Genomic DNA, 72,089 nt, shown 5'->3' with positions numbered 1-72,089 from the left:
TTCCTTTTTTGTTTTTCTTTTTCTTTTTTTGACACTTTTTCCTTTTCTTTTCTTTTTCTTTTTTCTTTTCTTGACTCAATGAAAATTAAAAATTGACACGGATTTCATAAGACAACTATGATCAGGTAAAGAGAGGCTTGGGTAAGACATGTATAATTACCTTTTTGCCTTCATGAATATGACTTCACGGAATCATGCAACCACGTAATAATCGTATATCCACTAGTACCGGCAGAAATTTATGTTTATATCACATGACACTTCTTTGTTTGTCAAGCCTATCTACACATCTATGAATGATTTTGTAGACTTCTGATCTACTTTTTTCATGCACTAGAATCAATGCATACCAATATAGTATCATTTTCCACATGGTCGGATCAATCCTTAATTGAAAATTTTGAATATCCGACTCCCTCTAAGCAGAAGCTCCCTCTAGACGGGATAAATCATTTTGAATTTTCTGAAAATTTTCTTAATTAGGAGTAAAGATGAAATTAATATTATATATAAAATTAAAATCTTTTTGTTAAGTCAAGTGACTCGATTTTGGTTTTTCTTTAAGTAAATTGAAAATATTTTTGGCGAGTTATCATTAACTCATTTTCTCCCTCTAAAATTGTGGCATATTTGAAAAATATTTACAATTTTAAAATAAAAGATAAAATTTACTCAAAAGAAATCATGCCCAAGGATTCAACTAGATATAAAAAAATGGGCACGACTAAAAGCTTTTGTAAAGAGATCAGCAAAGTTAAAATCAGAATGGACCTTTTTTATGTTGACAAGCTTACGATCAAAACAATCGCGAATGAAATGCATTCCGATGTCAATGTGTTTTGTCTTTAAGTGCTGGACCGGGTTTTTGACAATCGCAACGGCAGTCTCATGATCACATTTGATCGTTATATCATAGAAATTCAAACCGTAATCCTGATGTTGGATCCAAATGACTTGTGAGCAGCAACTGGATGCGGCAATGTACTCGGCTTCAGTGGTCGAAGTAGACACAGTGACTTGCTTCTTGCACTGCCATGAGATTAACCGGTCTCCCAGGAATTGGCATCCTCCCGATGTTGACTTTCTGTCTAAATTGCATCCCCCATAATCGCTGTCAGTTTAAGCATAAAGTTCGAAGGGGGACTCCTTTGGATACCAGAGTCCCAAACGTGGTATTCCCTTCAAGTATCTGAAAATACGTTTGACAGCGGTCATGTGGGATTCTCTTGGATCCGACTGATATCTAGCACACTGACAAACTGGGAACATGATGTCCGGTCTGGTTGCAGTGAGATACATCAGTGAGCCAATCATTGATCTATACAGGTGCTGATCCACTGGCTTTCCTGATGGATCAGGAGCGAGGATAGGTCTTAATAGTGATTGGAGTCATGAGTGCCGTTGAGTCCTTGAATCCAAATTTTTGAACAATGTCAAGAATGTACTTTTCCTGGTGTATCAAAGTCCTGTCCTTTTGTTCAACTTGTAGGCCTAGGAAGAATATCATCTCCCCCAAGGAACTCATCTCAAATTGCTTCTGCATAACCGCAGAAAACTCCTTGCACAGATTCTCATTCGTTGACCCGAAAATAATATCGTCAACATACACTTGGACCAGAATCAGATCGCCCTTAACCTTCTTGACAAAGAGATTTTGATCGACAATTCCTCTTTTGTACCCATTCTTCAGCAAATGGTCAGCCAGTGTGGCATACCAGGCACGAGGTGCTGGTAAAGACCATATAGTGCCTTGTCTAGTCGATAAACATGATCAGGATGAAATGGATCTTCAAAACCTGGAGGTTGGCTGACGTAGATTTCTTCTTTCACTTTCCCATACAAGAAAGCGGTCTTCACGTCCATCTGATATACTTTGAAGTAAATATACGATGCGTAGGCCAAAAAGATGCGGATTGCCTCTTGTTTGGCCACAGGTGCATAAACTTAATCGTAATCAAGTCCTTCACGTTGCCAAAAGCCTTGCACAACAAGCCGGAGTTTATTTTTGATGATAACCCCCTTGTCGTCCCTTTTATTTCGGAACACCCACTTCGTTCCAATCGATTTCTTATGTACTGGCTTCTTCATTAGCCTCCAAACATTCAGCTTCTTGAACTGTAACAGCTCCTCTTGCATGGCCTCTACCCAGGAAGTCTCTCTTAAAGAGACTCGATAGTCCTTGGGTTCAACCTGTGAAATAAAACAAGGAAAAAGACATCTGTTAATATTACTGGAAGTACTGCGTGTGCGAACGCCAGTAGATGGATCTTCAATCATATTCTCAGTCGGATGTTGACGGTGGATCGGTAATTGAGGAATTTGCTCGACATGCTCGACTGGTGTTGCCTCGAGTTCCACTGATAAGCTCTCTATGGGATGAAAAACAGCAGTCACATTGACAAGAACATTTTGTTGAGGATCACTAGCATCTTCTTGTTAATTAACCAAATGTTCTTGAGCAATGGGACCATCCCATAGGTTGTCATAGAAAGGTACAACGATGGCTGGAACTGAAGTTGAGTCGGTGTGGCAAGAAGCTTCATTCTACGCGTGTTCAACCTGAGCAGCCTCTGTGTTAGTTTCCTCAGCTATACCTTGATTTTCTTCTTCTGAGGGAGGTGTGGGAACAGATTCCACCACACTTGGTTCAGCTGGAGGATTTTCAACTTGAGCGCTCTGGACATGCTCCACATGATCTGCTGACACGTATGAGTCTGTATCTAAATCTGTGGTGTCTTCAATAGTGGGCATTTCGGTAGTGTCTGCGGCTGGCTGTACTTCATTTGTCATTAGCCATGGGTGGAACATTGAGTACGGGAGCAGGAACATCTACTTGAATGTCTTCCAGACCTCTTAACACGGCTTGTATCAAAATTGACTGATCATCACCAGGTTGAGCAGAAACAGAAACAACAGGGGAAACCGGAGGTACAACTGGCGTCACGTACATCTCTCAAAACTGATTGAACAAACTTTCATAATCGAACATCCAGTCCGGACCATTGTGTGCATCCGTAGGGTTTAATTCTTGCCAATCAATGTTGAACGATTCCAAGATTACTCTGCTCTTCTTGTTGTAGAAACGATAAGCACTTTTGTCGGCTGAGTAGCCTACAAACTAGCACTCATCCACCTTCTCAGGAAACTTGGAAGTTGAAGTGGCATTTGTTTGGAGCACGGTGCAAGGACATCCAAACATTCTGATTGGCTTCGTTCCATAAAAGACTTCATACGGAGTCTTGTTCAATCTCTTATTCAGAAGCACACGGTTCTGGGTGAAGCAGGCAGTGTTGATGGCTTCACCCCAAAAAACCAATGGAAGTTTTGAATATGACAGCATTGTTCTTGCAGCTTCTACCAGTGTACGGTTTCTCCTTTCAGCCACCCCATTTTGTTCGGGAGTATAAGGTGCGCTTAATTGACGAAGGATTCCCTTGTTGTGACAGAACTCATTCACCACCTTGTTGCAGAATTCTGTTCCATTGTCACTTCTGATGCACTTGACTCTTTTCTCCGTTTGATTCTCAACCAACACAATGAACCTGAGCAGAAACTAAGATGTCTCATCCTTATGCCCTAGCTAGAAAAGTCCAACTGAAACGCGAGTAATCATCAGTAATAACCAGGCAATAGGCTTTTTGACCTATTGCCAATGGTTGGGTTGGACCGAAAAGATCCATATGTAACAGTTGAAGAGTGGAGTGTATTGAATTGACAGTCTTGGGTCTGTGACGAAGTTTGTGCTGTTTGCATTTAGAGCAAGATAAACATTTTTCATCACAACAAAAGGATTTTACAGGCAAACCCCTCACGTGGTCACCTTTAACCAACTTGTTCAAGTTCTTAAAGTTGACGTGACCCAAACATCGATGCCACAAGGATGAATCGTTCTCCGAGGCCTTGGACAGTAAGCAAGAAGCAGTCCGGATAGAATAATTGCTTCTCATGTCTAGTATGTATGCATCATTGTGCCTCGAAGTACACAACATAATCCATTATTCAGGGACTTTAAAACATGGTTTGAGAATAAGACACTCGTTTTCTGTAAAGAGAGTTGAGAAATGCTTATCACAGATTTGGGAGACAATGAGAAGATTGTGGTTGAGTTCTTCCACAAAATAGACTTCATCAAAAGTCAATGCACCATTTGAGACCTTTCCTTGTTTCGTGATTTCTCCTACGACATCACCAATAAAGGAGACATGTCTGCCATTGAATGGTTTCACTTCAAACAGCAGTGACTCATCTCCTGTCATATGTCGGGTGCAGCCATTGTCCAAGTACCAAATACTATTGATAGCCCTTCCAGGTTGATCCTACACACATGAACAGCTAGCTAGTAGAGGGGTCCCGAGAGACATTTCTCTCAGGAAAATTAAACAGAAAATCACCAAGTTTAATTTTATGATTCTTAAAAATATAATCTTTTGGAGAATCAGATCTGAAGAGCAATCCCTCAAGGAACTTAAATTATGATTTCCTGGGTTTTGGAAAGGTTTTTTGGATTGCCTTCATTTTGGTTTGGAATTAACAGCAAAGTCCTCAGTGTATTTCTTGTTGAAAACATTTGAAGAGCCATTTGGCTTTTCAGCTTCCGAACCCTTTGCTAACCTTTTTCTTTCTCTTTGGGTTAGCCGAAAAGGTTTCTTTGGTTTGTCATTTCTTTTGGGTTTTGAATCGGTCTCACTGGCAAAAGAGTGAGTTTGGTGAGTCATTTTCTTAGGTTTGGGATCAACCTTAGGAATGCCTTACCAAACGCACTGTTTGAATCTCTTTGTTTCTTGTGCCAATTCTTGCAATGTATTGCAAGATGAGATGGATTACCACATACAAAACAACACTTTCATTGATTGCATTTATAGACATCTTGCTCACTAAAGTATGTGTGATATGGTGGTGTAGTTGGGTTTACATGTTTGTAACCTCTATCTGATTGACCATTATGATCATTTGAATATTGATTAACAAAATAACTTGAATGCCTTGGTTTCTGTCAAGAGTAGTAATAGGCACTAGCAAACTGCTCATTGTGTTGAGAACTATTGTAGTAATTTGTATTTTGAGAAAATGAGGTTTTCTTAGGTGGCACGTATTTACAAGATGTGCTTGGTTTTTCATTTTCAAAATCAGATTTCTGTTTTCTCAAATTCTCAATATGATGATCAGTTGATGAGCAGCTAGGACCATTCTGTCCATCAACCTTGTTTTTGACAGTTTCATCATAAACTATTTCACAATCAGAATCAGATGAAGAACATTCATTTTCATTACAAATATTTTCACATCTTTCATCACTTGAGCTTTCACAAAATACATCATTTGATCTTGACAATAAACTTCCTAACATCGATTCACAAGCTTTATTACAAAATGGATTATTAATTGATTTAGTTAGAACCACACAAGACTCAAAACGTGATTCTAACTCTCCTTTTTGCTCACAACCCAAATTAGCCTTCCCACATTCACCGTTGTTTATATTACCTACTTCACAAGACACATTGATGTTAGATTTATCATATGATTGGACTGGAGCAGCAGTTTGTGGCACCGTAGGAACAAATTTCACTGGTTTTGGTATTCTACCAACTCCATATGACATTTCTTACTCGGGAGAAGTATTATAGCTAAAGTGGGGCAAAATGGTATAGTTGTCATTTAAAGGTGGAGGTATAGCAGTATAATCGTACCCCAGCCCCGCCTTTACTTTAGTACTTCTCTGGGCTCCAATAAGATCATCCAATTTCTCAGATGATGTTTCAAATCTTTCGACAATCTTTTCTTGTTTATGTTTATCAGAAGCATCAAGTTTCAAACGTTCAATTTCAGATTTTAATTCAGTAACTATGTTTTTATAATATATTACTTCTTGTTTGGCTTAAAAATTTTTGTTCCAAGATTTGCTACATCATCACGGTGAGTTTCAATCTTTTCAACATAAATCTTGTCAGCTTTTACATACTCAGCATTTAACTCTCGAAGTTTTGCATTTTTTTTCAAGACTTCATTTTGATGGTGTCTATAATATGTAACCTTATTAATGCAAGCTTGAAAACATAAATTGTGATTTACCTCATCTACAAGTGATGCATCAGAAACTGTGTTTGAAGATGAAGATGCTTCATTGTTGGAAGTGAAAGCCATGCCAGCCATGTTGAGAGGATTATTCAGCTCCTGAAATTGATCATCCCAATCCACAGTTGTTTGGACCTCTGTTTGAGAGACAAGGGCTCTAGAGTTTGAGCTTGAGTTGCCCTTGTGTGGATGACCTCCAATTCTTAGAGCTGAACTACTTGGCTTATGCACCTCATGCTTCTTTCCAGCTGACTTGCTAGATTCTACATCAGTCACTTTGGTCACACGAATATCATTTGCTGGCTTGGGTGGATTTGTGAATTCCCTTGAAAAATGACCCATCTAACCATAGTTATAACACCTCATCTTCTCTTTGTCAAACCCAATCCTTTTCCTGTCAGAGTCCTTGAAACTGTCTTTCCCATATGTCTTCATGAAGTTTGTAGCTCTGTGGACTGCTATAGCCATTTGGTATATGATGTCCATCTTCTCGAGATCCTTATGGTTGATGTCTTTTAGATCTCCTTGCTCAAACTGTGGTGGCAACAGATTTCCTTGCATGGACTTTTCATGGGTTGAAAGAAAAGCATGATCAAGTGATACATTTGAGTCATTCAACATTGGGAGTGTTTCACAGTAGCTGGAACTTTTGCATTGTTGAGTCTTTGACGAAGAGGAAATCCCATGAGCTTTTAATGCTTGCTCAATTGCACTATCAACTGCCTTTTGAAATGAACTGGAACTAGATGACGCGGACTCATTGCTGGTTGAGATAAATGCTGTCTCCTATGGTGGCACAACTGAAGAGTACTTTGGAGTGGTTACTGGATACATGTTTTGCTGGGTTTTTCTTATGAAAGCAGTAGGCATTGATGAAGCAGTACTCACTCCCAGCTTGATTCAGAGAACTCAGATGATTGTTAATTCTCATTTGCTCATCCATTTCAAATGACTTGATAGTGGATATCAAATCAGTGTTTGACATTGCATTCAAATTGGTAGGTTCTCTTGATTGTTACTGTATTGGTACTCCAGCTATACCGCAAAGAGTTCATCAACTTGTGGTTGATTTCAGAGTTCATAGTGTTGACACTAGCAGCTCTGATTCTTACCATCAACTTTCAAACCTATTTATCAAATCCCCCACACTTTCACCTTGACGATGATTGAACATGTTGAACTCTTTTTTCAAAAGGGCTTTCTTGTTTTCCCTAATCTCAGCATTTCCTTCAACTTTTTCAACAAGTGCATCCCACAAACCCTTGGAACTTCTGTGTTCACGTAGAGTCTCCGTAATTTCAATGGAAAGACAAACAGTTAAAGTGAGGTATGCCTTCTTGTCTTGCTCTATCAAGATCCTATCATTTTGATCATAATTTTCAATAGGTTTTGGTTGTTCTCCATTTGCAGTGACTATCACGGGAACATGAGGAACTATCTCAAAACATCTCATCAACTCAGAATCAGTTAAAGAAATAAAGTTCATGAACCTCCATTTAAATTCTACAAAGTTGTCATCTAATGTCATAATTGGAGGTTTTGTATTGGTTCCCACTTGGTTTTCTAGCAACAATTACCCCTTCAATAACTCAGAATCAGTTCTAGCCATGGTCACAACAGTTTCAAATACTAAACAGTAAACAGTTTAAATTCTAACAGAACAGAAATTTCGCACGAAACAGTAATGCGAAGCGAAACAAGAACTCAAGCGAAGCGAAACAGGTGAACAGTGATGCGAAGCGAAGTAGTGAACAGTGATGCGAAGCGAAAAGATTCTTGTGCGAAGCGAAATGATGACTGTGCGAAGCGAAATTTGAATGCGAAGCGAAACATTTTCTCAAGCGAAGCAAAACAGAGTCTCAAGCGAAGCGAAACTTGTGCGATGCGAAATACTTGCGAAGGAAATTTTCAAAAACTTTGAGAAGCAATCTTTCTTGGGATCAGTTTCACCTAACTTCTCAGATCTTGTCTAGAGTTAGTACAACAACCCCATTTCATGCGATGCGAAATTTTTAACTTTTCAGTTTTTAACAATTTTAAACCCCGAAACTTTTAGATCTAGCCTTTTATACCTGTTAATTTTTATGAACTGTAAACTCGAAACTTTTTATATTTTTGTGGTTTTTCTTGTAAGAACACTTTCTTTTCTTCTTCTCAAGATCAAAACCCAAGGTTGTGATTCAAAACCCTCAACTAGTGAGCCGAAGCTCTGATACCAATTGTAGGTCCCAACGCGGGTGGATCTAACAACTATTCTTGGATCAACCAAACCCGGTGCTAGCGGAATATCACACCGAATCACCTTTGGTCTCGGATCTTGAGTGTTATTTTCGGGTAAGGGATGTGAGAGTGAGAGAGAACAAGGGAAGTAAAAGTTAGAGAATTGGCAAAAGGATTGTTCTTCTCATAGCATGCTTCCTATTTATAGCAGAGCATGCATGAGAAGGTTTATATTCATCACGTGCCCAATGGGCTTGTTTACAATGGCCTTGGCCCAATTACATTCAAAAGTGGCTAACAAGCCCAAATACATACACACTAATACAAAAGACTTAATAATACAAAATGGGACCAAACAAGAAATATATCAAGTCACTTACACATATGCATTAGACTTCAATTAAATAGAGCGCCTTTGTTTTACGCTTTAGTATACATGATTGATTTTCCACATTGATTTAACTATATATGCTTAGCATTATAAAATAGTCTTTTAGTATACATTGATTCTCCACATAGTGATGTTGTTTGAAAATATTTTCGTAATATCTAATAATCAAGTTTTGTATAAAAAATCTTCAAAAATATTGTCATGTCGTTTTTTAACTTAAAGAAATTTCATCAATAATTTCAACACTTGATAACTTAAAGGAATAATTTAAAAATCACCTATCAAAGGTGTGATAGTTAATAATGAAGGTATTTGTTCCTGCTCAGTTGAGTATCATTTTCACACACTTAATACGTGTAATTCTTTGGTTCTCCAAATAAGAGAGAAGGGGTTTGTCAATTTATAAAAGAGTATGCGAATAAGGGAGAAGAGAAGCTAAGGCTAACACGTCCAAATTTTAAACAATAGATTGTATAATTTCTCTGGAAATTAAAGTGTTGAATATCACCATGATTTCATGGGTCTCTTTTGCATCAAAGAATACTTCCTGTCTGGTTGTCTCATGCATAAATTCCCTCATGACCAGGGAACCCTTTGGTTGCATAAAAGTCCCTCAAAAAGAAAAAGATCTACTTGAATAGATAATAATGATTAATGTCAAATTCAAACGACATTGGTTATTAGTTGGCCGACTGGCTTCTCCGTGCATACGCTCATTTTGATATTAGCAAATAATAGAACAGCAAGTTTCAAAAGGATAAAATTAAGGATAAAATGTAGATGATGTTGGCTCAATTATTGTTTGGCCCGAGTAAATGGTCCAGCCCAAGAATTAAAAGGGGCTATTGAATGGATTGCTTAATGACTGAGGTAGGGTCATTAGGTTTCTAATAAATAGGAGAAACCGAGTTAGGGATTGTCAAGAATGTGAGATGTAACCGAATTAGGATTCATCAAGCGTCAAACCGAGTTAGGGTTTGATAGAATTGTAATAAGCTTTGAATTATATTTTCTGATTAATTTAAGCGAGAGTTAGTCGTTTAGTTTGTATTTGTCTATCGATCAGGACTTACATTGGTATCAGAGCCCTGTGGCGGAGCCACGAACTTTTTTCTATGGGTTCGGAATTTTTTTATGCTTGATTTTTTTTCGGTGTCAAAGTTTTCAGGTTCGAATGGGTCGGGTCGGGTCGATCATTCGGTTAGATAAATAAAATGCAATATCACTTTCATAACAAAAATATATCATTAGCATTCAATAAAATACAAAGTCATTAAATAAAAAGATATTGCATGTTATAATTGTTCCTTACGTGTTTTCATTTTTTGAAATATATCTTTAATCGTGACTTTGAAAAGGAACTCATTCTCAATATAACAAATACAAGCTTAATTCATATAATCGTCGCCCAAATGATTATACAAATCCGACTTCACATGCTTCATTGAAGAAAAACATTTCTCAAATGATAGACCAACATGTATTAGTTATTGGTGATAGTTGAACTGTAGGTTCCCTGACGGATCACACGAGATATCTCGGTCTACTAAGGTGCGGAATCCCTGCGTAGATCGTTACGAGCGTAGAAAGCAAATCAAACAAACACACACGAATAAACCGAAACACGTTATATATTAATAACTGAACTCACGTGATATGAATCACTGATACAGACTCTCGTCATCACGTTACAATAAACTCGAACCAGCTTAGATCAACTCGATCAACTACTAACACTAAGCCGTAACCTAGTATAAATACACGACAACTTCGCCTGATATGTTCAGGCGAAGTTGTCCATAACTTCGCTTGTTCAACAAGTTCGCATAGGCGAACTTGTTAACAACTTCGCTTAAATAAAAACATAAATAACATTACAGACTCGATTACAGACACTAGACTATGAACTACTGACATTTATGCACCAACAGACTCCCCCTTGGCAGTAGCTTCATATCTTGATCTTTAAGCACTTGTCTTGTAATCTTCACGCATGCACTCCTTCTCTAACACATACCGTGACTACTAGCTGATACTTCCTCGCTTCGTCTTTCCAAGCAGGAATATAGAATTTTTTCTTTTCATTCAACACTTGCAGATCAGCTTTCGATAAGTTAACAAGATGCATCGGATCATACACCCTCAGCACTTCTTGTTTGTCTTCGTCTTCCATCACGGCTTCAGCAGTCTGGCAATCAACATACCACCATTTAAGATTCTTCAACACATCTTGAGGCATAATCTTCATTGGAACCTCCTTAATGCATCGAATCGGTTTGTACTTCATTACCATCCATGGCTTGCCATCTGCTCTCATTCCCCTTTCTTTATCTTCCACTAGCTTTCTCTTCTGTGGCTTTAATAACTCAAACTTCTTTTCTTTTATGCTTTCTTTCCACACGATCTTCCCAATAACCCTTGCCATGTTGTCGTCGCTTCTATTGATCAGCCCCAATCTAGCCAAATCCTTCACCTCACATTCAGGAAATGTATTGAGAGATCTCAACGTTCTTTTAAAATACTGAATCCCATCAAAACATTTCACCACAAACAACTTTATCTGTTCATCATATAGCCAACAAATAATTCCTTTCTTCGACTCAGCATAGCCTTTGATATTATAACTCTTCTTGAACATGGTTGGAACAGCAGGCTTCTTAGTTTTAATAAACCAATGAGCACAACCTTCCTTCTACCTAGGCTGCTCCTCCCACTCAGTCTCATCATTTTCCATCTCAGTACCCCTATCGGCTTTCTCAACATCTGGGATCTCGTGTTCAACATTTTCTTCAATTATTTCACCTTCTTCAATCTCATCTTCAATCACAATCTGTGCTCCAATCTTCTCAATCTCCTCAATAGGCAGCACATCATCATCAAACATCACATCATCCTCTAGCATATCATCATCCAATTCTTTCAACGCATCGATCACATCATCATCATCATCAACCATCACCACCTCATCACCACCAACTGCACCTGCTGACTCCCCCTGAGCTGTGGAAGTCCCAAGAGCTTGAGTAGTTCTTGGCAACTCACCACCTGCATATTTCTATGATAATCCCTTTCTCATCTCTCTTGCACTTAAACACCCATTTTGTGCCTATCGCATGCACATGCTTCGGTTTTTCAACCAAAGTCCAAACTTCCATTTTCTTGAATTGAGCCAACTCTTCTTGCATAGCTTCGACCCACGAGCTGTCCTTGAGAGCCATTTGATAATTCTTCGGTTCAATCTGGCTGATAAAGCAGGTGTACAAGCATCCGTTGATTATCCCTGTCTCCTTGATGCTTGTGTAAACACAGGTGTTCTCATTCAAGCTACGTCTTGTTTGTACACCGGAGGACACATCACCAATCACATTCTCCAAAGGATGATCTTTATGAATTCTCGTGGTCAGAACAGAACCGACATGCAAGTTGTCTTCCAAGTTAGAAGAGAGCTCGTCAATGGTTGTTTCATGCTGAGAGTGAAATGGATTGAAAAATTCTTCTTCAGTCGAGGTAGCAGGGGTATCGACAGCATTTGATGAGGAAGGTTGACATTTATCGATCGGCTGTCTTTGCAATAGGTTTTCTTCCTCATCAAGGATCATCTTCGTAGCTACTCTCTCTTCTTCTTCAGCAATATCCAAATACGGTATGTTAAAAGACTTAAAAAGTTTAACATAGTCGAAAAACTCAGCAGGTCCGTTGCTTGGTTTTGGCGGTTGGTAACTTGTGATATCGGTGTTACACACCACCTCAACCTTGCTGGTCGATGTATTGAAGACACGTCTGTTGGGAGTCCCAACAACATAACCGACTAAGATTCCTTCATCGGCTACTTCACCAAATTTAGAATTTGTCTTCAAAATCGAACAAGGGGACCCGAATGGTTCAAGACCACTCAAGTTGGGCTTTCTCCCATGCATAAGCTCATAACACGTTTTACCAAGTCTTTTAACAGTTAAGACTCTATTCAGGACATAACAGGCTGTAGCAACAGCTTCAGCCCAAAACACCACAGGAAGCTTCGAATCAGCCAGCATAGTTCTGGCTCCTTCAATTAATGTTCTATTCTTCCTTTTAGCCACTCCATTCTGTTGCGGTGTATACGGAGCGATGTATTGGTGTTCAATCCCTCTCTGAAGGCAGAAGATCTCCATTTCAAAATTCTTGAACTCCGTTCCATTGTCACTCCTGATGAACTTAACCCTTTTATCCATAACGTTCTCAACTTTGGTAATCAAATTCTTCACCATTTGAGCCGTTTCATCTTTTGATTTCAGGAAATACACCCACGAATATCGTGAGTAGTCATCAGTGATCACCAAGCAATAAGAAGTTCCTCCTAGACTTTTTGCATTCACGGGACCGAAGAGATCCATGTGAAGCAACTCCAGAGTACTGGCAATTGAATTGACTTTCTTGGTGAGATGGGATTTCTTGTGCTGCTTTCCCTTCTTGCACGCTATACATTTATCTTCAAAATTGAAATTCTTCAAGGGAACGCCCAGCACAAGTCCATTCCTGACAATGTGGTTCATCTTCCGAAGATGAATGTGCCCCATTCTCCTATGCCACAATTCGGACTCTGATTCACTCGCTTTTGTCATAAGGTATGATTCTGCCGTGGCCATTTCAGTTGATCTCATATCCATAATATATGTATTTCTTTCACGTGGAGCCTTCATCACAATCCACTCCTCTGGTATCTGAAAACCAGGTTTCAACACAATCGCCTCATTCTTTGTAAAATGAACGGTGTACTCCTTATCACAGATCTGCGACACACTCAGCAGATTGTGCTTCAATTCTTCTACAAAGTTAACCTTCTCCAAAGTCATCTTTCCGTTTGACACCGTTCCCATTCCAGTAATCTTGCCACCACTTTCACCGGCAAAGCTCACTCTCCCTCCTTGAACAGGTTTCAAATCGTGTAACAAGTATTTGTTACCCGTCATGTGCCAGGAACAGCCGCTATCTATAACCCAAAGATTGTTGGCAGCCCTGTTCAACTGTTCATGCACAATAAAGCAAAAGATTAGAATTTAGGGACCCAAGACCAATTGGTCTTGGATCTATACATCCCAAACTTTGGCTTTCCAAAGTTAGTATCTCGATAATTCCTGTAAGTCCTATTAGGAAACCTCCTTGAAGATTGATTGTGAGGCCTTCCAAACCTTTGTGAATTGAAAGAATTATAGCTTGTGGTTTGGTTATTAGCAGTGTAAAACTGAGATTTGTTTCTATGAAAACCTGAATTAGTCACATTTTTGAATTTTAAATGGTTTTCATTTTTAGGAGCATGATAATTACTATTAGGCTTATTCTCAGTTTTAGTAGGCCTCACACCTCTGAATCGCTGCTTCAGAGGGCAATTTGCAACAAGATGTCCTAATTGATTACATCTAAAACAACACCTATGCTCAACTTTTTTATCAACCGGTGTTTTAGATGTCGAGGCTATATTACCGCCCGTTCGTCTCACATATGGTGGGACGTACGGGTTTAGTGGAGTACTCCTTTTATTTGTTTTATCTTTTTCTCCACTCTTGGGTAACACAACCTCCTCTTTTGCCTTACCAGACTCGGATGACTTATCCGAATCTGACGAGACTGGACTTTGATCAGAAATTTCAACACTTGAAACAGGCGAACTTGTTTCCCCTCTACTAACATTTGGTTCTTTAACAGTTACTTTAATTGGCACTGTCTGAGCAACCTCAAAGTCAAAAGATTTCTGAACACTAGGGTTAAAAGTGTAATTGTGATTGTACGGTGGTGGAACCTCATGATAACCGATTCCTCCCCTCTTGACAGAGGAACCTTGATCACTAACAAGGTGATCAAGAATAGCAGAGGAATTTCTGAACTGCTCCAGTTTTCGATTCAGTTCCACCACTTTCACCTGGTGGTCAGCAATCTGTTTTTCTCTCTCAGCAATTAGTTTGGTCTTTTCTTCCAAAACTTCATAGCTTAAATCAATCACTTCAATTTTTTCAGCAAGTTTTGTTTTTAAACTTTTAACATCTTTTTCACAAGCTTTTATTTTGACTTTATAGCTATTTTCTCTCGATTTAATAAAGTGATGATCTTCTTTTAAAGTTTTAAACTCAGCATCCAAACTAACATACTGATCAGTTATGGTTGCTAGTTGCTCAGACAAGTTCTCACATTTTGAACAAGTTGGTTTAGAACATACCTCGGAGAGCTGATCTTTAACATCTGCCATGAAAGCTTTTTCTTCTCCGGTAACCTTCTCACTTTCCTCAGTTTCAACCTTCGCCAAATTTGCCTGCTCAAAAGTTTCTTTAGACAGCAGGTTCCAGTTGTATTCACCATCTTCTCTGGACATCATCGCACTATAATCTTTAGAACTTCCACTTTGCTGTGTAGACCTGCCCTGACTTCGTTCTACACGCTCATTCCTGCATTCCTTTGCAAAGTGACCGTTTTGTTGACAATTGTAGCATCTCACTTTTGCCTTGTCAAACCCCGGCTTTCCACCGACAAACTTCCTTCCCGTCTTTCTCATAAACCTTTTTACTCTTCTCACGATCATGGCCATTTGCCATTGTAAATCCATTTCTTTCATATCGTCAGCATCAATCTGATCGTAATCTTCATCCAACATAGCTGGATCAACAATCTTCCCTTGAATGTAGTTCTCATAGGAAGCAATGAAGGAAGCATAGAGACCAAACTGCTCTTCAGCAGACTTGACACTCATAGGCATCTTGGAGTAGTTGTTGCTGGGAGAACTTGGAGAGCAACTACTCTTGCTTACCTGGGGTTGAGAACCTCTCGATCCAGCTGCTACATAGCAAACATCCCCATTTGTGTTAACTGACACATGCCCCTCATGTGATGAGTTGGGGCCCGACTCTCCCTTTGTGTAGTAGGCAGCAGATTCAGTCTTCGATCCTGAGCTAGTGTTGACTTTAGCTCCATACATACCTGGATCTTGAACCTGATCCATAGGTGTCTCTTTTCTGACCATGTTAAGCTCAAAGGTTCTGAGCTTGTTGACTGCCGTTTCAAGATCATATGTGGGAAAGTCCTTGTCTTCCATCATCAGCACAGTGTACATCTCCCATTTTGGTGGGAGAGCATCTAGAAGCTTCTCAACTATTTCTTCTTCTCGGTAGGAAATTGAATAGTTGCTCAATTCAGTCATCAGATGGTAATATCGAGTGATAATATCATCTAAAGATTCATTCTTCAAATACTTGAAGACTGAGAATTGGGTTTTGAGCAATTTTATCTTTGAAGCACGGATTCCTACATTCCCTTCAAATATGTTCTCAAGAGCTTCCCAAAGCTCTCTTGCTGACGTATACTTTATGAACGTATGAAGGATCTCTTGAGGAAGAGCCATAGTAATAGCAGCATGAGCCTTGCTCTCGGCTTCATACATCTTTTTCTCTTCTTCTTCCATTTTACTATACTTTTTAATTTGATCACGACCTTCATAATCCATAACTGGTGGAATATAACCATCCTGGATGCATACCCACATCTTAGCATCCTGGTATTTGACGTATTGTATGAACCGATCCTTCCATGCAACGAAATCGGTTCCCTTCAGCAATCTTGGGGCCTTGGTAGCTGACCCTGCTTCAACTTCCATCTTCACTAACTCAGAGATGTTGATCGATGACATCTTTCCCGAAAAGTAAGAAACGTGAAAAATTGAATTTTTTTTTTATATTAAAGTACTGTAGGCGAAGTTACGGATAACTTCGCTTGAAGTAGGCGAAGTTGTAGAGAACTTCGATGAAGAACTTCGCTGATAACACTGCTGATTAACTTCGCTGATTCTTAACTTCACTTGAGGTAAGCGAACTTAAGAGGTAGGCGAAGTTGTAGAGAACTTGAGAATGTAGGCGAAGTTGTGGATAACTTCGCTTAACCTTATATCTTCGCCGAAACCCTACGCACAGTGACGGCAACTTCGCCTGATGAACACGGAAGATTTGCAGATCTGTAAATCGGATTTTAACGAGGTTTTTGAAGGTGTAAAGGCTTGAACACGATGGTAGGAGGTAAGAATGATCAAAAACACAGAAAACACGTCCCGCGAATAGTCGAAACGGGACGATTTCTACACCCGCGTGAATATCCCGAACCACACAATCGAGCAAATGCTCTGATACCAATTGTAGGTTCCCTGACGGATCACACGAGATATCTCGGTCTACTCAGGTGCGGAATCCCTGCGTAGATCGTTACGAGCGTAGAAAGCAAATCAAACAAACACACACGAATAAACCGAAACACGTTATATATTAATAACTGAACTCACGTGATACGAATCACTGATACAGACTCTCGTCCTCACGTTACAATGAACTCGAACCAGCTTAGATCAACTCGATCAACTACTAACACTAAGCCGTAACCTAGTATAAATACACGACAACTTCGCCTGATATGTTCAGGCGAAGTTGTCCATAACTTCGCTTGTTCAACAAGTTCGCCTAGGCGAACTTGTTAACAACTTCGCTTAAACAAAAACATAAATAACATTACAGACTCGATTACAGACACTAGACTATGAACTACTGACATTTATGCACCAACATGAACCTTGAGGCGAACAACAAAGGCAATGAGGCAATGGTCATCTAGTCGATAGAAAGAAACTGACCGGTTGTTGAGTCGATGGCCGATGTTTTTATTAGTTTATTTATTTATTTTTTATTTAGGTATTATGTTTAAGGATGTTAATTGAGTTGGGCTTATTGACCATTCTATGAGTATTTTTGGCTTTTTATTAATCTATATATGGTATTATTTGGATTTTTATTAATATGGTATTATTGGCCTATATATAATGTTTGTTAATAACTTTTATAGTTTTTTTTAAAAGCTTTTTATATTTTAGAAAAAGAATATTCGTTACTAAAAAATATAACTAAACTTTTTATAATCATTGGGTTCGAATACATTTTTAAAATGATACAGGGTTCGCTCGCCAAAAAAGAATGGGTTTGCTCACAGAAAAAGAATGGGTTCGCTCGTTAACTCAACACTATAGGTTATATATAAAATCGAAAAAAACCGGGCTTGGCCGAACCCGGTGGTGATAGTGTGGCTCTGCCACTGTCAAAGCCAACCTCAAAGTGGTGGCTTAGAGGAAGCCAGTTGTGGCCAACGTGGTCATGACCAACAAGGACTCGGAGTAATGGCCTTTAGCGAGCCAGTCGTGACCATCGATGATGTGGGCCATTAAGGAGGGTCAATTGTTATAGACTGTAACCATTGTAAGGTATGGGACTTGTTCCACATCCATTGTATGGCCAACTTATATGGGGTTTATAAGCCAAATGGGTTCTCTCACCCAACAAACTAGTCTTTTGGGTTGAGGTTTTTTGTTTAGCTTGTAAGACCGGGAAACCGAAGGTCAAGACCGATAGGTTGAAGATCAAGATGGTTGTGACAACTGAGATGGTTAACATCGTGGGTCAACTCAGGCTGATCAAAGAAGAACCAATGATTGTCAAAGGGGAAGAAATAATAAAAGAAGAACCAATTATTGTCAATTTCCACAAAACCAAGAATTTTGATCTAACTTAATTTATGATAAAAGGTGATCAAGAAGTGGTTTTTTTGAATAAAGACGTTGTGATTTCAAAGCGTTTCAAAATCGAGCCTTTGAGAAAAATGTTTGGCACTCGACAACGGAGCATCGAGTCTTGTGACTGGTAATAAAGTGTATTTTTATGAATTGAATGAATGAGTCACCAGAATGTGAAGTTCGGAGATAAATCTTATATTGATATTCAGGAAAAAGGGGTCAGTCTTAATTGAAGGAAAAACGGGGGAGTAAAGCTTGTTGACCGATGTCTATTGCATCCCAAGCCTACTGAACAATATCATAAGTCTTGGTCAAGCAACAGAAGGTGGATGCGAGATTCACATGAAACATGATTTGCTAGCCATTAATGATGATACATGTAATCTTTTGATGAAAGTGACAAGGACCAAGAACCGGTTACACAAGATTAGCATCGTGATAACAAGTCTCGGTAAACAAGCTATCATTGGAATGAAGAATTTTATAGGTCGGCATCTTCAAAGAATTGGAATGAAAGAAGACAAGTCGAGTATGAGTCAAATTCCAATAAAAGACCCATGTTTTAAAATTCAAAGTCCAAAGAAGAGTGTTCAAGAAACTAAAAACATGATCAAGAAAGGGATTCATGCCCAAGGGAAGACGTGTAAGATCAAACGAAGCAAGTTTTTCTTCAAGCCAAGTGGAGCCTAAATAGCATCGCAAGAGATCAAGAAAATGATGACAAGCGTAAAGTTGAAAACCCGGCTATTTCGAGTAGGAAATTAAGGGGTGAGTCGGTTATAAATATTGGGGGGAGGGGGTAGGTGATTGTTTGCTCGATTTTTGTTTGGCATGAGTATATGGCCCCACCTAGGAATTAAAAGGGGTTATTAAATGGGTTGCTTAATGACCGAGTTGAGGCTATTAAGTTTCTTGTTAGCTAAGTTATAGTTTGTAGAGCTCATTATGTATACTAAGTCTTTTGTATTTGTTAGTTAATTTAAACGTTGTATTTAGTATGTTTTTGTTTGTCTTGCTTGTATGTTTGGGTCCGAGGCCTTATAACAATAGCCCATTGGGCCGTAAATAATGAAGATGGCATGGCATGGCTTAACCTATAAAAGGTGAAGCATGCACATGCATCATTAACCTTTTGCAAATTCATCTGCCAACTCTCTCTCTCTTTCTCTCTTGCTCTCTCTCTCTCTCTCTCTCTTTATATATATATATATATATATATATATATATATATCTTATCCTCTCTTTACTTACTACTTATAATAATAAATAAAACCAAACAAGATCCAATATCTCGGTTCCTTATATGTGATTTCCGCTATCGTATAAGAGAGATTGACTCAAGAACATGTTGTTTGATCACGGATTTAGGAACTACACTTGGTATCAGAGCTTTCGGCTCTACTAGTTGAGGTTCTTGGGTCACAATCTTGGATTTTGGTCCTTTTTAGTGTTTGAAAGGTGTGTTTAAGTGTTCTTCGGGTTGTTCAAGTTGTTTGTTTGAACCTTCAAAATTTTGAAAAAGAGTGCTTATGAGAAGATCCGTATATAACAACGTCTAGTGCCTGATTTAATTTTTTTAGACTTTCAATCGCAATCGCATTGTGGTTGAATCGCAATCACATTTGAAAAGTCAATCGCAATCGCATTTAAATCACACTCGCAATTGCACTTGGGAAACAAATCGCAGTCGCATTAGGATCCAATCGCACTCGCATCAGAATCCCATTTGCATTCGCATTTCCCAGAACTCAATTGCATTTGTCCAAATCGCATTCCACCCAATCGCATTTGGCCCAATCGCATCGCATTACTGTTCACCATGTGATTGCGATCCCCTAACTTAGAATCTTTCACAGAATCTAATGTTTTTCAAGGACTGCTTTGATTTAAAGTTCTTTGATCAGTTTAGAAAGATATCTTACGATACAGAAATGTTGAAGAACTGCATGATGTTTAAAAATGAGGCTAGAACTACAACAAACCACCTAAAATGTTAACTTTGAAAGTAATTTTGATGAGTGAAAGCGGAGGTTCAAGAACTTTGTGAGAATAAATGATTTTGTACTATTAAGATTTATTAAGAATGTATACAAGCCTACAACAATGACTGCTTATAGACTAGTTGATGTTCCTCCTGAAAGTCTCACCGATAATGATAAGAAACTAATTTTGAACACTGAAAAGGCATATGGGGTAATAAGTGTGTGTTTTCCCACTAATATCTCTCAAACCTTAAGAGAATGCACTACTGCAAAAGGTCATTGAGATGCCTTAGTTGAAAAGTTTGAAGGTAATTTGGGCATGATGGAAAGCCAAAGGGAAATACTAAACAGAGAATTAAACATGTTCAATCAATAGATTTGAAGCACTAAACCCCAAGATGAGAAGTGCTGGTGGTATTTAATTTTGTTTGCAATTGGTTTGTTTTTAGTTTGACTGGCGTATCTCAGATTGTTTTTTTGGTTTGATGAATGCATGTTATTGGGTGTGTTTGTGGTCGGGATTGATGGGTTCGGTTGATTTTGGGGGTTGTTGATGTCGGTTTTTCGGGTTCGGTTTACTAGATTATTGAAAGTCTTAGCCGGATTTTGAAATAGGTTGTAAAGTTTTTGATGAATGACAGTGTTTTCAAAAAGTTTTTGGTCACCGGAATAATTTTTCGACTAGTTGTCGAGTTGAAGTTTTGAAAAAGTGTGAGAAAATTTGTGATTTTGAGTCGGTACTTTGAGATGTCGGTGATTTTGTGTGTTTTTATACGATGGGAAATTTTCCGGCAAAGGGAGTTTTGAAAAGTAACAAGTATATGTCGGTTTGTGAAAACAAGTGAGTGGAAGGCGTTCGTTGGTTTGCTGGGTTGATAAGTATTTAAGTGTCAGAAATGATTTTTCGTTGAAAGTAACATGTTTTGTTTTGCATAAGCGGTTTTGAGGAATTTATTTTGAGTCTTTTTCATTATTTGATGAGTTATAAAAAAATAAAAATAAAAAATAAAATTTGCTAAAAATTCAAACATAATTTTTATTATGGGCAACCGCGACCGAAAGTTCTCTACGGTTGTCACTCATCTTTGTTTTGACATGAACTTATTTGGTATATTTATTTGCAGATGTCGAGCATTTTTTATATAGATTGTCGCGGTCTACTCAAAAACGATTAATTAAATACTTAAATGCCTATAACTAGTACGGTAAGTAAGGTCGTCTCCACAGGGACTGAAAGAAAGTGCAAGTTTAATATGACTAAATTAATTAATTAACTAAGGCGGACAGACGATGTCAAACAGTTTTTAGAAAAAGATTAATTAAAACTAACAATTACTTAAAAATGATTTGTAAATATTAATGAAAAGTATTCATTCTAGGTTTAGTTAATGTGACATTCAACTTAATTCCAGATTCAATTATCTTGATTATGCAGTAAGTACCAAACCTAGTAGTTGGATTGTGATGTCAAACGATACCCTAACGGAATTGATGACACAATTAAACTCGGTTGACCTAATTACCAACTTATGTTTGTTAAAACCAATTAAGAGCCAATATTTGATGATAACTAGTCAATGACACAAGAGCTTAAATCCTAAATGTTGATGAACACAACCAAACAAATAATGTATTAATAAATAATCCCAAACACAAATTGTGTAAATAATCAATCAAGAATTAAAAAAGACTAAAGCAATAACTCAATCAAGCTCATAAACATTAAGCATATGAATCTGGTCAGAAGTTAAAATACACAAAAACCTAGCCTAGAACGAACACCGGAACCTAGCCAAGCATCGACATATCGATTAAATGACTTATCTTGATGAACATGCAAACCCGAGATGAACCGGAAGCCTTGGAATGGTGGAATATCGTCCTAAGCAGCCTCTTTTGCCTCTAGAAGTCTTAAAAATCCGAATGGGGAGGTTAAGGGGTTTATTTAAGGCAAACCCTAATTTTTCTGACTTTGAGCATTTTCGCGTATCGCAAAGATGTCATGGCTCGCTTCTTCGTGTATCGCGAAGGACAAAATAGTCGGGGTCAGATTCTTGCAACTTCGCGTATCGCGAAACTGTCCCCCTGCATCTTCGCGTATCGCGAAGATGCAACTTTTCAGCATTTTTTTTTCTTTTCTTAACTGCCTCGTGATGTGTGCACTTCCAATTTCTCACTTCTTGATCTTCATTCCAAGCCCGTATATATCCTCATTAAGCTCCATAGCTTCCAAGTTCCTGAAAACACATAAATATACTTGAAGTACCAATGCTCATTCGATTATTAAACTAAAATTAACTAATTAATATCTAAAACTAACTAACTGTTACCCAACCATCACATCCCCACACTTATCCTTTTTCGTCCCAAAAAAGATTTTGCAATGGAATCAGAATCAGAAATCATTCTCAAAATACTTCATAGATTATCTTAATTAAGCACAAAGAACACAAAAAAAAAACTTACCGGGAAAAATAAGGTGCGACAGTTGTATTAATTCATTTGATTAAAATGGAACCCACACCTCAAAGCCCTGAAGCCGTCTTACCATGCTTCATTATAGTTTTACCGAACCATAGCACCCCAACTTGACTTAAACCTTAAGATTAGACGATCAAAATTTTGCACATTTGTACAATTTTTCAAGCCCATATGTAATAGCTAAGACAATCTTAGACATTTTTATCGAACCAAAACCCAAACTTAAGTATTAAAGTCTACCAAAATGGCCATTAGATACGATTAAGGTGCAATTAGGTAACCAACTAGTAAATAGCCCCCCACTACATGACATACCCCCGTTATCAAGCAATACCCCGAAGTCCATCACCATACGTGAGTAGGCACGAATTCATCTGTAGGGCTTACATATGACGTGTCCCGTGTGGTCCGTTTCTTAATGGTAATGAGACGCAAGCACGGGGACCCCATATGACTAACAGCGTGGATGATCAAGTCAGTAGTGAATGTGTACTATTAAAGCACTTTTTGTGATCATGTTTATTAACTTATGAATTGGCAGATAAACTGTGGCTTTGCTCTTTTTAAGCGTATTTAATATACATAAATCCACTTATGATTTACGCATAGCCAGATGATAAACCGCATACCGACCCATGGTCTCCATTCCCCGGGGCATCCCATCAATACAGGATTTAAGGCCATAAAACCATACGCCTATGAAGTGTTAGCCACTTAACTAGCAGTTTTTTCATTTATGTTTATATCACAAGCCATTTAGCATACTCTAACGTTAAGCCTATCCAACCATTGTACAAAGACTATTCATATTAAAATATATTTTTAGTGATAAAATCTAATAGTATGGCTTGAGTATGGCCTAATCTTTCATTCCAGTCCTTACACAGGTTTAGCTAAACAAACAAAACCCTGAAGGCGTTTCCCACTAAAAATCATGCATTTAAGGTTCAATAAAGTCAACAACCAAATTATCCTTTCATTCTCAAGGCTGAGCCTACCAATACATCTCAAATTACGTGTGTTCCCGTTTTATTTATCTCTTTATTATATAATAATTTTGAAAAATAATCCCCGTTTTTTCTATCATTTTCTATTATTGTGAAAAAATATTAATCAAGGAACATTAAACTTTTTAATTTCAATTTCTCCCCCATCCTCACACTTAAGGCAAACATTGTCCTCAATGTTTAAAAATTTAAGACATAAAATAGGGACGGGGTTAAAATTCACTTTGACAATTTTAAAAACCGGGCCTAATGTGATGGTGGTTATTAAATATACAAAAATACAATTACACTCTTAACACAAAACTGATAAAACAAATAAGGTTATGAAAATGAAATCACTTGATAGAAAATAAAACTCTCATGTGCAACTCTCGTGCCCTCGGTGATCTCTCAGTGAACTGAAGTCCTCAACTCTCAAAATAAAATCTGCAAACTCTCAAGCAAGCTTCTTACAAATATTAAAAATATAGGTCTTTTAAACCGTTTGCAAAACCATTAATTTTAAATTACCAACCGAGCTTAATAAATTCATAACCAAATTTGTTAAACGAGTAAAAAATGTTAAAAGACCTAACTTACTTTCGTAGGAATCACGGTTGCATTTAGCGTATGCAACAAGCCCTTTAAACCCCCCGGTAGCCCGGATGGACGAGTATGGTCTCGTGAGGGTTTATAGTGAACTACACCAACAAAGTTCAACTACAACAAAAATATACGCAACCAACCACCCAAAAGAATGAATCCCATCAAGTGTCCCAACCAAACCACCCATAAGAAAAATAATAATAATATCAGTACAACCCATAAGATAATAAAAACATAATAAAATAAACCAGAAAATAAGACCCAAAACATTGATCGGGACAGCTACATCCATCAACAGTGACTACTCATCAGAATCCTCCTTGTCATCATCATCACCCGCTCTATCTGCTCTGGATCCTCCTACACCTGCATCGTAAAATCCACTCGTGCCATACTGACCATAACCACTATAACCAGCATCCCACCATAACTACCAGCCCCACCATATCCATAACCATCAGATCTTCCTCCATATACATGCCTAGTGCCACCCATATCAAAACCACTAGTAGCAGGCGGAGACGGCGGCTGTAAAGTACCCGGTGATGGAATGTTCCAGTGAATAAACATGGTCCTGAAGTAACCCCGCGACTCATCTCTGTACTCTCTGAACTCGTCTCGATACCCATGCAATTCATCCCGCATCTGTAATTGTTGCTCGAACATGTAGTCTAATGTCATGTGTTGCGGGTGCTGTGCCGGTGGTGGACTGGGCTGTCTCCTCTGACGTGGTCGGGCAGGTGGCCTCCCCACATGATGCCCCCTCGAACTACCCTCTGCTCGCACATCCGCCATCCGCGGTGGATCTCCATAAGTCATGATGGCCGCTTTCTGAGCATCATCAATCGTCACAACAGCGGTATCCGGTACCTTCTCAAAATAATCTACCGGATAACATCCAAACACATTTAACGACTGCGCAATCCGAGTAATCATAGATCCCAATGCCAACTGAGTCGTGGCCCACTTGCTCTACGACCTCCTCTTGCAAACGAACTTAAAACGTCGCCCAGTTCACATTCATACCCCCAACCGTGGCCATTAAACACATCAGATCAATATTATTACATTTATCCTTTCCCGACTTCCGGCCCACGAATGTGGAAGCAATTACCTTATGTAGATACTTGTGAAGTGGATCCCGAATTTGCGAGGCGATAACCGAACTCGTATGCTCGCCGTCTCCAATAGTCCTCCATAATCTAGCCAAATCGGTAGTCGAAATCCTGTGAGGCGAGAAGTAGTCGACCCCATAGTAATGCCCCGAATACTTTCCCGAAACTCGGAACCAGTTACCTCTTGTTCCCCATATAAACCGGCAATCACGCAAACCGGGGCACCATGAATAGAAACAACTCTCTCCCCAACGCAAAACTGATCGCGTATGGCTCATCAAAATCTTTCGGATTACGTCTGAACGTGGAGTAAAACTCGTAAATCAACTCCACATACTGCTTCTGCTCAACCTCATAATATCTCTCCAGCGTTTCGGTAACAAACTAGGAAGTCTCGGAACTTGCCCAATGGATTCCAACGCCTCCCAATCAAACGTACGATGTCGTAATATCTCCATGTCACAAATCTGCTTTTACATCTCATATTCTAGCGTATCAGGGTGGAATCGTAATATTTGGTGGTCCTACTCATCTCCCCCAGTGATATCCTCAACTACGGCCCCGAAAACCTCAATCTCGTTACCTGTATATCTGATCAGCAAGCGTGTATACTACTGAGAGGTAGAATCAAACGCCTACTGTTGTTTGGAACTTTTCCTCGACATCTTTCAATCGGGTTCGTCAAAGATGATGAAATTAAATAATGAAAGTGATGGTCACGACGGTGGCGGCCGGCGACGGTGGTGACAGGGTGATGGCGGCCGGAATTATGATGTGTGGATGGGGTTAAAGATAAGAAAGATATGGTGAAAGTGATGGGGAAATCAGATTTTTATAAAAATTTTCGTCAGATCCTTATACGTGAAGATGCAAGCCTGCGTCTTCGCGTATCGCGAAGATGCAAGTTTGACCGTTGACTTTTGACTTTGACTGACCGTTTGACTTTTAGCATCTTCGCGTATCGCGAAGATGCATCTTTTCAGCAATGAGTTTTTACGGTTTCCAGCTTTAAAATATTAATCTTTTAAGTGTTATTTGTGCTGATTTCCACCTCCACCCGCTTCAGCCGCCACATACCAATCACCTACTTACCTAGGGCTCCCTCTAGCGACGCACGTGCTTTCCAATTTCGTTCCAACGCTAATCATCGTGTCGCTTCCCCATACTCGATCCTTGCTCTACACTGCACGATTTGAGGTAAATACTTAGCTAACTAGACTCACTATACAAAAAATACAACTTACAACTGCCGGGTTGCATCCCGGTTAGCGCTAAATTGAATGTCTACAGCTCGACAATCCTTGGTTCCTTAATCAACCGAATAAGTTGGTTCGTCCGCCAAAAAGTAAACCTTCGACTCATGTATCTCTTTGTTCAAATCCGCATCCTCCAAATAGGGCTTCAACCGATGAGCATTCACCACTTGCCTCAGATGATCATCAAAATCTTCAATCTCAACTTCACCGAATTTTACAACTCTCTTGACTTGATAAGGTCCCGTCCACTTGCTCTTCAATTTTCCAGGGAAAAGTTTCAATCTCGAGTTGTATAACCACACTCGTTGCCACTCCTCGAACGTCCTTCTTCTTAGCTTAGCATCGTGAACTCTCTTCATCTTGTCTTTATATGCGGATTCACATTCATAAGCTTCATCTCTCAACTCTTCCAATTCCATAAACCAACCGATAAGGGGTGGTTCCAATAGGCGTTTTATAAGCGGTCCGGTAAGCCCATAAAACATCATTTAGTTTATTTGACCAATCCTTCTAATCGGGCCTTACCGTTTTTTGTAAAATCTTTTTGATTTGCCTATTAGAAACCTTCACTTGCCCACTCGTTTGAGGGTGATATGGAGTGGCAATACGGTGGTTTACGCCATACCATTAGTAGTTTGCCAAAATTAAAGTTTTTGAAATGTGAACCCCCATCACTAATGATAACGCGGGGAACACCAAAACATGAAAAAATATTAGACTGGAAAAACTTACAAACAACGGTATGGTCATTCGTTTTGGTGGCGATTGCTTCTACCCATTTAGACACATAATCGACCGCCACCAAGATATATAGATTACCGAAAGAATTAGGAAACGGGCCCATAAAATCAATCTCCCAAACATCAAAGATGTCGACAACAAGGTTGGTTGCATGGGCATCTCGTCTCTCTTTGAAATACCCTCCATCTGTTGACATCTAACACAATTCTTGACAAACGCTGCGGCATCCTTGAATATGGTCAACCAATAGAATCCGCATGCAAGCACTCGATGCCCTATCTTCTGGCTGCTGAAATGGCCTCCACAAGGTGATGAATGGGCATTATACAAAACACTCCACATCTCCTCCTCCGGTATGCATCGCCTCATTACTTGATCCGCTCCAACTCTGAACAAATCCGGATCTTCCCATGCATAGTGCTTCACCTGTGAAAGGAAGTGTTGCTTCTTCTTCCTTGGCCAAAACTCCGAAATTGTATCTGCAACAAGAAAATTAATAATGTCAGCATACCATGGCAAAGTTGAATCAGAAAACAATTGCTCATCCGGGAAAGACTCATTGATGGCCCTCTCGTCTTTCTCCTCTTCTTTTTGTCCCACAAGTCTCGACAAATGATCCGCCACCATGTTCTCGCTTCCTTTCTTTTCGTGGATCTCCACATCAAACTCTTGGAGCAGTAAAATCCACCTGATCAAGCGCGACTTTGCGTCCTTCTTCTGCATTAAATACTTGACTGCGCTGTGATCTGAAAAAACAATAACCTTGCTCCCCCAAATGTAAGATCAAAACTTATCAAGTGCATCTAATACCGCGAGAAACTCCTTTTCTATAGTGGTGTAATTAATTTGAGCATCGGAAAGGGTTTTGCTTGCGTAGTATATGGCAACGGGCTTCTTATCCACCCGTTGACCCAACACGGCCCTGACCACATAGTCACTTGCGTCACATATAATCTCAAATGGGAGTGACCAATCAGGTGAGAGCAAGATCGGGGCTTCAACCAATTTGTTTTTTAGTACATTAAATGCATTAAGACACTCTTCGTTAAAAACAAATGGTACATCTTTTAATAACAAATTGCACCACGGTTTAGATATGACACTAAAAGTCTTAATGAACTATCGGTAAAAACTGGCATGACCCAAAAATGCCCTTATCCATTTTATATTAGTAGGCGGTGGTAAATTAGATATGACTTGGATTTTCGCCAGGTCAACCTCAATCCCCCTACTTGAGATGACATGTCCCAAAATTGTCCCCTCTTGAACAATAAAGTGGCTCTTTTCCCAACTTAAGACCAAATTCGTTTCCACACATCTTTTTAAAACTTTAGTTAATTCATTTAAACATTTTTCAAGTGAAAAATCGTCCATAAAAATTTCAAGTGAATCCCCGACCATATCTGATAAGATACTCATCATGCACCTTTGAAGGTGGCTGGGGCATTACACAAACTACAAGGCATTCGCCTAAATGCGAAGGTGCCGTATGGACACATGAAAGTGGTCTTATGTTGGTCATCGGGGTGAATAGCAATCTGATTATACCCCGAATAGCCATCTAGAAAACAATAAAACTTCTGACCTGCAAGTTTCTCGATAATCTGATCAATGAACGGCAAAGGAAAATGATCTTTAGATGTTGCCGCATTCAGCTTCCTGTAATCAACATAAATCCGCCATCATTACGGGTTATCTGAATACCCGTCTTCTTTGGAACTGTTTGTGTCGAACTTACCCACGTGCTATCTGAGATCAGAAAAATGATGCCCGCGTCCAACCACTTCAAAACCTCCTTCTTCACTACATCCCGCATATTTGGGTTCAACATTCTTTGTGCATCATGGGCGGGTTTTGCCTCGGGATCGGTGATGATCTTATGCATGACAATGGATGGGCTGATCCCTCTCAAATCTGCTATCGTCCAACCAATCGCCGCCTTAAGCTCTTTTAAAACTTCCACCAATGCCTTCTGTTGCTCATCTTCCAAATTTGTAGCGATGACGGCCGGTAATGTCTCTCCTTCTCCCAAAAACACGTATTTCAGGTTTTTTGGGGAGCTCCTTTAATTCAACAACCGGTGGACTCTCCAATGACGGTTTCAACTTTGAATCGATCGTATCGGGCAACCACTCCACTTGCTGAGACCATGGCGGTTTTCCAATACTTGCCGCATACAACTCCACTTCTGTTTCTTTTTCTTGTAACTGTAGAACATGCTCAACTGCTTTCCTACAACAAATAGCACACTCCTTTGTGGCATCATCCCCACTTCCGTGAGGGTTCAACCCGTCAATGACTTCAGCCGCGAAGCATTCGTCACTCACCAAAGGGTTAGACACGTTTGAAAACACATTAAGCCTAAGATTCTTATTACCAAATGCCATGTCCACTACCCCGGTTCTACAATTAATCAAAGCATTCGCGGCGGCCAAAAAGGGCCGACTGAGAATCAAATTGGGTTGCCGTTTCGGGTCAACTATCACGTAGTCTAGAATAAGTAAGTCAGTCGGGTAATAGAAAACTTCTATCATCACAATCACATCGGTCACGATTCCCCTAGGAAGCTTGAGTGTCAAGTCGGCTAACACCACGGTGGTTGTAACATTTCGGTTTTCGTTTAATGTTTTTATAATCGAACCGGTTCGTGTTCGGGTGAGTTATTAATAAAAGATTACCTTTATTTAATTATTTGTTTTATATATTTATTTATCAAACTATCAAGAATGTGCAATAAACCCCCTTAAACTAACGATTTATCATTTTTGCACCTTGACCATAGATGAGGGACCAACATGCAAATTGTATTCAAAGATTTTAATAATAAAATAATCTTTTTCCCTCCTCTTTCTTATTTCGGCCGACAACCTCTCCAAAACCCTTTCTTGGACCTTAATTTTCGGTGTTATAGTCAAAATTGATCTCACCATATCGTTTATCATTCAAAAACGATCTCACCGACATGTTAATTATAGAAAACGAATCAAGGTTCACAGCTAATACAATCAATGAAATCCGCGGCTGTCCTAGGCTCTAAATCACTATATAAACGCAACGGAAATTCAATTAAACGTGCACACATGTAAGACCCTGAATCCCGGGAATCCTACAGCTGGTAATCATATCCAAAAATTTAAAGTCAAACAATTTCATCTTATTAAGAATCATTTCAGAGTAGTAAACAACGGAAAATCACAAGTACTAAAACCAAGTTCCCAAAACCATAATTTAAATGTTTAAAATAATAAATGAAAAGAAAACAGTTTGCGTATTAATCTCCGACTAGTTATGCCTTCCACCGTCCAAGTAGTCTCGAGCACGTCCAAGCGGTAAGCATCCTCCTCTAAACCTGAAACTCACACTAACATACACACAAAGTTAGCTTGAGCTGAGTGAGTACAAGTTTTAATAATAGACATTTAAATAAATCATTCCAAGGGTTTAAATATAAAAACGGGATTATAAAACATTCCAAGAGTCTAAAATGTAATACGGAATACGAACAGTTAGGCCATCATCAACACTAAGTATTCGTACTTATACATCTATGTACATCCATATATTTATAACAAAAGTCTTAATAATCATTCCAACAGTTTTAAAACTGTAAACGAAAATACATCAGTTAGGTCATCACATTGAATAAATAATCATCTTTACGTATGAACATCTCTATACGTGCATTCCTATATATATATATATATATATATATATATATATATATATATATAACATTCAATAATAACATTCAGGGCCGAGCACACGTAAAACCCAAACACGTAACATTCCGATGATGATCATGCCACACGAGCCTCCCCCCTCACGGGCTTTTCAGGGCCCGCCACAAGATTTAAGAACTTGAATCGTATAGTTTGGCCTGGCCAAGATCACCATCCATCCGTACAATAATAACAATCAGGGCCGAGAAAACGTACAACCCCAACACATAACATTCCATTCAACGCATGCAAACATGAAGTAGGCATACGTAACATTCCGTAGTCGATAACGACTACAACATTCGCCAAATATTGGCCATACAATAATTTATATATATATATATATATATATATATGTATGTATGTATATATACATACATACTATAACATTCCAAGGCCAACTATATACTACCAAGCCTATATAAAATAGTTTAAACGTTTCATCAGGAAAAATCGTTTAATACTAGGAATTAGTACTAGGCCTAATAGCAACCTCAATCCTAGACCACAAGTAATATGTCTAACCTTAAGGAATATAAGACCATAAACGAGTCTACAATATCCTAAGGCATAAAATATAGTTCACAAATAATTTCATAAATGCACAAATATGAATAAGGCTATATAATACCATCCAAATAGTTGTAACGAGTAAAATCGTGTAAAATTGTATTATGGTGTGCATGCTAGCCCAAAACTTGAAAAGAGTAAAAAGGGCATCATGAACTCACCTGAAATCAACTGAACACCTGCAATTAGCTAGGAAATCCCTAAGTGCACACTCACAAGTAAGGGCCTGTAAAATGTACACAACGCGTCACTGAACTAGACCGTAAGATCACACTTGCCTAATGGGCCGTTCAAGCCCAACACTTTGGCCCGAGGCCCAACAACTTGGCCCGAGGCCCAACCCATACCCAATTACTTTACCTCAGTCCCTAAAACCCTTCAATTAACCAAATTCACCCTACGATCATGGTCGGGGCTAACCATGATGCACAACTCACCCGTCGGTATGCAAATCGAGTCGAATTTGCGCGCACCAAATCTTAAAACCAATTTTCAAACAAATCAGCCCCAAATGGACCAGATTCCCATCTTAACCTTTTCATACATCATACTTATGTCCCCCGAGTTGATAGGGTCGACGGTTCCTTTTTACAACACTCACTTTAATATTTAAACGACAATTTGCGCACAACCGACTCGATTAACTAACCATCAACCTAATCAGGCCCGAGTACCAAAAAAATGATTTTCCCACAGCCCTTAAACCCCCCTAGGGCTGTACAAACTGATTCGGTTGGTCATTCAATCGATTAACTCGTCAAACTCAACAGTTGATGATTCTACACCTGATAAACCCTTGTTTTAGAACTAAAATCGATTGACCGACCTAAACACCTCCAATGGCCACGAAATTTTAATATGATGTAAGTGACATACCTAAGAAGATTGTGGTGAAAAAACCTTAGCCGAAACAGCCCTGAAACTGCCCAATTGGACAGCCACCCGGTAAGCCTAAAACAAGCGGTTTAACGATCAATACACGATGTATAAGGATGGTTTAAGGTGTAAAAGACTAGAGGGGACATGGGACTAACCTTGAATTAGATTTTTACACCTTAATGTTGGCTGGAAAAAAGAAAATCGCAGGCCTATTGCTGCTGCTGCTGTGCGATCGGCCAGGCAAGGGAAAAAAAAGCTAGGGTTTGTTTTATGATATAAAATAATAATTTACACTCTAGTCCCTCCATTATGAAGTGTGTAGCAACTTGGGTGGAAAGTTAAGTGAGAAACGTTTACGAGGGTGGCCAGGAGCTCTCGGAAGAATGCCGGGTCAAGCCTGAAGATGTACGCAACACTACAAGGCTAAATCTTTTATCGGAAATTTACGGACGTTACAACACAACATCCTTTCAACATCACGAACCAAAGCCCTAACCTAATTACATCAAACAAAGTCTTCAAGGACCTGTTCAACCTCAAGTTCAGCCGCGACCCACGGTTGGCCGTTAACCCCCATCCCGTAACCATAAACGGTAATTAAAGCATGTTTTTAGTTCGTTTTTGACCAAGAATCATTAACTCTAAATCAATTTCAATCGTCATCGACGCTTTTGTTGATCAATTAGAGTGAAATAGATCTAGGGTTATGTTCTTTGAAAACTGGATGCAGGTTATATCTGTTTATATGTTTCAGAACTGGTAAAACTCACAAACTTACAGGCCAGCATGGTGGCTGGTATGTTTAAGATAAGTCACGGAAACCGGTCCAGGCCCGGGTTCGAGCCCCCTGGACCCGGTTTTTCATATTTATTTTTATTTTGTTTAAATCTTGGTTTTACTTTTATTATAATCATAATGTAATATTAAATAAACTTTGTTTTAACAAAACCGAACCTCAAAAGCATTATTTTGGCCAAAGTTCATATATGAATGTGTATATATATATATATGGTTAGGTTATAATAGAAATTATACTTTTTGTAGAAAGGATAAGAAGTAATCTTGTCCATTGATTTTAAATATGGAGGGTTGAGATTAGTTTAGGGGGAAATCAAATGTAAACACAAGGTAAAGGGCATAAAAGGAATAACACATTTGTTGACTTTCTCTCTCCACATGCAAGACACATGCCAAATTCCCCCATCATTTTTAAACGCCCATAACTTTTTTTTACAACGTTTTTATTGAAAAACAAATTCACCATAATAACGAGTGTCTTTTATCTTTTATATGAGTACCATATTGTAATATAAAAATTAAAAAAAATTAGTGAGTTTTTTACAAATTATGTTTTACCGAATTGTGCTTTACAAAATTGTGTTATACAATAGTATTTTTCATTGTGTTTTTTTTCATTGTGTTTTTTCATTGTGTTATTTACATTGTGTCACACAATTGTGTTATTTATTGTGTTTTTATCATTGTGTTTTTTTTTCATAGTGTATTTTTCCATGGTGTTTTTTCGGACTTTTCCGGCAAGATGGTGGCGGTGGGCGACGGTTGTGGTGGCGGTGGGCGATGGAGTGGTGGTGGTTGTAAGAGATGAGTAAAGATGTAATTGGGTTTTATGTAAGTGAGTTTTTGAAATTAATTTAAGTGGTTTTTGAGATTAAAGTAAGTGGGTTTTGAGATTAAAGTGTTAGGCTAAAATACCATCCTTCCTAGCCTTCTTAGGAAAATCAAACTTCTTATTTGAACCTAAGCCTATATATATATGCATAAATAATTATCATATACTTACATATGCATAAATAATATGAAACAAAAATGTATTTTTAATTAAATCGATCTAGCTTAAAGATTTAAATAATTTTCCCGTAATATATACACCTATATATATATATATATTGTTATCTAAATATATATAATTAAACAATTGAAAATAATGTTTCATTTATATATACAATGTTTGTTAATACCTAATATTGGTTATTAATTATTTATAAAATCTAATTACTTGAAAATATAAGCATGGATAAAATATATCGTTTATCTTATTTACCAAATAACAATATTACTACTAATAGTTATAATAATAATAATAATAATAATAATAATAATAATAATAATAATAATAATAATAATAAATATACTAAAATTAGTTAATAAATAATTCACAAATAAAATAACCTACAAGACTCTAAATTTATGTTAACAAATAAACTAGTAATATGTTAAACGCAAACCACCATCAAATCTCATATCGTTATTAATTCCTTTCCTCATTTATTAATACTATTGTTAAACAAATAGGGCATCGTTGTTGACGTATCTCGAAGTTTTGAACGTGTTCATCCTCATTTTCTTCTATTATTATCTCATCCTCATTAATCCACTCACTAAAGGTAAGTAATTCACATCCCCCTTTTTACCGTTTTACATTTTGGGGGCGTTACGCGTTAAATCATTTTTCACTACAATTCCACTATCTGTGTTATATGATATTGCTCAATTAGTTATACGTGCAAATGTGATTATTTGTTTATTTTATGTTATGGTGGTTGGTATCTCATCCTCGTCCTCATCCTTATTAGTATGATCATAAGCCGTCGGAGTAGCTCGTTATCCATGGGATTCGAGTGAAAAGATAACTTTTATATTATTGTTATATTGTTGTTATGCTATTTGTAGTATTTCATATTATCGCAAGGAACTGTCATTTTTATATTATATGTATTAAAAAACTGTAATGCCCGTTAATTTTCGGTTCAAGGATTCGAAGCTTGTAAAGTATGTATATTTCTAAGGATTTAACCGACATTTCTCGGAAACCTGTTCGTCATCCCGGTACGTTAAAACATTTAACTGTTCAACCAAAATGTTAATTCTTTATAATTTGAGAGGCTAGATGTGAAAAATGTTTATAATATAAACAAACCCTAACTCCCCCTTCCCTATTCCGATCTGCAGCAAGAAGGACCCCCCCCCCCCCCCCGCGATTTTCCTTTTTCCAGCCAAGTCATGAGCGTAAGACATCAATTAAAGGTTAGTACTACGATTCCTCAAGTCTTTTACACCTTAATTGACCCTTATATTATGCGTATTAATCATTAAATTGCGTGTTGTAGGCTAACCGGGTGGCTGTCCAAACAAGCATTTCCGGGACTGTTTTAAGTGGGGTTTTTGCTCCAAAATCCTTCTAGGCATGTCTAGTATATCATAATTAAAAACCATGTTCATTGGTGTTCGTTAGATTGGTCAACTAGTTATCGTTTGAAAGATTGTGTTCGGTTGACTAGAATTGTAGTTTGATGCGTTTAACGCGAGGGTTGAAGTGATTAACGACTAATTCAACTCGGGGACACTTGTTTTGATGTACGGGCTGTTGAAAAATCATTTTTATAAGTTATGGGGCTGAATTGGTTATCGGTTACTCCAACGAGTCGGTACAAAGCGCAATTGCGTTTATTGAATAGTTGGTGCGTTGTACTTACGAGTTACCAACCCATATGACTCGTGTAGCGTCGTGGGGACTTGTTGGCTGTGATTTCATCATATTGGGTCCACACGGGGCTGAGTTGGATGTTAACGGCCTAAACGACTCTTAGACGCGCGTGTTAGTGTCTCCTAGTGCTTCCGGGGGCAAATTGGGAATTCTTTATTCCCTGGAGTATCTAAGGGTCGCTTTGGTGAATGTGAGGCCTCGAGGGCTGTTGTGATTTAGTTTGATGAGGTCAAGGCTTTAGGTAACCCGAACCCCGTTAGAACGTCTCGTAGGATAAACGAGTCATCTTGATGTCATTAGTATTGATTGAATGTAAACCGGCAGGTGTTTGAGTCTTGGGATGACTTAGGGATTCTCTAGCTCGTGGTGAATCCGTGTCTCGCATCAAGCGAGTTCATGATGCCCCCTTTTAACTCTTTTTAAGTTTTTGGGCTAGCATGCACACCTAAGCGATTTTGTTTGATGAAACATTTAAACTATTTTATATAGGCATGCTTGTATATGGTAGACCTTGGGATGTTATAGTATGTATGTATGTATTATTGTATGGCCAATATTTGGCGATGTTAGTTGTCGTTATCGACTACGGATGTTACGTATGCCTACTTTGTGTTTGAATACGTTGATGAGATGTTACGTGTTTGGGTTGTACGTTTGCTCGACCCTGATGTTATTACTTGGTTGTTATATATATATATATATTTTTTTTTATATACATAGGGATGTACTTATAAAGATGTTTATATATATGTATGTATATATATGTATAAGGATGATTATTTATTAAAGAAGATGGCCTAACTGATGTATCCCTTTTATAGTTTAAAACCTTTGGAATGACTATGATGATTATTATTATTGATGTTATTTATTAAAACTTGAACTCACTCAGCTCGAGCTGACTTTGTGTGCATATTAGTGTGAGTTTCAGGTTAGGAGGAGGATGCCTTATCGTTTGGACGTGCACGAAGCTACTCGGACGGTGAAGGGCATACGTGGATGGAAGATTTCATTATTGAACATTTTCTTTTAAAAACTTTATAAAAATATATTTAAATTGGTTTTGGGCATAATTCCCGGGTTTTTGGGAACTTATTTTATTATTTATGTTTTCCGTTGAAATATACTCTAAATTGGTTGTTTTAATGGGATGAACTGTTTTCAAGTTTAAGTATTTTTTCAAGTATTTTGTATGAATATCAACCGTAGGATTCCCGGGGTTCAGGGCCTTACAAGTTGGTATCAGAGCCATGGTTCGAGGGATCCGAGCATCCCCAAATGCTTGGACTCGAACTTTAAGAAAAGAGACCAGTATGCCCACCGCGAGTAGCTGCATGCCAAGAGGTAACTTTAAACTATTTAGTCATTCCTTTGAATTTAAAAGTTTACAGTATGTGATTAACTGTTTAAGTGTTAGATAGAAGGCTAATGTGGTTAGGGACATGGGGTGATTAGGACGGGCGGGTAAAGTAAACGACTAATTACACTTGATCAATGTCATTAGCAGTTTACCCTTACCTTACATGTTCTAAATGCCACTTGTACTTGACCGCATTAAAATGCTGTCTTTGTAGGGATTAGTCATGGTTAATACTCGAGCAGCTAAGAGAGGTGGTTCTAGTGTTCGCGGCCGTGGTCGTAAGCCACGTGCCGAAGCTAAGAGAGAGATTCCTACTCCCCAGCAGGAGGAGACCCCGATTCATGAGGAGGGGGATAACCCCACCTTAGATCCTGTTATGCGCGCGGCTATCTCGGACGAGGTTTACCAGGTGCTCCATAGCGCCATTCCCGAGATCGTTGCTAAGGCTGTTAGGGCCATGGAGGAATCTATGGTTGGTAAGACTTCAGGTAAAGAAAGGAAGGGTAAGGAGACGCAGGTTGATGAGGATGAAGAGGTGTATGTGCCGAGTGAGGATGAAGACGAAGTGCGGACTGTTAGTGTGTCTACTCGGGGTTGCTCATATGGTGACTTTAAGAAGTGTGACCCTCCTTCTTTCGATGGTACTAAGGATGCGTTGGCAGCACATTATACTCTGAATTGGTTATTTTAATGGAATGAACTGTTTTTTAGTTTAAGTATTTTTGTAACTATTTTGTATGAATGCCAACTGTAGAATTCCCGGTATTCGGGGTCTTACAAGTTGGTATCAAGCCATGGTTCGAGGGATCTGAGCATCCCCGAATGCTTGGACTCGAACTGTTAAGGAAAAGACTAGTATGCCCACCGCGAGTAGCTGCACGCCAAGAGGTAACTTTAATTGTAAATCATTCCTTTGAATTTTAAAGTTCCAGTATGTGATTAATTGTTTAAGTGTTAGATAGAATGCTAGTTTGGTTAGGGGCAGGGGGTGATTAGGACGGGCGGGTAAAGTAAATGACTAATTACACCTGATCAACGTCATTAGCAGTTTACCCTTACCTTACATGTTCTAAATGCCACTTGTACTTGACCATGTTAAAATTCTGTCTTTGTAAGGATTAGTCATGGTTAATACTCGTGCAGCTAAGAGAGGCCGTCCTATTGTTCGTGGTCGTGGTCGTAAGCCACGTGCCGAAGCCGAGAGTGAGATCCCTACTCCCCAGCAGGAAGAAACCCCGATTCATGAGGAGGGGGATAACCCCGCCTTAGATCCTGCTATGCGCGCGGAAATCGCATATGAGGTTTATCAGGTTCTCCATAGCGCCATTCCCGAGATCGTTGCTGAGGCCGTTAGAGCCATGGAGGAATCATTGGTTGGTAAGAGTTCGGATAGGGAAAGGAAGGGTAAGGAGACGCAGGTCGAGGAGGAGGAGGTGTATGTGCCGAGTGGGGATAAAGACGATGTGCGGACAATTAGTGTATCTACCCAGGGTTGTTCGTATCGAGACTTTAAAAAGGGTGACCCTCCTTTTTTCGATGGTACTAAGGATGCGTTGGCAGCACATCAGTGGGTGAGGGAGATGGAGGCCGTTCTGAGAGTTAGTAAGTGCAAGGGGGATAACATGGTGACGTATGCTACTGCCTCGTTTTGTTCCGAGGCATTTTGTTGGTGGGATAATCTGGCGCAGGCTATGGGTGATCGTTCTATTAGGAGTATGATATGGGATGAGTTAAAGAAGCTGGTTCTTGATCAATTTTTTCCTCCGCATGAATTGGATAAGATTGAACAGGAATTCTTGACCTTGAAGGCAGGCAGTATGACGCAACGGGAATATACCACAAAGTTTAATAAGATGGCTCGTTTATGTACCGATCTGGTTACTCCTGAGGCAAAGAATATAAAGAAGTATGTGAAGGGCCTTCCGATGGATATTCGTAGGGGTGTGGTGGCCACTGACATGAACTCTCTTCACTCAGTGGTTACCCTAGCAGGTATGATCAGAGGGAGAAGTTATCGCCGACCGAGACTAGTAAGACTTGGAACACTAATTCGTACGGTAAGCGGCCCGAGGGAAGCAATTTTAATTCGTCCGAGAAAAGGGTGAAGACTAAGACTTCTGAGTTTAAGAGGGATGCGGCGTTCGGTAATTGCAAGAAGTGCGGGAAACCGCACAAGGGGGAATGTAAGAGTCGGTCTGGCTCCTGTTTTCGTTGTGATAAGGTTGGACACCCCCATTTCGAGTGTCCGACGTTTACTTGTTTCCGCTGTAAGGGTTCCGGTGACTTGGCATCAAACTGTCCTACCAGTAAGGCGGGGGGGTCCGGTCAGGGGACTTCCTCGAGGGGGAAGAGGGAAGAGAAGCGGAAGGCCAGGGCGAGGGCCTTCAACATATCCAAAAGGGAGGCGAAGGATGATGCGGATGTTGTTTCAGGTACTTTTCCTTATTTAGCTTTTATTCCACTGTTATAATTTCTTATTCATTTGGAATCGTATATGATGATCATGTAGCAGAGCAGTAGTATACTATTATCCCAGGTACCTTCATACTTGATGAATTACAGGCGTCGGTCTTATTTGATTCGGATGCCTGATGTGTGTCTAATAACCCTATAAATATGACCTTCACAACTAAGCTTTAATATTAAAACGAAAATCCTAAAACCACACACAACCGACAAGTGTACCGATCGCAAGTAGTATAGACCTAGGAAGTCCGAGTATCAAACACGTGGACACGTAAGACGCTAAAGATCACTAACCCTAGACAAGGCCTACCTTAAAATAATATTATATTGATTTTTGATTTCTTTTAACTTAACTGAACTAACTGGATTAACTAACAAAACTTACCAAAAATAGAAAACTTAACGGAAAACTAACTAAGTTGACTTCGGATGGAGAAAAACATCTACCTAGGTCTGAATCAAATTGTAGGCCTAACAAGCTAATGGATTGGATGACTTCAAGACACCGGTCCCTAAAGATGACACGACTAAGGATCGCTCGGGCTCATTGGATTACCTCTCGGTCTCACTCAACAAGCCTAAACTACACAAAATCGGCTAAAATGACCAAACCGGGAAACAATTGCTAACGTGTTCTAATGCTAGATCACCTCTCGGTCTCACCAACACTCGACCCTAATGGCAATGAATACTACACAACCAAGGATAGAGGAACAATTCAACTTAAACCAAAATAGATCAACTAGTCGCTCAAACACCTAAACCTGACAAGAAACGAACTCGCTCTCGCGCAATCCTTATTCTAGCATGCAAAGGCAATGAGACAACCCTAACTTCCTATCACCTCTCGGTCTCAAGGAAGGTGTCTAACCGCTGTACTTAATCCAATTAATCCCGCAACAAAACCCTACGGTTTGCCCTACCGCAAACAAACGCTAAACACAAAGTCTAGAATCAAACAATGCACCGATCAATCAACACAAAACTAATCAATCAACACACGGGGTTTATGCAATGAATCACCAAAATTTCCAGCCCTTAAACACAACCTATTTCATGTCTAAATCAAACTTTACAATAGCAATTCAAGTCTATCAATCAAACAATCCAAAAAGCTCATCAAACACTAACAAGAATCATCATTCCTAGGTAGAACTAACAAGTTTAGCCAATAACCATCTTTGGACAGCCATGAACATTAAATAAAAGCATCATTAAACTCATCTTAAACATCGATTCAAACATTCAATAACCAATACTAATCAATAACAAGTCAATATCCCAAGTAATTGCAAAACTACTAATCAATTGAACAAGTAAATCAAAGTATATGAACAATGAAAAAGATGTAAGGATATGAATGAATTCCGGGATGTTCTTGGCTGCTACAACTGATGAAAAACCTTCCCGAGGCTTGGTTCTTGTGTCTTCTTCCTTCCCTAGCCGCTACACGATCAAACCCTAGCTCCAAAAAAACTTTTTCTCTTTTTCTTTCCTTCCTACTGCTGCGATCGGACTCTGCCCAGCTGCATAGGGTTTTTATTTTTTTATATATAATATAATATAATATAATATGGTCTTGGGCCTCCATGATGCATACGGGTCGGGCCTTGAGCTTTGTCTTGAACTTATATGCGTAAAAGGCTCGTAGAATGCTCGAAAAGTCCCGCTTTTCTTCTTTCTTTCACCCAAAACCTTCAAGGTTATTAAACTTACGTAAAACCTATCTAAAACGAGTAAAAACACATAAAATATAATATATTACGTAGATAAAACGTACGGAAAGTACGAGTGTTTTACAACACTTCAAATATCCCACACTTAAGACTTTTTCGTCCCTGAAAAAGAATACTACACAGGATCATACCCGAGTTCAACCGATAACTCTTGGTTTTATTTTTTTTTTTTTATTATTAATATTTATTTATATTTTTTTATTTATTTTTTTCTTTTTTAAATAAGTAGAACAAGTGACCCGTTACCCCTTCCAACTTTCACCTAATAAGCTAGATCAGGTCGATTGCCGGTATTGCTGTCCACTGTAAACCCATGCCCCTAATACTTACTGAGGCAAATAAGGTGTGATGATTCAATTAATTTGTATGACTATGTGGAACCCACACCTAAAAGCCTTGCTGCCACTTCACCAATTCCATTATGGTTTTACCGGGCCGAGCCACCCCAACTTGACTTAAACCTTTTGCCACATGATTAAAACATTTCAACTCAAATACAATCCTATAAACTCTAGCTTGGTCAAGATCGACCGACAATAGTTTCCTTCATGGTGGTTTTGATTTAAAATAATTTTTTTTCTGCCTTTGGCTTTTTTGCATTTTTTTTTATACCATGTTGGACGAAACTACAGAAATGCATCAAGGCTCAGATCTGCGCCACCGCGCAACAGAGGGCCGAGCAAAACTGTCTTCTGCTAGCATCAACGTTCAGGTCTGTGCCATCGCGCAACAAAGTACGGAGCTTCACAGGAATAGACACATATACAAAAGATTATAATATACAGACGATCATGCGACTCGAGGCTTGAGTATGACCCGGCTTTTCATTCCAGTCCTGTCACGAGCTTAGTTAAACAAACAAAATCCCTAAGATGTTTCCCACTATAGTCAGGCCATTTAAGGAGTTCAATTAGGTCAACAACTAAACCGCCCTTTCATTCTTAAAGGCTGAGCCTACCGACACTGAGTCTAAACCGTTCGGTTACCATACATTACGTGCGAGTTTAATGGGCGCTATTCTTATTTATTATATATATATATATATATTATGAAAACACCAAGAAGTTATGAAGCAAACACTACTCGGTAATACTATCATCTCCTGTTTAACGTAGAGAAAACAAATTTCAAGGGACTATTTTTTTTTAAATTTTTTTTTTTTTTTCAAAATTTTCCTACAACTAAGTAAAATAAACCTCCATCCCCACACTTAGAACGAAATCGTCCTCGATGAGTATAAGGATAAGAAATAAAATAAAATAAAAATAAAACAGAAAATAAAGATAAAGTATACAAGACTAAAACAAAGAACGGGTTACTCCCCTGGTTTGTGTTCAGAATCTTCAACAGCTAAGTAGTGTCCAAACGACCGTATAGCATTTCATTCTCAGTAGTGTCCAAACGACCGTATAGCATTTCATTCGCGGCCGCAACCTCGGAAGAACCTGTTCCAAAACGCCACCATAGCTACCATGCGCATAATATAACCTGCAAAACTCAAAATCGCTCGCATGTAGCGGCGTACAATACGGAAAACAAAAACATAAAGAATTAAACATAGTTTTTGTGTTTTTTTATTTTTTTTTATTTTTTTTTATTTTTTTTATTTTTTATATAAATAGGATACTCCTTAAATCGACCGACTCGAATGGAGATTGAGTACGAGCAGTTTCATCTTGGAACAACCTGAAATAGAAAAAAAACAAAGAAAACAGATAGCATCACACAAATACATAAATACAAACTCTACAACTCGGGCAGTCTCCCGAGTGTGCATCCATCGCGTCTAGGTCACGGAGATCGCGTCAAGGTAGAATACCTCGACCGTCTGATCAGTCACCGGCTCTCCAATGTAGTGCTTCAGTCTGTGACCGTTCACCTTAAACTTCCCGCCTTTATCCTCTATTTCAACAGTGCCGTACGGGTAGTTCTCAGTAACCGTGAACGGTCCCGACCATCGGGATCTCAACTTTCCCGGGAATAACCTCAACCGGGAGTTATACAATAAAGCCAAATCCCCACACTTGAACTGCTTGCTACCCTTCAACTTCCTATCGTGCAGTTCCTTCGTCCGCTCCTTATACCTAAATGACTGCGCATAAGCGTGATCTCGCAGCTCCTCTAACTCGTGCAACTGGTGGAAACGAGTGCTCTCTGCGGCAGACATATCGAAGTTGACCTTCTGTAGGGCCAAGAAGCACGGTGCTCCAACTCGACAGGCAGGTGGCAGGCCTTCCCATAAATCATCCGAAATGGTGTGGAACCGGTCGGAGTCTTGTAGGCTGTATGGAAGGCCCACAACGCGTCATCCAACTTGTCGGACCAATCCCGACGATTCGAACCAACCGTTTTCTCAAGAATACGTTTGATCCCCCGGTTACTCACCTCTACCTGCACACTAGTCTGTGGGTGGTAGGCGGTTGCAAGCCGATGGGTGACCCCATAGCGACGCAACGCCTTCTCCATCTGCGCATTGTAGAAGTGAGTTCCTCTATCACTGATCAACGCCTTCGGGACACAAAACGAGCAAAAAGGCTCTTGAGGAAACGTAGTACAACTCGGGCATCATTTGTGGGTAAGGCCTTGGCCTCAACCCACTTCAAGACATAATCAACCGCCACGAGTATATACTTGTTCCACGCGAAGATGGAAACGGTCCCATGAAATCAATTCCCCATACATCAAAAACCTCACAAACCTGAATAGCATTCTGGGGCATTTCATTTCGCGAAGAAATGTAGCCGACCCGCTATCAACGATCACAACTCCTCTCAAACGCGTGCGCATCCTTAAAAATCAAAGGCCAATAGAATCCACAATCAAACACCTTCTTTGCCGTCAAACTCGCACCGTGGTGACCTCCTGTCGGTCCAACATGGCAATGGCTCAGAATTTGCCATCCCTCCTTAACGTCAACACACCTCCTGATCAACTGGTCAGCACCTATACGAAAAAGATACGGGTCGTCCCACAGGTAAAACTTGACATCAGCAAAGAATTTCTTCTTTTGCTGGTAAGACATCTTCGGGTAATACCCGTCAGCAAGATAGTTCGCAAAGTCGGTGAACCATGGGAAACCCTCATCCTGAGCCGAAACAAACATAAGACTCTCTGTTGGAAAGTGGTTATTAATTCTGACCCCCCGGCTCTCCTAACTCAGCTCCCTCAAGACGCAAAAGATGATCGGCCCGCCACATTCTCGGCCCCCATCTTATCACGGATTTCAATATCAAACTCTTGAAGCAACAGGATCCATCGGATAACGCGTGGTTTAGCATCCTGTTTGCTAAAGAGATAACGAATGGCAGAATGATCCGTGTACACAATCGTCTTGGACAGAACAAGATAGGACCTGAATTTGTCGAATGCAAACACCACAGCTAAAAGCTCTTTCTCGGTGGTGGTGTAACTCTCCTGTGCATCATTCAGGTCCGGCTAGCATAGTAAATCAGATGGAAGTGTTTATCCTTCCGTTGTCCAAGAACCGCTCCGACCGCGAAGTCGCTCGCATCACACATCAACTCAAAGGGAAGCGACCAGTCGGGAGCAATCATGATCGGGGCGTTAACGAGTTTGTCTTTTAAAAGATCAAACGCCTCGATACACTGCTCAGAAAACACGAATGGGGCATCCTTCTCCAAGAGTTTGGTCATGGGTCTCGCAATCTTAGAAAAGTCTTTAATGAACCGACGATAGAACCCAGCATGACCCAGAAAACTCCGGATGGATCTCACGGAAGTGGGCGGGGGAAGATTAGAGATGGTATCGACCTTCGCTCGGTCGACCTCTATCCCCGCACTCGAAATACGATGCCCCAAAACGATGCCCTCGCGTACCATGAAGTGACATTTCTCCCAGTTAAGAACTAGGTTGGTGTCAACGCATCGGGCCAACATCCTCTCATGTTTGGAGATACACTGATCGAAAGAACTCCCAAACACAGAAAAATCGTCCATGAACACCTCCATGGAGTCTTCGATCATGTCATGAAAGATAGCCACCATGCACCTCTGAAATGTGGCTGGAGCGTTACACAGTCCGAACGGCATACGTCGATAGGCAAACGTACCGTATGGGCAGGTGAACGTGGTTTTCTCCTGGTCATTGGGAGCAATAGGAATCTGAAAGTACCCGGAGAAACCATCTAAGAAGCAGTAGTACTGCTGACCTGCCAAACGCTCCAACATTTGATCAATGAAGGGTAGAGAAAAGTGGTCTTTCCTCGTGGCATCATTCAGTCTGCGGTAATCGATGCAGACTCTCCAACCGGTCACAGTCCTAGTCGGAATGAGCTCGTTCCTCTCATTGGTGACGACAGTCATGCCACCCTTTTTAGGAACCACTTGGACTGGACTAACCCACGAACCATCGGAAATGGGGAAAATGATCCCCGCATCAAGGAGTTTGATGATCTCCTTCTTCACGACCTCCTGCATCTTCGGATTAAGCCGCCGCTGGGGCTGAACGACAGTCCTATAATTATCCTCCATGAGGATTTTATGCGTGCAAAACGAAGGGTTGATACCCTTGATGTCGATAATCTTCCATGCAATGGCATCCTTGTGCTCTCGAAGCACCCTCAACAATCTCTCTCTCGACCTCCGTCAAAGCAGATGCGACAATAACCGGTAACTTCCTCTCTTCATCCAAAAACGCGTACTCCAGATGGACAGGTAACTCCTTAAGCTCTAAGGAAGGAGGGGGGCTCTCGACAGAAGGTCGGTCCATCGGATCGTCACGTACGATCTCAGCAGACACTTCAGACTCAGGGTGATGTCACTCGGCGTCATCTTCCGTTGACTAGTCGGTCATGGCAACCATCTCAATCTCCGGAATGTCCCTATCGAGAATCTGAGTGTTGGAGGAAGATCCTCCACAGATCTCGCTGAAAAACTCACCAACATGCTCCATGATGGTATCAATAAAGTACAGGGAGTTATCAGTAGACTTGGGGTGTTTCAGTGACTGTCGAACGTCAAAGGTGACGTTCTCATCCCCAACTCTCAAAATCAACTTACCCTCGCAGACATCGATCAACGCCTGTGCAGTGGCAAGGAATGGTCGGCCTAAAATAAGCGGTACGCTATCATCATCGTTCATGTCCAGAATGACAAAGTCCACCGGGAAAATGAACTTGTCGACACGAACCAGCATGTTCTCGACCAACCCTCGAGGGTATTTCACAGAACGATCAGCAAGCTGGATACTCATCCTGGTAGGCCTCGGTTCGCCTAGACCCAGCTTGCGATACACAGAATACGGCATGAGATTAATGCTGGCACCGAGATCGGCCAGCGCATGAATAACCGTATCATCACTCAAGATGCAGGGAATCGTGAAACTCCCTGGATCGGCCATATTTTCCGGTAATTTTCGCTGTAAGACAGCAGAACAGCTAGCACTCAATGGGATGGAAGCGACCTCAGCAAGCTTCTCCTTATTCGAAAGAATATCCTTGAGGAATTTCGCGTGTTTAGGCATCTGAGTCAGTGCCTCAAGGAAAGGAATGTTATGGTGAAGCTGCTTCAAAAGATCAAGAAATTTGGAACTCTGCTCCTCATCTCTGTCTCAGCGGAGTCTTCCGGGGTATGGTATTCTGGGCTTGTAGACTCTCGGCGGCTTGCTCGGTAGCTGCTGTCTCTTGGCCTGTGCTGAACTCCCTGGGCTGCTTCTCCGATGCACCTGGGCCGGTGGAGACTCCATCTGAATCTCCTTATCCACCTGCTCCTCTACAACGACTACAGGCTCCTCGACGACTCCTCTCTGCTGAATCCCGGGCTCCTCTCGTGCCTCTGCACCGCTCCTCGTTGTCACAGCTTTAGCGAATCCCTTTGGGTTCTGCTCGGTGTTACTTGGTAGTGAACCCTGCGGCCTCTCGTTCAACCTACTCGCTATCTCTCCCATCTGCCACTCGAGACTTTGAATCGACGCTCCCTGAATCCTCATGAACTGCTCATGCTCTCGAAGCTTCTCCTGCGTCTCCTTGTGTCGGGAATCCTCTCGTGACATAAGCTGTAACAGCATCTGTGTTTGTTGCGCCATCATCTCCTCCAAAGTGGGCTTCTTCTCCCCACTGCTCGCTCCCTCACCGCCATCCTGAAATAGGCTCTGACGTTGCTGAAAACCGAACTGGTTGCCGCTCCTCTAGTTGGAGTTCTGATTTCCCCTCCATCCCGAATTATACGAATTGAAAGAATTTGGATTTTGGTTTGGATTTCCTACGAAGTCTACGGCCTCCTCTTGGGAACTGACTGGGCACTGAACGGTATCATGCCCCCCTCTGCAGATCTCACACAACTTGCTCTTCGTCTGCATATCCTTCACCATCTTCGCCAACGCCTCGACCTGTGCCGTAAGTGCGGTGGTCGTGTCTACCGAATGCATGCCTCGTGAGATGGAATCGACGGTCTTACCTCCTCTGGCGGGTGGTCTCTGGTACCCACTCATAGCTAACCCATTGAATAAAGCGATACACTCATCGGGGTCCTTTGTTGTCAACAGATTTCCTCCCACCGTCGTGTCGAGCATACTCTACGTCGCGTACGTCACTCCATTGTAGAACTTTTCGACGACCGCCCAATCTTGCAAGCCGTGGTTGGGGCACAACGCTAATATATTCTTGAACCGCTCCCAGGTGTCGTAAAAACTCTCTGTGTCCTCCATCTGGAAAGAATGTATCTGGTTACGCAAACGAGCGGCCTTAGCCGGAGGATCGTATTTCTCAAGAAATTGGGTCTGCATGGCAGCCCAAGTAGCTATAGAGCCCTGTGGGAGGGACTCGAGCCACAGACTCGCTTGATCAGCGAGTGAAAACGGAAAGACGCGGAGCTTAACGGCGTCTTCGGAAACGCCCGCAAGATGGAAAGTGTCGCAGATTCGCACGATGCGGGTGAGATGAGAGTGAGGGTTCTCATGAAGCAACCCGTGAAACTGAGCAGAATGAGCAATGGTATTCAGAATGTTCGACGGGATCTGCCAGTTCGTCGCAACTCCAATGGCGGGTGGTGCGATGCAAGATCTCGCGCCAGCATTGGCCGGTCGGGCCCGATCCGCAACTGTCCTTCTCGGTGGTGGAATGTCGCCCATGATTCTATCCCTATCGTCGGGGTCAATGGATGAAGAAGTGGACGAGGGTGAAACGGGACAATGTCTCTCACGAAACTCTCTCTGGCTCGGGAAATGCTTCAGCGTCGGGTGGTCCACGAGATCGAGTCTGTCGCATAAATACTATAATTAGAAATAAGATTATCTAAACTATTCTAACAAATAAGTAAAAATAAAACAAAAAAATAATTACAAGTAGCACAAAAGATAAGTCCTAACTCGGATTGCTCTCAAAACGCCTAAAACCGTGTCCCCGGCAACGGCGCCAAAAACTTGATGTGTGTCTAATAACCCTATAAATATGACCCTCACAACTAAGCTTTAATATTAAAACGAAAATCCTAAAACCACACACAACCGGCAAGTGTACCGATCGCAAGTAGTATAGACCTAGGAAGTCCGAGTATCGAACACGTGGACACGTAAGACGCTAAAGATCACTAACCCTAGACAAGACCTACCTTAAAATAATATTATATTGATTTTTGATTTCTTTTAACTTAACTGAACTAACTGGATTAACTAACAAAACTTACCAAAAATAGAAAACTTAACAGAAAACTAACTAAGTTGACTTCGGATGGAGAAAAACGTCTACCTAAGTCTGAATCAAATTGTAGGCCTAACAAGCTATTGGATTGGATGACTTCAAGACACCGGTCCCTAAATATGACACGACTAAGGATCGCTCGGGCTCACTGGATTACCTCTCGGTCTCACTCAACAAGCCTAAACTACTCAAAATCGGCTAAAATGACCAAACCGGGAAATAATTGCAAACGTGTTCTAATGCTAGATCACCTCTCGGTCTCACCAACACTCGAACCTAATGGCAATGAATACTACACAACCAAGGATAGAGGAACAATTCAACTTAAACCAAAATAGATCAACTAGTCGCTCAAACACCTAAACCTGACAAGAAACGAACTCGCTCTCGTGCAATCCTTATTCTAGCATGCAAAGGCAATGAGACAACCCTAACTTCCTATCACCTCTCGGTCTCAAGGAAGGTGTCTAACCGCTGTACTTAATCCAATTAATCCCGCAACAAAACCCTACGGTTTGCCCTACCGCAAACAAACCCTAAACACAAAGTCTAGAATCAAACAATGCACCGATCAATCAACACAAAACTAATCAATCAACACACGGGGTTTATGCAATGAATCACCAAAATTTCCAGCCCTTAAACACAACCTATTTCATGTCTAAATCAAACTTTACAATAGCAATTCAAGTCTATCAATCAAACAATCCAAAAAGCTCATCAAACACTAACAAGAATCATCATTCCTAGGTAGAACTAACAAGTTTAGCCAATAACCATATTTGGACAGCCATGAACATTAAATAAAAGCATCATTAAACTCATCTTAAACATCGATTCAAACATTCAATAACCAATACTAATCAATAACAAGTCAATATCCCAAGTAATTGCAAAACTACTAATCAATTGAACAAGTAAATCAAAGTATATGAACAATGAAAAAGATGTAAGGATATGAATGAATTCCGGGCTGTTCTTGGCTGCTACAACTGATGAAAAACCTTCCCGAGGCTTGGTTCTTGTGTCTTCTTCCTTCCCTAGCCGCTACACGATCAAACCCTAGCTCCAAAAAAACTTTTTCTCTTTTTCTTTCCTTCTTACTGCTGCGATCGGACTCTGCCCAGCTGCTTAGGGTTTTTATTTTTTTATATATAATATAATATAATATGGTCTTGGGCCTCCATGATGCATACGGGTCGGGCCTTGAGCTTTGTCTTGAACTTATATGCGTAAAAGGCTCGTAGAATGCTCGAAAAGTCCCGGTTTTCTTCTTTCTTTCACCCAAAACCTACAAGGTTATTAAACTTATGTAAAACCTATCTAAAACGAGTAAAAACACATAAAATATAATATATTACGTAGATAAAACGTACGGAAAGTACGAGTGTTTTACAACACATCAATGCTAGTAGGAGTTTTGTGTCTACCACTTTCTGTTCCTCATTGAAAAAATCACCCGAGCGCGTAGTCGATGTGTTTGAGGTTGAAGTCGCCGTAGGAAAATCCGTTTCCGTGTCTAGGGCTAATCAGGGTTGTTCCATCGAGTTGTACGGGTATAGATTTCCGGTGCGGTTGTACTTGATGCCGCTTGGCTGTTCCGATGTGATGCTTAGGATGGATTGGCTCGCAAGTGTTGATGCTCAGATCATTTGTGGTAAGAAGCTTGTTCGTATGAGGGCCCCAGATGGGACCCAAATTACGGTCTTCAGTGACCAGAATGGTGCGACGCCACATATAATATCTATGCTTAAGACGGGAAGGTTGATGCAGCGGGCTTGCGGGGCGTATCTAGCGTATGCTATAAATTTGAAAACCAAGGTGACTACCATCGGTGATGTACCTATTGTTCGGGATTTCCCGGATGTATTTCAGGATGATTTGTCAGATGTGCCGCTGGACCGCGAGGTCGAGTTCCAGATAGACCTTGTGCCGGGCGTAAAACCCGTTGCTCGAGCCCCTTACCGTCTAGCACCGAATGAAATGAAAGAACTTATGGCTCAGTTGGAAGACTTGCTCGACAAGGGCTTCATTCGACCGAGCATCTCACCTTGGGGTGCCCCAGACCTATTTGTTAAGAAGAAGGACGGTAGCATGCGGATGTGCATTGACTACCGTGAATTGAATAAACTCACTGTTAAAAATCGGTACCCTCTCCCAAGGATCGACGACTTATTTGATCAGCTCCAAGGAGCTAGTTGGTTCTCGAAGATCGACCTTAGGTCCGGGTATCATCAGTTGAAGATTCGGGAGGAAGATATTCCTAAGACCGCCTTCCGCACTCGTTATGGGCATTATGAATTCCTCGTGATGTCATTCGGTTTGACCAACACACCGGCTGCATTCATGGATCTTATGAACCGGGTGTGTAGACCGATGCTCGAGCGTTCGGTTATTGTGTTCATTGAAGACATTCTTGTATACTCCAAAAGAGAATTCGATCACGCCGGTCATCTCTCGGAAGTTTTGGAAGCTCTGCGAAAGAACACATATGCAAAATTTTCTAAGTGTTCCTTTTGGTTACGCGAGGTTTAGTTCTTGGGTCATGTTATTAACCCGAGTGGTATTTTGGTTGACCCTGCAAAGGTGGAAGCCGTAAACGAATGGGAATCTCCTAAGTCTCCATCCGAAATTCATAGTTTTCTGGGCTTGGCGGGGTATTACCGCCGCTTCATTCCCGACTTTTCAAAAATTGCTTCATCATTGACCAAGTTGACTAAGAAGAGCGTTAAGTTTGTCTGGGGTACTGAGCAGGAGGAGGCTTTTCTCGAGTTGAAGAACAGGTTGACGCATGCCCCGATTTTAGCATTACCCGATGGCACCGATGATCTGGTGGTTTATTCCGATGCCTCTTATCAGGGGCTTGGTGTATTCTGATGCAGCGAGGTCGAGTCATCGCTTATGCCTCACAGTAGTTAAAGCCTCGTGAGGCGAATTATCCTACTCACGATTTGGAGCTGGCGGTGGTTGTGTTTGCGCTTAAGTTGTGGCGGCATTATTTGTACGGTGTTCCTTGCATTATCTATACCAATCATAAGAGCTTAAAGTATTTCTTCGAACAAAAGGAACTGAATATGCGTCAGCGTCGATGGTTGGAGTTGACTAAGGATTATGATCTGGAGATTATGTACCATCCCGGTAAGTCTAACGTGGTAGCCGACACGTTGAGCCGGAAGGAGAGACCGAAACCTATTCGTGTGAAATCTTATCAGCTTATTCTTAAACCCGATATTTTGAAACAGATAGCCAACGTTCAGAACGAAGCTTTACAGGTGGAATGGATTATGTCATAGCGTATTCGGGGTCAAGAAAAATTGTTGGAAGACGTCGAAGATGGGGTGATGTATAAGGATGGGCGATTATGGGTACCAAGGTATGGGGGATTCAAGGGTAAAATTTTGAATGAAGCACACAAGTCGCGCTATTCCATTCATCCGGGCGCGACCAAGATGTACCAAGACCTGAAGAAGAATTATTGGTGGCCTGCGATGAAGTTTGGGGTGGCTCAGTACGTGAGTAAGTGTTTGACGTGTCTACAAGTTAAGGCTGAGCACCAGAAGCCTTTTGGGAAACTGCAACCTCTGGAAATACCTGAGTGGAAGTGGGAGCATCTTACGATGGATTTTGTGACTAAACTACCTCGTACTCCTAGGGGTAATTATGACACCATTTGGGTAATCGTTGATAGACTGACCAAGAGCACTCATTTCTTGCCGATTCGGGAGACTTTTAATTCTGAGAAGCTGGTCGATGTGTTTATTCGTGAGATCGCCTCTAGGCACGGGGTGCCGGTATCTATTGTTTTGGATAGGGATACGCGTTTTACCTCCAGGTTTTGGAAGAAGTTTCACGAGGAGATGGGTACCAAACTCCTCATCAGCACCGCTTATCACCTGCAGACGGATGGTCAGTCCGAGAGGACCATTCAGACTCTTGAGGATATGTTGCGGGCTTGTGTTATCGATTTTGGTGGTAGTTGGGATCGTCACTTACTGTTGGTAGAGTTCTCGTATAATAACAGTTATCACGCCACGATTGGAATGCCACCGTTTTAGATGTTGTATGGTAGGAGGTGTAAAACTCCAGTTTGTTGGGGTTCCATTGGTCAGAAATAGTTGGGTAGTTTGGAGGTGGTTGAGGCTACGACTGAGAAGCTTGATAAGATTAAGGCTTTTATAAAGGCCGCTCAGGATAGTCAAAAGTCCTATGCGGATAAAAGGCGAAGACCTATTGTGTTTGAGGCTGGGGATCGGGTTATGTTGAAAGTTTCTCCTTGGAAGGGTATTATTCGTTTACGTAATAGGGGGAAGCTTAGTCTGAGGTTTATTGTTCCGTTCCGTATATTGTCCTGTGTTGGTGAGGTAGCGTATAGGTTGGAATTACCCGAGGAGCTCGCGGGGATTTATCCTACTTTTCACGTGTCCCATTTGAGGAAATACTTAGCGGATGAGGAGGCCCATGTACCTCTTGATGATATTGAGCTTGATAGTAAGCTGAACTACGTTGAGGAACCTATTGCTATACTTGACCGTCAAGAAAGGCGTCTGAGATAAAGTGGTTAGGCAGGTGAAGGTGCAGTGGAGGCACATTAGGGGCTCCGAGGCTACTTGGGAGTCCGAAGACGAGATGATGAAGCTCTATCCGCAATTATTCTTGTCGCATCGGGATTCGGGGACGAATCCCATTGTAAGGGGGTGGACTTGTAACGCCCATTAATTTTCGGTTCAAGGATTTGAAGCTTGTAAAGTATGTATATTTCTCGGGATTTAACTGACATTTATTGGAAACCTGTTCGTCATCCCGGTACGTTAAAACATTTAACTATTCGACCAAAATGTTAATTCTTTATAATTTGAAGGGCTAGATGTGAAAAATGTATATAACATAAACAAACCCTAACTCCCCCCTCCCCTATTCCGATCGGCAGCAAGAAGGACCCCCCCCCCATGATTTTCCTTTTTCTAGCCAAGTCGTGAGCGTAAAATATCAATTAAATGTTAGTACTATGATTCCCCAAGTCTTTTACACCTTAATTGACCCTCATATCACGTGTATTAATCATTAAATTGCGTGTTGTAGGCTAACCTGGGTGGCTGTCCAAACAAGCATTTCCGGGACTGTTTTGAGTGGGGTTTTTGCACCAAAATCCTCCTAGGTATGTCTAGTATATCATACTTAAAAACCATGTTCATTGGTGTTCGTTAGATTGGTCAACTAGTTATCGTTTGAAAGATTGTGTTCGGTTGACTAGAATTGTAGTTTGATGCGTTTAACGCGAGGGTTGAAGTGATTAACGACCAATTCATCTAGGGGACACTTGGTTTGATGTACGGGCTGTTGAAAAATTATTTTTATAAGTTATGGGGCTGAATTGGTTGTCGGTTACTCCAATGGGTCAGTACAACACGCAATTGCGTTTATTGAATAGTTGGTGCGTTGTACTTACGAGTTACCGACCCATTTGACTCATGTAGCGTCGTGTGGACTTTTTGGCTGTTATTTCATCATATTGGGTCCACACGGGGCTGAGTTGGATGTTAACGGCCTAAACGACTCTTAGACGTGCGTGTTAGTGTCACCTAGTGCTTCCGGGGCAAATTGGGAATTCTTTATTCCCTGGAGTATCTAAGGGTCTTTTTGGTGAATGTGAGGCCTCGGGGGCTGTTGTGATTTAGTTTGATGTGGTCAAGGCTTTAGGTAACCCAAACCCCGTTAGAACGTCTCGTAGGATAAACAAGTCATCTTGATGTCATTAGTATTGATTGAATGTAAACCGACAGGTGTTTGAGTCTTGGGATTACTTAGGGATTCTCTAGCTCGTGGTGAATCCGTGTCTCGCATCAGGTGAGTTCATGATGCCCCCTTTTAACGCTTTTTAAGTTTTTAGGCTAGCATGCACACCTGAGCGATTTTGCTTGATGAAACGTTTAAACTATTTTATATAGGCTAGCTTGTATATGGTAGGCCTTGGGATATTATAGTATGTATGTATGTATTATTGTATGGCCAATATTTGGGGATGTTAGTAGTCATTATTGACTACGGATGTTACGTATGCCTACTTTGTGTTTGCATATGTTGATGAGATGTTACGTGTTTGGGTTGTACGTTTGCTCGACCCTGATGTTATTACTTGGATGTTATATATATATATATACACATAGGGATGCACTTATAAAGATGTCTATATATATGTATGTATATATATGTATAAGGATGATTATTTATTAAAGAAGATGGCCTAACTGATGTATCCCTTTTATAGTTTAAAACCTTTGGAATGACTATCATGATTATTATTATTGATATTATTTATTAAAACTTGAACTCACTCAGCTCAAGCTGACTTTGTGTGCATGTTAGTGTGAGTTTCAGGTTAGGAGGAGGATGCCTTATCGTTTGGACGTGCACGAAGCTACTCGGACGGTGAAGGGCATACGTGGATGGAAGATTTCATTATTGAACATTTTCTTTTAAAAAGCTTTATAAAATATATTTAAATTGGTTTTGGGCATAATTCCCGGGTTTTTGGGAACTTATTTTATTATTTATGTTTTCCGCTGAAATATACTCTGAATTGGTTGTTTTAATGGGATGAACTGTTTTCAAGTTTAGGTATTTTTTTTCAAGTATTTTGTATGAATACTAACTGTAGGGTTCCCGGGGTTCGGGGCCTTACAAAAACCGTGATTACTTGCTCAACATTATGTTGACAAACTATGTATTTTTCCGTATGGCGCAAGTAGCTATATTGGATGAAGAATCAAGGGATTAAAGAGTAGTTGGACCTTAGGATGCATGATGAATAATTAAAGACTACTTATTTCTTTTTATTTAATTGTTATGTTTATTTTTTAATTGAGACAATGTTTGTGCCTTTGTGTACTTGACACGTGGATTTATTTTAGTGTTTTTTGAGCTATGATACAATTATGTCGCGCCCCGACATAGTCCGTCGTAGGTTGGGGTGTGACAGTGGTGTCGGCTTTTCAAAGTGGACCAAAGTCGTACTGGTCATACAAGCTTCCCGGGAGAATACTCACCCCAGCCCCAAGATCTAACAACGCTCTAGTCATTTTAAAATCGCCCACTTGAATGGGTATAATTGGCGTTCCCGGATCTTGTAGCTTGGGTGGGAGGATACCCGTCAAAACCGAACTCACATTTGCAGTGAAGTCAACTTGTTTGGGCAACTTGTGAGTTTGTTTTTGAGTACACAAGTCTTTCAAATATTTAGCATATGCAGGGACTTGTTTAATTGCATCTATGAGGGGTAAATTAATTTTTACTTGTCTAAATATTTCCCACATTTCCTCCTACTGTGGCCCCTCTTTTTGAGTGTTGATGAGGTTTCAGGGTTCACCAATGCCCGAGGGAACGGAACGGTTTTACTCGTTGAACCCGTATCCTTGGCGGTTGGTGTTCCCGTCTTAGTTTTAGTTTCAATTTTATTTTTATTTATCTGATTTGATTTAGTTTTCGGTTCGATTTCAACATCATCGTCACTTTTCCCATCTTCCCCCTAGTCCTCCACTACACCTTCAACAAAGGGTGGTGGAGTCACCCCATTATTATATATCTTACTGCTTCTAAGGGTACTTACCTGGCTGACATGGGCATTCTTACCACTCGAAGAGCACCACTCTGATGGCTCGGTTTCTTCAAGGTATCACTCGGCAACTTGGATGGATTTCTCTTCAAATCGCCACTTCCTCAACAAGCTGGCTCACCTGTTTATCCCTCGCAGCATTGGCTTTCTCTTGGAGCTCTAACCTTTTATTTACACTTTTATTTTGAGCCTCCTGATCATTCTTCATCTGTTTCAGAAAATCCATCACTTCCTTAATCGACTCTTCCTTGTTACTCGAAGAACTTCCTTGACCTTGTGCTGCCCCTTGACTTTGCTGACCCTACTGATAGCTCTTTTGATAAACCTTATTATAACCCCCCGATTCTCTTTGATTATACCCGCTTTGACCGCTATCCCTCTCGTTCCCATATTGACGCTGATTTGACTGATAACCTGCTTTTTGGGAATTACCTTGAAAATTCGGGTTTTGCTACGTGTTCGGGTTTCCATAGCTGAAATTGGGGTGGTTTCGGAGGCCCGGGTGGTAGGTGTTTGAATTCATATTATTATTGTACCTGTTCTCACCCTGCACAAAGTTCACCTCCTCTTCTTCCTCTTCTTCTTCGTCTTCCAACACAACCCCACAAGTAGCCACTACATGGCCTATTCCACCACAACCTTCACAAACTGGATATGTCTTTCCTGACTTGCCTTTCTCTTTCAATCCGACACCCATCAATTGATCCAACTTTCTCTCCAACCTAGCCATACGATCATCCGACTCACCACTATCCACGGCTTTCACAACGGCCCTTTTTACCATGCGATTCGACTGAGCTTGCCTCTTTGAGTTCATTGCATTTCTTTCCAAATGTTGCCAATCTTCATTCTAATCATTATTCAAAAACGACCCATTTATGGTCGACTGAAGATCACTCACTGTAACGTCCGTAAATTTCCGATAAAAGGTTTAGCCTTGTAGTGTTGCGTACACCTTCGGGCTTGACCCGGCGTTCTTCCGTGAGCTCTTGGCCACCCTCGTAAACCTTTCTCTCTTAACTTTTCTTACAAATTCGACCATTTGTAAAGTGAGGGGCTATGATGTATTACTATTATATTATAATACAAAAAAAAATAAAACCCTAACACCCTAGCTAATCCCGATCGGCGCCCCCCCCCCTCCCCCTCTCTTCTCGATTTCCATGCAAGACCAGCTCGTTCCGGCTATCCAAACTTCAATTCCAGGTCGGTATTAGGTGTCTACAACTCTTTTTCACTTTAATTCATCCATATGGCGCGTTTATTCGTCGAAATTCGATTGTTTTTAGGCTTGTCGGGTGGCTGTCCAATTGGGCAGTTTCGGGGCTGTTTCGGCTAAGGTTTTTGCACCGCAAACTTCCTAGGTATGTCACTTACAACATACTAAGATTTAATGGTCATTGGAATTGGTTAGGTCGGCCAATTTTTAATAGTTTGAAAACTAGGATTCGGTTGACTAGTTTGTGAGTTGTTGTGTTTAACGCGTTGTTTGAGGGAATTGACAACCAATTCGAATATTGTAGACTCGGCATGATATGTTGACTGTGAAAAACTGATTTTTTTGAGTATTTGGGGTGAATTGGTTGTCGATTACTTGAACGGGTCGGTACGGCGCAAATTTGCGTTTATTGGTAATTTGTGCATCGTGCTTGCGAATTACCGACCCATTCAACTCGTGTAGTGTCGTGTGGACTTTTTGGCTGTAATTTTACTAAATTTGGTCCACACAAGGCTGAGTCGGTGTCTAAGTGCATAAACAACCCGTTAGCGCGCGTATTCGTTAAAGTCAACAACTTTCGGGGGTAAATTGGGAACTCTTTTGTCCCCGGGATTAACTAAGGGTGTTTTTGGTAAATACATGGCCTCGGGGGCTGATGTAATTGAATTTGGTAATGTCAAGGCTTTAGGTCAATCAAATCATGTTAGAACGTCTCGTAGGATAAACGAGTCGGTACGTTTAGTTAGTAATCTTTGTGTGCAATCCGACATGCTTGTAAACTGTGGATTGGCTTTAAAGTTCTCAAACTCTTTGGTGTTTGTGTGGCTCGTTTCAGGTGAGTTCATGATGCCCCTTTTAAATCCTTTTACGTTTTGGGCTAGCATACACACCGTAATACAATTTTACACGATTTTACTCGTTACAACTATTTGGATGGTATTACATAGCCTTACTTGTATTTGTGCAGTTATAAAACTATGAGTGGACTATATTCTATGCCTTAGGATATTTTAGACTCGTTATGGTCATATATTCCTTAAGGTTATATACCTGATTATGGTCTAGACTCGATGATGTTAATAGGCTTGGTAGTAATTGAATACGAGTAGACCTATTTACTTAGTTCATGTATTGGACTGATTATTATATATTACCTTATGGCCCATAGGCTTACTTGTAATTTGGAATGTCTTGGGATGATATATATATATAGATATATACATATGTATGTATGTATGTATGTATGTATGTATGTATGAGTATGTGTTACCTAATAGCCTACGGTTGTGTGATGATATTTAGTTCCTCGTGACTAAGAATGATGTGAGTAGGCTTATTGATGTGTGAGTGCATGGTGATCACGGCCGGGTCAAATATATTACTCAGGTTTTCAAATCCCGTGGTGGAGAGGCCCGTATGGCGTGATCATCATTTTGGCAGGTCAAATATATTACTCGGGTTTTAAAATCCCGTGGTGAAGAGGCCCGTTGTATGTTGAGCCGTGATCGGGTCAAATATATTACTCGGGTTGTACCCGTGGTGGAGAGGCCCGTATCACGTGCTTGGATGTGTGAGCTGTGACCGAGTCAAATATATTACTCGGGTTTGACCCGTGGTGGAGAGGCTCGTGTCACATGCTTAGGTCTTACCGCGTCCGGGTCAAATATATTACTCGAGTCTTGAATCGTGGTGGAGAGGCCCGTGTACGTGTGTTCGAAGATAAATGTATTATTTGGTGAATTATATTAATTTTTTTATTATTATCCTCTCTATTGTTTTGAATTATAAGTTTTGAAATAAAGAATGAAATATTGTTTATGAAAACCTGAACTCACTCATCTCTAGCTGACTTTGTATGTATGTTAGTTTGACTTTCAGGTTAAGGATTGGAGGTTACCACTTAGACGTGCTGGAGACTACTCGGAAGGTTGAAGGCATTTCTAGTCGAGGAATTCAAATAAAACAAATATTTTATTTACATTTGATTTCGGACACTTGTACCCGTATTTGGGATTTTTAATACTTGAACTTTTTCCGCTTTTATTTACTCTGAACTGGTTTTAAATACAAAGAATTGTTTGGTTTTAAATTTTTGTGAAATTGTGGATGTGATTACCAACTGTAGGATTCCCGGGATTCGGGGTCTTACACTCACACCGTCATCGATAACCCGTCATGAAACGACTTAATCAACTCCCACAACGCAATCCCGTGATGCAGACAAGTTCTTAACAACCTCTTGAATCTCGTAAAAGCTTCGTGAAAAGTCTCACCCGACCCTTGCTGAAAGTTTCTGATGGAGGTTCGGGCCTCGGATGTTCTTTGTGGTATGTAGTACTCGTCCAAAAACTGCTGAGCCAGATCTTGCCACATGTAAATGCTCGCTGACGGTAGAGATAAGAACCACTGCTTTGCTAGATCTTTAAGACTAAACTGAAAAACCACTAGCTTGACTTCATTAGCAGTGAACCCTTGACTCGAGATTGTGGCACAAATTGCATTAAACTCGCTCAAGTGTATTTATGGCTCTTCAGATGCTTTCCCACGAAAAGTAAGCATCCCGGTCAGGTTATTTTGCCGTACTGAAAACGTTCTTCCTTCTCGGATAGGGATCACAATGGGTGGTCGTGTCCACTGAATGCATATCGCGTGAAATAGAATCGACGGTCTTACCACCCCTAGCGGGTGGTCTCTGGTATCCACTCATAGCTAGCCCATTGAACAAAGCGATACACTCATCGGGGTCTTTTGTCATCAGCAAATTTCCTCCCGCAGCCGTGTCGAGCATACTCTGTGTCGCATACGTCACTCCATTATAAAACTTCTCGACAACCGCCCAATCTTGCAAGCCGTGGTTCGGGCACAACGCTAATAGATTCTTAAATCGCTCCCAGGTCTCGTAGAAACTCTCGGTGTCCTCCATCTGAAAAGAATGTATCTGATTACGTAGACGAGCGGCCTTAGCCGGAGGATCATACTTCTCAAGAAACTGGGTCTGCATGGCAGCCCAAGTAGCTATAGAGCCCTGTGGGAGGGACTCGAGCCACAGACTCGCTTGATCAGCAAGTGAAAACAGAAAGACGCGGAGCTTAACGGCGTCTTCGGAAACACCCGCAAGATGGAAAGTGTCGCAGATACGCACGATGCGAGTAAGATGAGAGCGCGGGTTCTTGTGAAGCAACCCGTGAAACTGAGCAGAATGAGCAATGGTATTCAGAATGTTCGAAGGGATCTGCCAATTCATAGCAACTCCAATGGCGGGTGATGCGATGCAGGATCTCGCGCCATCATTGGCCGGTCGGGCCCGGTCCGCAACTGTCCTCCTCGGTGGAAAGTTACCCATGATCCTATCCCGATCGTCGGGGTCAACGGATGAAAAAGTAGGCGAGGGTGAAACGGGACGATGTCTCTCACAAAACTCTCTCTCTGGCTCAGGAAATGCTTCTGTGTCGAGTGGTCCACGAGATCGAGTCTGTCACATAAAAACTATAATTAGAAATAAGATTATCTAAACTATTCTAACAAATAAGTAAAATAAAACAAAAATAATTACAAGTAGCACAAAAGGTAAGTCCTAACTCGGATTGCTCTCAAAACGCCTAAAACCGTGTCCCCTGCAACGGCGCCAAAAACTTGATGTGTGTCTAATAACCCTATAGTAATGACCCTCACAACTAAGCTTTAATATTAAAACAAAAATCCTAAAACCACACACAACCGGCAAGTGTACCGATCGCAAGTAGTATAGACCTAGGAAGTCCGAGTATCGAACACGTGGACACGTAAGACGCTAACGATCACTAACCCTAGACAAGACCTACCCCTAGAATAATATTTAATTGATTTTTGATTTTTACTTACTTAACTGAACTAACCTAACTGACTGACAAAACATACCAAAAATAGAAAACTTAACGGGGAACTAACTGTATTAATTTAGGATGGAGAAAAACGTCTACCTAGGTCTGAATCAAATTGTAGGCCTAACAAGCTAATTGATTGAATGACTTCAAGACACCGGTTCCTAAAGATGACACGACTAAGGATTGCTCGGGCTCACTAGATTACCTCTCGATCTCACTCAATAAACCCTAACTACTCAAAATCGGCTAAAACGACCAAACCGGGAAATAATTGCTAACGTGTTCTAATTCTAGATCACCTCTCGGTCTCACCAACACTCGACCCTAATGGCAATGAATACTACACAACCAAGGATAGAGGAACAATTCAACTTAAACCAAAATAGATCAACTAGTCACTCAAAACACCTAAACCTGACAAGAAACGAACTCGCTCTCGCGCAATCCTTATTCTAGCATATAAAGGCAATGAGATGACCCTGCTTCTTATCACCTCTCGGTCTCAAAGAAAGTGTCTAACCGCTGTACTTTAACCAAATAATCATGCAACAAAACCCTACGGTTGTTCCTACCGCAAACAAACCCTAAACACCAAGTCTAGAATCAAACAATGCACCGATCAATCAATACAAAACTAATCAATCAACACACGGGGTTTATGCAAAAAATTAACCAATAATTCCAGCCCTTAAACACAACCTATTTCATGTCAAAATGAAACTTTACAATAGCAATTAAGGTCTACCAATCAAACAATCCATAAAACCTATCAAAACCTAACAATTAACATCATCCCTAGGTAGAACTAACAAGATTAGCCGAGAATCATAATTGGACAGCAGCAAATACTCATTAAAATCATCATTAAACTCATACCAATCATCATAACAATCATGCAACAACCAATTCTAGTCATAAACAATTCAATCTTTCAATCAATTGCAAAACAAATTAACAATTGAACAAGAAAATTAAAGTGTATGAACAAGGAAAAAGATGTAGGATATGGATGATTCCCCGGCTGCTCCTGGCTGTAAAAACAGTGGTGATTGATTCCGAGACTTGTACTTGCTTCCTTCTTCCTTCCCTAGCTGATAAAACCTTCAAACCCTAAGCCGAAAAAAGTTTTTCCTCCCTTGCTCTCGCTGCTGCTGGCCGATCGCAGCTGCTGCCACCCTCTAGGGTTTTTTTTCTTTTGTATTTTATGATATAATATGAGGCTTGGGCTTTTTCATATCGTAGACGGGCCGGGCTTTGAGTTTTACTTGAAAACATATGCGTAAAAGGCTCGTAAACTGCTCCAAAAGTCCGGTTTTTCTTCCTTTCCACCCTTTTGCCTACAAGATAAATAAAAATATGTAAAACCTATCTAAAACAAGTTAAAATACATAAAATGTAATACAATACGTAGATAAAAGGTGCGGAAAATACGCGTGTTTTACAACTCATCAACTGTATTGATTCTGGTTAACATGTTGATGGAGTGGCGGGTTTAGTGGGTTAAACGGTGGTAGGTCATGGAATGGAGGGTTTTGTGGAATGTTTCGTGGGATGAGTTGTTCTTGGTGTGGTGGTGGGTTAATATTGTCGGGTTGAAGCACCGGTGGCATTGGGTATGGGTTTCCTTCCTAATGATTCATCTCTTCCTCTTTCGGCCTCAAAGTTTCACTGATTTTTTGTTTTGCTCGGTTTCTTCTCGCGAATTTCTCAATCTCAGGATCAAACTACAACACCTCCTTGTCTCGAGCAAATCTCGTATGCATCAACCTAAAAGATTAACTACACACACCAAACAAGCACACCCCGCGTAAAATCAACGAAGAAAAGAAATTAAACTAAAATTAAACTAATTTAAACTAAATTGTGCTAATTTAAACTAAACTAAAGTAGCACTAAGCGCATTGAGTCCCCGGCAACGGCGCCATTTTTGACGTAGATTGTCGCGGTCTACTCAAAAACAATTAATTAAAGACTTAAATACCTATAAATAGTACGGGTAAGTAAGGTCGTCTCCACAGGGACTCAAGGAAAGTGCAAGTTTAGTATGACTAAATTAATTAATTAACTAAGGTGGACAGATGATGTCAAGCAGTTTTTAGAAAAAGATTAATTAAAACTAACAATTACTTAAAAACGATTTGTAAATATTAATGAAAAGTATTCATTCTAGGTTCGGTTAATGTGACATTCAACTTAATTCCAGATTCAATTATCTTGATTGCGCAGTAAGTACCAAACCTAGTAGTTTGATTGTGATGTCAAACGATACCCTAACCGAATTGATGACACAATTGAACTCGGTTTACCTAATTACCAACTTATGTTTGTTAAAACCAATTAAGAGCCAATATTTGATGATAACTAGTCAATGACACAAGAGCTTAAACCCTAAATGTTGATGAACACAACCAAACAAATAATGTATTAATTAATAATCCCAAAGACAAATTGTTTAAATAATCAATCAAAAATTAAGCAAGACTAAAGCAATAACTCAATCAAGCTCATAAACATTAAGCATATTGTAGGTTCCTGAACGGATCGTACACGGGATATCGCTAACAACGCAGGTGCGGAATCCCTGCGCAGGTAGTTACGAGTGTAGAGATAGAATCACACGAGCAATAAATCAAACACGTTATATTGATAACCGAACACGTGACTCACGGTCACTATTACAGAAGATGACACATAACAATACGAAACACACTGAAACAAACCCTAAAACGACCAACCCAAACTGTTTCGTCTGAAACAGTTTATATACACGACAACTTCGCCATAGGCGAAGTTGTCAATAACTTCGCTGATTCAACAAGTTCGCCATAGCGAACTTGTTGACAACTTCGCGCATTACAAAACAAACATAAACAAAACATAATTACATTACAGACTCGATTACAAATGCTAGACTATGAACTACTGACACACATGTACCAACAGACTCCCCCTTGGCAGTAGCTTCATATCTTGATCTTTAAATCTTGAGTCTTGTAATCGTCACCTCTACGCGTGCGCCCCTTCTCTCACACATACCGACACTACCCTTTGATATTTCCTAGCTTGATCTTTCCAAGCAGGAATGTAGAAGATCTTCTTCTCGTTGAGCACTTTCAAATCAGCCTTCGATAGATTAACAAGATGCATCGGGTCGTACACCCGAAGTACTTCTTGTTCATCCTCATCTTCCATTACCGCCTCAGCTGTCTCACAATCCACGTACCACCATTTTAAATCTTTTAGGACGTTCTTGGGCATAACTTTCATCGGTACTTCTTTCAAATAACGGACTGGTTTATACTTCATTACCATCCAAGGTTTGCCGTCAGCCCTCATTCCACAATCTTTGTCTTCTATCAACTTTCCTTTTTGAGGCTTTAGCAGTTCAAACTTTTTGTCTTTAATGGCTTCTTTCCAGACGATCTTCCCAATGATTCTTGCCATATCATCATTACTTCTATTGATCAGCCCCAATCTCGCTAAATCTTTCACCTCACATTCTGGTAAGGAATTCAGAGATCTCAACAATCTCTTAAAGTACTGAATGCCGTCGTACCGTTTGATCACAAATAGTTTCAGCTCTTTGTCGTACAACCAGCATATGATTCCTTTCTTTGACTCTGCATAGCCCTTTATATTATAAGTCTTTCTGAACATCGTTGGCACTGCAGGCTTCTTGGTTTTAACAAACCACTGAGCACAGCCTTCTTTCCAGTTCGGCTGCTCCTCCCATACTGTATCTTCTATCACGCTCTCATCCCCCAATTCTGATCTCTCAACAGCTGGAATCTCATGTTCCACTGAATCATCCACAATCTCACCTTCTTCTAATACATCTTCCACATTAATCTGTTCTCCAATCCTCTCAATCTCATCCATAGGCAACACGTCATCATCATCCATCAACTCATCGTCCTCCTCCTCATCCAACTCCTTCAACGCATCAATAACGTCTTCAACATCAGCGTCGTCATCCACAACTACAACATCATCACCAGCTGCATTTGTAGACTCCCCCTCAGTTGTGGAAGCTCCAAGAGCCTGAGAGGTTCTTGGCAGCTCATCACCTGCACCTGAAGGTGCATTGGGATCATCGTCATGATCTTCTCGTCTTTTCGTTCTCAACTCATCGCCCCTACACGTCTTCTCCCCCTGAGATGCCAAGTAATCCTTGAAGGCATCTATTATTCGTCCATGTTCAACCAGGAGGGCAGCTTGTAGTCGATTGGATTCCACTAGGCGGTCAATAGTCTTTGACTGTTCAGCAACAATCCGCTCTAGCGAAAGAATCCTCTCGGTATCTGAAGTAGGCAATGGAGTTGGAGGAACATCAGCAGAAGTGACCGCAGGTGGTACACTTGGTAACCCTGCAGTAGAAGTGATTGTCGACTCCACAAACCGTGCAACTACCACCGGTGGATTAAGCGGTTGAGGTGGTAGGGACACAATTGTTGGTGCCGACGTCTCGATCGCTGTAACCTGTGCAGTAGTAGGAATAAGAGACATACCAGATAAGGCAGGTGGAGCAAAACGTACTAGTCTTGAAGATTCTCCAGCTCCCGAACCTATCCCTCTCTGTTCTCTTCTTGAACGTCTTAGCACAATCTGTACTGCCTCCTCTTCATCCACTTCATCCTCATCCTCCTCCACGGTTCTCGGCCTCTTTCCCGTAGTCCGTTCCCGAGACACCATAAGTCTTCTTGCCTCAGCAAACGTCTCGTCTAGATCAGAGTCAGCTACCGAAGTAGCTGCTCTGGTAACATCCATAAACTGAGGACCCGAGACATCCATATCAAACAAACCATGTCCACTAAAAGCAGCATCTAGATCAACATGTTCAGCAGTGGACACAGCCTGAGATATAGTAGCTGGCACAGCAGCAGAAGATACAACAGGCGCAGCTGATACAGCATGAGGTGCTGCCGCCTGATGTGGTTGCGGATCCCTGAACTCGTCCCCTCCTGCAGGAACATACTCCGGGTTAATGAGATGCCCGAAAAGTGGAGTATGCCTGGGACGCCACTCAGGGTTGCTACGAGTGCTCGACGTTCTGCACTGAGCAAAGATACGTTTTGTTACGCACTCAACGTATCTGATAGGGCGTCTTTGCGGTATAGACGGAGCGACATGATTAATAATCATTTGTAGAAACCGAGGATACATAATAAAACGCTCGCGCGCCGTCGCCCGTCTCTGACGATCAATCTCGTAAAAGATTAGCTGACTAAAAGAATATCTGCGGTTGTAAGTCAGCGCAATCATAGCCGATTGCATCGTCGCACCCATCCCGTCTGTTCCTGCCTTTCTGCCGGACATGCATACTATCAACACATGCATCAAAAAGCGCCATTGATCCAGCAGAAAGCCTTTCCTCCTCTGCGAGTCCCCCAGCGGACCCGAATAACCCATCCTTAAGTAAGCTCCGTCACGGAAAGGAGCTACGAATTCCGTTGGGTCGTCTCTCGTTTCATCACCGAACTGCAGAGCCAACCGTATGTCTTCCGAGGAAAACTGTATGTCTTGACCATTGACAGTTGCTCGCATCACTGGAGGCTCAGGTCTGCAATCATAATACACCGTCTGCCAGAAATCTTGAATGTTGGGCAGAGATATGGGTAGTGTATTAGTGATCGCGTGAAAAACTCGTGATCGTTGGAGAAATGTGATAATCTCCCTATAGTCTTCAACGCCTCGTGCGTCTGGATCCAAAGTGATGTATTGGTTATGGGCTGGGAAGAATTGTCGTTGCTCATCACCATCATCACCTCCAGCACCTCCAACAGCAGCCATATCTGCACAAAACAAATCAAGTTAGAGACCATATAACCATCTCACAAGTTCGCTGTGTACCATGTGCGAAGTTGTGATGTACAGGCGAATTTAAAGGTGAGGCGAAGTTGGGAACAACTTCGCTTCATCTGTAAGTTCGTCTAAAATCTTATAAAAAATTTGAAATAGGCGAAGTTGTGTTCAAGGCGAAGTTATGGATAACTTCGCCATAGGCGAAATTAAGCTTCAAGCGAAGTTGTGGATAACTTCGCTGAAGGCGAACTTAAGCCACTGGCGAAGTTGAGAATAACTTCGCGTAAACCTTAACTTCGCCTGAATCTGAACCGGCGACTGTTCAGATTCAAACAAGTTATATCCGACGTTTCGGACCGATTTAACGATCCACCAATGAAGAACGGCATGGATTAATGATATTGAGACGTGAAGGACGTCCATGAACACGTAACACAAAGGTGAAAAACTTGGTTTTGAAGGTTCGACGACCCGAGGTCTCGAACCGGGTAAAACTATAACGAACGAGTAAGTTTGGATGATATTGACAACACATACCACGAGTATAGTAGAAACTAGGAACACAAGATCGAAATCGAAAGTGAAGAATAAGATCTGGATGTAATGGTGTTTAGAACAAGTTCGCCGGTAATTCGAAAAAAAATGATACTGTTACTGTTTACAATCCCTTATATAGGGCAGAGTTGGTTCAGGCGAAGTTACGCTTAACTTCGCCAAGGCGAAGTTAAGCACAACTTCGCCGAATTCAACAACTTCGCCCGTAATTTTCAAAATCAGCCCTTTAAGTTTGAATAATCTAGAATTTAACCTTATAAATTACCAAAAAGAGTTAAACAAATATGATCAAGACCTAGTAACCAACAATAATATAACTACAAAAAAACTTGGAAAAATTTTAACGAAATAAGGGATCAAATTTCAGTCTAGTCAGGGACCACTACGTTTTAGAAAAGATCCTAACAGGAATCATACTAACGATGTGACTGTCACTTAGATCCGTGTTTAGCTGTATTATGACATAGAGACACAGGTTGTAAGCATGTAAATAACGTAAATGGTTTTCATCGTTTCTGTGATACGGATTAAGGTTCAGTTAAGCTCAAAAGTTTAAGTTGGCAACATCTCAGAGATAATGATGTCTTCTATCTATTCTCAAAGCGTATTTGGCTATACCCAAGTCACCCCGAATTGACTTCGACCCATAATGTCTGATTATCTTGTAGATACACTATGTCTGCCTCCCGTTTTCTTCTAACTCCAGACTTGAGAAGTCTTGATTGTTACTATGTCTCATAAGTATTTAAAAATATACACGTATATATATATATATATATATATATATATTTTTTTTTTTTTTTTATAAATTAAACATTTTTATCGACTTCGGAGTACTAAATCACTGCAAGTCCCGAATCTGGATCACTGCAGTATCTTGAAATGCTTTCTTCACGGGAATCAGAACACTCACGGGCTCGTGTATGACTGGGTAGTCGCTTTTCTGCCTATCCTTCGAAAAGATATGTATGAAGACATACAAAACTCTTAAGGAGTTTCCACGTAAATTCGAGTAAATTTAAGTTAGTATCACATACACTTTTACGCACCATAAAAATTACCATGACATACAATGACTGTTCTAAAGCCTTTTAAGCCTAATAACTTCACTAGTTAAGCACAGACAATCAGTATATATATCATTTTCCAAGGTTGGATCAATTTTCTGTTAAACACAGCATAGAACTTCATACGAAGTAACAGACTTGAAAATTAATTTCATTTCCCTAAAAAAAACTTTAAATTCAATCGCCCCAATCACGTCAAAGTCGTCAGGTAAACGGCTATCCTGAAGATCCAGTGGATCAACTGGACCGACCACATACAAGTATGTGTCCTTCTTACTAAGTATGACCGACTAATTTTCAGCAACTGAAAGAACACACGTCATAGCTGCCCCGGTCACTTTCAGTCTTCCGGTTAATGGCTATCCTCATTCTCTAAGTTGAAACGAGGACCAAAACATATCCTAGGATATGTCCATCAAACTGAGGTAACTGACTAATTTTAAGCAAAAATGACCCATGTTTTTTTTTTTTTTTTTTTTTTTTTTAACAAAGACATGGTTACTCGGGATTGATCATCCCGTTTAGCTCAATTAGGTTTTGAAATCTGGATTTATCAAACGCTTTTGTAAACAAGTCAGCAAAATTTTCAAGTGTATCAACTTTTTCGATCTTTATCAGTTTCTTCTCAGCACAATCCCGTATGAAGTGATGACGAATGTCAATATGCTTAGTTTTACTGTGCTTCACGGGATTGTTAATTACTGAGATGGCGGCAGTGTTATCAATTAAAATAGGAGTAAGTAAGAAATTCAGACCATAGTCGCGCAATTGTTGCTGAATCCACAAAACCTGAGAGCAGCAGTTGGATGCTGCCATGTATTCAGCTTCGCATGTTGAAATTGCAACTGATGTCTGTTTCTTGCACTGCCAGGAAACTAATCTTCCTCCAAGAAACTGACAGCCTCCTGTTGTTGACTTCCGACTCTGATTACAGCCACCATAATCAGAATCTGTATACGCCACCAGTTCAACGTCTCCTCCCTTTGGGTACCACAACCCTAGTTTCGGCTTGCCCTTAAGATACCGCAAAATCCTCTTCACACCTTTCATGTGAGATTCCTTTGGGTTTGCCTGAAAACGAGCACAAAGACAAACAGAAAACATTATATCGGGCCTAGAAGCAGTTAAATACATTAATGAACCTATTATCGCCCGATACAGAGTAGGGTCCACATCTGCGTCACCATCTGATTCAGCGCCCAATCTGTGATTGACGCAGATTGGGGTGTCATATGGAGAACTGTCCTCCATCTTGAATCTTTTAAGCACATCATGAACATACTTTGTTTGATGAATGAACATCCCATCCTTCTTCTGATCAACCTGCAATCCTAGAAAGAAGGTTAGTTCACCCATAGCACTCATCTCGAATCGTTTCTTCATGACAGCCTCAAAATCCTGACACATGGATACTCTTGATGCAGCAAAAATGATATCATCCACGTAGACTTGAACCAGTAAGAAGTCACATCCTTATCTCTTCACAAACAGCGTACTGTCAATCAATCCTCTTTCAAAACCATTTTCCAGCAAGTAGTCCGATAACGTTGAATACCAGGCACGAGGTGCCTGATGTAACCCATATAACGCCTTGCTCAACCTGTATACGTGATCCGGAAAGTCTGGGTCAGTAAAACCCGGAGGTTGCTCAACATACACAACCTCATCAACTTTTCCGTTTAGAAACGCGCTCTTCACATCCAACTGAAATACCTTCATCTTTTTAAATGCAGCAAACGCCAAAAACAATCGAATCGCTTCTAACCGGGCAACAGGAGCAAACACCTCATTGTAATCAATACCCTCTTGCTGATTAAAACCTTTAACAACCAGCCTCGCCTTATTTCTCACGATAATTCCCTTATCATCTCTCTTGCACTTGAACACCCATTTCGTGCCTATAGCATGCACATTCTTTGGTTTTTCAACCAAGGTCCAAACTTCCATTTTTTCGAACTGAGCCAACTCTTCTTGCATGGCTTCGACCCACGAGCTGTCCTTTAAAGCCATTTGATAATTCTTTGGTTCAATTTGGCTTATAAAGCAGGAGTACAAACATTCATTCATTATACCCGTTTCTTTTATGCTTGAATAAACACAGGTGTGCTCATTCAGGCTACTTCTGGTTTGTACACCAGAGGACACATCACCTATAACATTCTCCAATGGGTGATCTTTGTGAATTCTCGTGGTCGGAACAGCACCGACATGCAAATTGTCTTCCAAGTTTGAAGAGATCTCATCTATAGTAGTTTCAGGCTGAGAGTGAAAAGGATTAATAAACTCATCTTCAGTTGAGGCCGCAGGGGTATCGATAGGGTTTGATGTGGAAGGCTGAGATCTTTCTGTCATCTGATGTTGCATTACCTCCTCTTCCTCATCAAATATCATCTTCGTCACTGCTCTTTCGTCTTCTTCAGAAATTTCCAAAGTAGGTACGTTAAACGACTTAAAAAGTTTAACATAGTCAAACAGCTCAGCAGGTCCATTGCTTGGTTTTGGCGGTTGGTAACTAGTAATGTCGGTGTTACAAACCACCTCCACCTTGCAAGTTGTCGTATTGAAGACCCGTCTGTTGGGAGTCCCAACAACATAACCGACTAGGATTCCCTCATCAGCTACTTCACCAAATTTCGAATTAGTCTTCAAAATCGAACAAGGAGA

This window comes from Bidens hawaiensis, unplaced genomic scaffold (assembly GCF_021521415.1).
Source record: "Bidens hawaiensis isolate Kalapana, Puna unplaced genomic scaffold, B.hawaiensis_p1.1 tig00021678_1, whole genome shotgun sequence".
In the NCBI taxonomy this organism is placed as follows: Eukaryota; Viridiplantae; Streptophyta; class Magnoliopsida; order Asterales; family Asteraceae; genus Bidens; species Bidens hawaiensis.
Note: the sequence above shows the minus strand (reverse complement) of the source record.